Source organism: Terrapene carolina, unplaced genomic scaffold (genome assembly GCF_002925995.2).
Source record: "Terrapene carolina triunguis isolate 2854851 unplaced genomic scaffold, T_m_triunguis-2.0 Scaffold310, whole genome shotgun sequence".
In the NCBI taxonomy this organism is placed as follows: Eukaryota; Metazoa; Chordata; order Testudines; family Emydidae; genus Terrapene; species Terrapene triunguis.
In genome coordinates this window covers 5,100,427-5,161,272 of record NW_020664661.1, presented here as the reverse complement: position 1 = coordinate 5,161,272, position 60,846 = coordinate 5,100,427, and the positions used below count along the sequence as shown (strand labels likewise).

Below are 60,846 nucleotides of genomic sequence, written 5' to 3'. Positions count from 1 at the left end.
TGGCTGGTAACAGGGAAGATCCCTGCTAGCCAAACGCAAAAAGCTCAGGGCCAATTCCCCCCCCTGTGCTTGGCTAACTGCAGGGAAGGATTTCTTTTCACCCACAGGCAAACAGCCCAGTAGGAACGGCCACCTCTGTCCCCTTAATTAAGTTCCCGTATTTCAACCAGGTTACCATGAGCGATATCACTCTCCTGAGGATTACACAGCAAGATAAAGAACGGATGTTGCTTGAATGCCAGCAAACACCGGGACCATACACTGCCAGGCTTTGTCAGGCAATGATACCAGATTACTTGCTGCAAGCATGGCGTGGTCAAGTGTCCTACCATGGAGGACGGAATAAGGCTGCACTGCCCAGAAACCTTGTGGCAAGGCTTTTGGAGTACCTCCAGGAGAGCTTCATGGAGATGTCCCTGGAGGATTTCCGCTCCATCCCCAGACAAGTTAACAGACTTTTCCAGTAGCTGTACTGGCCGCGAATGCATCCCAAGTCCTCAGGGCAAATTAATCATTAAAAAACGCTTGCTTTTAAACCATGTTTTATATTTTAAAAGGTAAACTCACCTGAGGTCCCTTCCATGGCATCATGGTCTTGGCTACTGGCTTGGGAGGGTACTTCAGTCAGGCTGAGAAAAAGATCCTGGCTGTTGGGGAGAACGGAGTGCTGGGTGCTCTCTGCAAGCTCGTCCTCCTCCTCCTCCTCCTTTTCCCCATCCGCAGAATCCTCAGGTGTAGCTGATGAGACTATCCCCGACCCGGAATCCACGGTCACAGGTGGGGTAGTGGTGGCGGCCCCCCCTAGAATTGCATGCAGCTCGGAGTAGAAGTGGCATGTCTGCGGCTCTGACCCGGAGCGACCGTTTGCCTCCTTTGTTTTTTGATAGGCTTGTCTGAGCTCCTTGACTTTCACGCGGCACTGATCTGAGTCCCTATTGTGGCCTCTCTCCATTATGCCCTTGGAGATTTTTTCAAAAGTTTTGGCATTTCGTCTTTTCGAACGAAGTTCTGCTAGCACTGAATCCTCTCCCCATATAGCGATCAGATCCAGTACCTCCCGTACGGTCCATGCTGGTGCTCTTTTTCGATTATCAGCCTGCATGGTTACCTGTGCTGATGAGCTGAGCTATCTGTGGTCACCTGTGCTCTCCACACTGGGCAAACAGGAAATGAAATTCAAATTTTCCTGGGGCTTTTCCTGTCTACCTGGCCAGTGCATGCGAGTTCAGATTGCTGTCCAGAGCGGTCACAATGGTGCACTCTGGGACAGCTCCCGGAGGCCAATACCATCGAATTGCGGCCACACTAACCCTAATTCAAAATGACAAAATCGATTTTGGCGCTACTCCGCTAGTCGGGGAGGAGTACAGAAATCGATTTTAAGAGCCCTTTATTTCGAAATAAATGGCTCCGTTGTGTGGACGGGTGCAGGGTTAATTCGATTTAACGCTGCTAAATCCGAATTAAAGTCATAGTGTAGACCAGGCCTTTGTTGCCTTTCTGCAGAACAGGAATAGATGTCCAGGGCCTTGCAGGTCAGCTTTCTAGCGAAGGAGAAGTTATTGATGTGGAGTATGAGTATATTCTACATGTAATTTGTTTATTTTCACATACACTTGTCCTAGAACAGAGGTTGTCAAACAGCATGCAGGCAAAGTCCTCACCCAGAAATCCTAGCCCAACACTAGTGCCTGGTTTCCAAGGAATAACTGTGCCACAGGCAGAGAGGAAACTCTCCTGCTGCTCTGCCCAGGAATTTGCAGAGCCAAAAACCATACCACGCAGCATGTCTTCCCAAGACTAACCATTTGCTTTCACACTAAGAAAGGACTCGGGAGAACACCATTACCTGACAATGCCTACTATAACAGTATAGAAGAAAGAAAATAAGCATAAAGGGAACCATAGCCCCGTTAAACCCAATCCTGTGATGCCAAGTGTTGGGCCCAGCCTTCCCAAAGACATTCTCTCCTCCAGCTCCCAAGTGACTACTCTAACAGCCTCTCTCCTGAGCACTTGTGCAAGGGAAGGTGGGAGGCTGAGCTCAAGTCAACCTCTTGTTCAATGAGAACAGCTGGGACTTGTCTATATGCAGAGTTGCACCAGTTTAACTTCAGGTGTTATTTTAAAACAGAAGTGGTTTAGTTGGTGCAAAAGGCTACATGGACTGGACACCTGTTGTGGTTTAGCTTAAACCTGCTCTGAATCATTTCAAGCTAAACCAAAGTAAGTGTCCACACAGGGTCTTAACTCAAATGGGTCAAGTTTGTCTCTGTAGACAAAGCCTTAGGGTATGTCTACACTGCAATTAAAAACTCACGGTTGGCCCATGGCAGCTGACTCGGGCTCATGGGGCTTGGGCTAAAGGGCTGTTTAATTGTGGTATAGACATTCGGGCTTGGGCTGGAGCCTGGGCTGTAGGACCCTGCAAGATGAGCCTGAATGTCTACCCTGCAATTAACAGCCCCTTAGCCCGAGCCCCATGAGCCTGAGTCAGCTGGCACAGGCTTGTCATGGGTGTCTAACTGCAGTGTAGACATACTCTTAGTGACCCTGCCAGGGAATTTAACTTCTGCTCCTATTCCACCCCTACACTGGAAGCCAAATTAGATGATTTACATTAAAAGCCAGGAAATGCTGAAGCCAAGGAAATCTGAGGGACTTTCCAAGTTACTTTAATCTGGTGTTTGTGCAGTGGTGGGGAGGACAGAAACTTACTTTTTTTACTGTTGAAGCACTGGATCATCTCCCTACAGCATCTCTGAGATTCCCTGCACCACCCATGTCCTCCTGCACATAATCTGACTGTGCCGATGGCAACTTTCTATTAGATTCAGTGTTAGTGCTATATAAAACCATTTCCCACCACCACCACCATCACCCTGCCTCTCATGCAGAAGGGCAAGAGCCCTGCTCTCAATGTAGATGCATTGGGTTGGGGAGAAGACCAGCTACCCTTACAGCTGGGGCAGCAATGGGACCTGCTACTCTGGCAGAGGTGAGGGTGCACACTGCTTTCAGAGGGAAGAATTGAAGGCACCTTACACCAAATGTTCCTGGTCTCCCCTCCATGAGCAAGATGTCTCTGGTGCCACTGTGTAGCATCATTGCTCCTCTACCACAATGGAGAGTCAGTAATACAATGCAGCAATTCAAGACTTTGGTATTAATCTGCAGTTTCCTTTAAGGGTTTAGCACTCCCTTCGCCTCCACTTCCTTGACTTCTGTCTTGCTTACGGCTGCATTTCCATTGTGGGAGTGACTCTTAATCTACATTTGGCACAGAGACACATGTCTGGTCTGACACATTCCTGCTTCCATCAGTGTAGCCAGATTAGTCAAGCTCCATTTGCAGGTTTGTTCAGAGAGGAGCCTCTCCACAAAGGGGTGTTTAGAGTTTTGGTTTTATGGAAATGGACGAGATCTGGAGTCAGACTTTGGCTCTGTCCTAGGTCCTGAGTCAAGCACTGAGCATTCTCCTTCACCCTCAGTCCCAGGCAAGCACAGTAACTGCCTCAATCTCCCTACCCCAGGCAGATATTTTATTTGCAGATCATCAGGGTAACCTTGTTTTGAGTGTGGTGTGCCTGGCTAGTCAGCCCATCAGAGCCTTCATACCCATACCCAACAGCATTCCTTTCATAAGGGGAAACTGCCAAGGCGCTAGTGTGATGTCACGAAGAATAAGCTTCTGATCTACCAGAGAGGGAACAATTCATGTTAGTTATGGATCAAGGTATTGGCATGTCACCTGTAAATGCACTTCCTTCTGGGCAGCACTTTGTACCAATTCCCAGTCAATCCCACAACACTCTTAAAATAAGAAACTGACATCTAGATTTGGGCCTTAACCAAAACCACAGGTCTGCATTCTTATACTTTGGTTCACAGCTCAAATCTCTAACAAGCTGGTCCCAAACTGTGGGAAAGCCAAGGGTTAGATCTTGAATTCAAATGCCCTCCTCCCAATCCATGAGGTTTTTGGTTTGGACCGGACTAGAGTTAAGGTCAGATCTAGGATGTCAGTTTAGGCCCATCTCTATTTGCACAGATCAGTTTTGTGATGGACGAATAGGCTCTCCCAACCCAAATGTAACTTTCAATCAACATGCCAGAATTTAAACATCGGAAAGCTGACCAGTTAAAGCCACGCTTTATAGGATCAGATCCGAGAGCAGCTTGAGTTAGGTGTTTGGTTGCTCATAATTGCACTTTCAGCTTTTGGAGGCAGATTTGCCTGCTGACTAGAGCAGGGTACAGGGACTCAGGAAACCTGGGCTCTGTTCTGAGCTCTGCCAATGACTGTCTCTAGGCAGTGCTGGCATATCAGGACTATGTGCTAGTGTCACACTGGGAAGCAGGTTTCCCTCCCTCTCATGTGTGTTGTAAAATTTGATTAATTTTGTCAAGTGCTCTGAGATCTTTTAAAGGTACGCTAAAACATGAACCATTAACTCTTTGGGATTAGTTACAAACTGCTCCAGCGTGGAAGGAGCTGCTGTCTACAGAACGCATGCCCTTTATGTGTCTCAGCTGGGTATCCAAACCCACAGTTTCACCCCCAAAATAATGACTTGCTCTAACCCAGGAAAACCCCAAAGGACTTCACAAACTAGAGGCCACAGCCTCATTACATCCTCTTTTATGGTGCCCCTCTAGGGTTATTCAGCTTTCGCCAGGGGCCAAACTGGGAGCAGCATGGTCAGGACCATCACTGGAGGGTGCGGGGTCTGGGGCGGAAGTGACGGATTCATCTCTTCCAGGACCGACCGTGCCAGCCAATCGCACCAGGCCACGGGGCCCCCCAAAGCACGGGGCCCGGAGCAGTTGCCCCGATTTGCCCTACCCAAGGGACGGCTCTGGGCGTAGTGCTCTTTCAAGCTCCACCCACACGGACACTGCTCACAATTGATTGTGCACTTCTTTATGATCCTCCCTCTCGTTTCTTATGCACTGTGAGAGGCAGTGACACTTAACAGTGCTGACATTTAAAATATTAGCCTTGGGCCTCTGAGTCACCCTCTGCAATGAACCAGGAAATCTCTGTATTTTTTATGAATATGGTGCATGCCTCTGTGTTTGTTTGATGATGAGTTACTTGCTGGTGAGCTAGATCCAAAGAGGTTATTAAAGTAATCAAGCAGGGAAGGTAAAACAGCAGCCTAGAGACGGAGCATTCCGACAAACACAATAGCCACGTTTATAGCCTGGTGAGAACTCAGCCCCAACTCTGGGGACAGAGCCTTTTTTGCCCAGACTGAGAAGAGAAATCAGAGGGAACACTGAGCTATTACACTGTAGCCATCCTGGCCGAGGGCAGTCAGGCCTGATGGTAGAAGCAAGGGTTCGGCCTACTGGTTAGAGATGGGTGCAAGGTGGGCAGTGTCCAGAAAACGAGCTGAAAGTCAGCTCCAGAGGGACAAAAGCCAAATGCAGAGCTGAGGGGTGAAGCGGAGTCGTAAGCCAGAGGCAGAGCCAGGGAGCGAAACCAGAAGTCTGAAGGTGGTGGGGAGCAGAACAGGAGCAGGGACTGGAACAAGGGAAAGCACAGGTGCACATTGTTGAGCAGCCACTGATCTGCTGTGGGGGCCAGGCTTATAAGCAGGGCTGCTAAATCAGCCGGCAATCAGGGGCTGTGACCGCTCTGTCAGTTCCAAGGCAGTGCAGAGGGGCTTGTTGGTTGCCTAACAATGGAGTTAGACAAGGAGTAGGCCAGCAGCTGGTCCTAGCTGGTCTGGTTCGTGACACACAGGCCCCCAGGGCCTGGAAGAGGGTGGGGGTTGGGATTAGGGTGAGGGTGAGGGTTATGGTTAGGGTTAGGAAGCATCACTGAGAGCTGTCATGCTGGCCAGGGAGTGCATGGCGAGCAGGACAGTCTGCTGCTCTCAGCCAGAGATGGGACTTACTTGGGCTGAGGGGGAGCTTGCAAAAGCTGACAAGCAATGATTAATGTGGGAGACCCATGTGTCTAAGGCTTTGCTGTATGCACTTTGTATCGTTGGGGAAACGAATACAAAATGCTTTGTTCTGCTGCCGCCATTTTTGAGTCGCTGTAGTCAGCCACTGTTCACAGATCCCTGGCATGCCATGGGCTCACAAACAGCAAACACAGTTGGGCCTGTCGGGTTAACATGGTTGGAAACCGTGGGGCTGCAGCCCAGAGATCCAGTCCCAGAGTGGTTGGACTGTGTGGTTCCACCCAGAGCGAGGGGCAGGAAACCAGGCCTGGCACCTGAGGGGTGCACTTGAGAGGGACTAAAAGGGGTCTAGGTTGCAGTTTCCCCTGTAACCATGATGCCCCCATTGGAATCAATGGGGCAACTGCACTTTCAGAGCCATTGTGTCAAGTTCTGCAATCTTAGGCCGATGTCACTGCAATCATTAGCCTCTAGAGCAGTATTTCCCAAAGTGTGGTACATGTACCCCTGGTGGTACGTGAAAGGGTTTCAAGGGGTACATGGCAGAATTTTTTATTTTACTTTATCATAGTTTTCTTTTTAGCAGCAGAAAACAATTCACTAAAATTTAATATACAAGAATGGTGTACACTTCTACAGTAAAAATACACACAGGTTTACATTGTAACTAATATGATAACGCGTTCAGTAACATCTAATAGCATAGCAGAGCCAATGCAAACCACGCGTGCGCATTACCGCGGCTCGGGCAATGCACTTGCCTTTGTGGCATGCGCACAGGGCTGGCTCCAGACACCAGCTAGAGAAGTAGGTGCTTGGGGCGGCCAATACAAAGGGGCGGCACTCCGTCCACTATTGGGGCGGCCCGTCTGGGTCTTCAGCAGGAATTCGGCAGCGGGTCCCTCAGTCCCTCTCTTCCTCTTTGAGCTGCCACCGAAGTTCCGCTGAAGAGAAAGAGAGGGAGTGAAGGACCCACCGCTGAACTGCCGCCAAAGAATGGAGTTGGGTTTTTTTGTGTTTTTTTTTCGCCGCTTGGGGCGGCAGAAAACCTGGAGCCGGCCCTGCATGCGCAGAAGTCATACTGATGGATAAAAGATAAAAGTGAATAACTACTCGTAGTAATCTAAAGATCGTAGCAAGTACATACTTGGTGTGTATTAATATACAAAATTTCTCTCTTTTTGTTTTTGTTAAACCCATTTACAATGGATCACTGGCAAAAAACGGGAAGTTTGAAATGTACAAAAGAAAATTATGAAGGAAAGACAAATGTTAGTGATAATTATGCCGAAAAATGCAGTGATATGGCTACATCAGACAATTGTGATGACAAAATTTGTGAACCGTGTGAACCATCTGTAAGTTTATTGAACGTATCAGCTGCAAAGAAAATGAAAAAAGCCCGCAAATATGTTGAAGAATATCTTAAACTGGGATTTTTGTGGACTGGCGATGAGGTGGAGCTTGTTCCACTATGTGTGATTTGTTACGAGACTCTCACAAATGAAAGTATGAAACCATCCAACCTAAAATGCCATTTCGATAGCAAACATAAAGAATACGAGGGAAAACCTGTAGAATTCTTTGAAAATAGGCGCAAAGATCTCCAAAAGTCCCAGAAAACAATTTGCAATGTGACAGGAGATGAAAATATGAAAGCTTTGGAAGCTTCATATAGTGTGGTGTACTTAATTGCAAAGTCCAGAGCTGCTGAAGTGATTGGTGAGACATTAATAAAACCTGCAGCCAAAGTAATGGTGCAAGTGATGATTGGAGACAAGGCTAGCAAAGCTATAGATTGTGTCCCCCTCTCAAATAACACCGTTCATCGTAGAATCACAGATATGGCCGAAAACATAAAGCAGCAATTATTGTCAAGAGTACAAAAAAGAGTCACTACTATGCACTGCAAGCGGATGAATCCACTGATATTGTGAATTTAGCTAATCTTTTGTTGTTTGTCAGATATGAGCTGAATAATGAAGTCCACGATGATGTTTTGTTCTGCCAGCCTATGCCAACACATACAACTGGAGAAGCTATTTTTAAAGTTATTGATGACTTTATCAAAAACAATGACTTGGATTGAAGTCGTGTTGGAATAAGCACGGATGGCGTCAGAACCATGATTGGTTCGAAGAAAGGAGTTATTACACGTATTCAAAATGTTGCGCCAGAAGCAAAATTGACTCATTGTTGCATTCACAGGGAAGCACTCCCCACCCAGAACATGCAGGCAGATCTAAAGCAAGTACTGGATGAAGCTGTGAAAATAATCAATTTTGTGAAAGGCCGCCCTCTGAACGCCTGGCTGTTTTCTCAGCTTTGTGATGAGATGGGCAGTGATTACACACAACTCCTATTTCACACTGAAGTGTGTTGTCTTTCGCGTGGAAAAGTTCTGAATCACCTTTTTGAGCTGCGAGAAGAACTGCAAGTTTTTTTAGATGAAACCTTTAACCTGCGAGACCATATACACAACTGGAAATGGCTATGCAGACTAGCATATATTGCAGATATCTTTGCTCATTTAAACAACCTCAATCTATCCTTGCAAGGGAAACTCATATCCATATTCCATGTTGAAGACAAAGTGAGCGCCATGGTCGCAAAATTGAAACTGTGGCATAAACGTCTTAGGCCTGGTCTACACTAGGCGTTTATGTCGAATTTAGCACCGTTAAATCGAATTAACCCTGCACCCGTCCACACCACGAGGCTATTTAGTTCGACATAGAGCTCTCTTTAAATCGATTTCTGTAATCCTCCCCAACGAGAGGAGTAGCGCTAAATTCGAAATGGCCATATCGAATTAGGCTAGGTGTGGATGGAAATCGACGCTAATAGCTCCGGGAGCTATCCCACAGTGCACCACTCTGTTGACGCTCTGGACAGCAGTCCGAGCTCGGATGCTCTGACCAGCCACACCCCGGGAAAATTTGAATTCCTTTTCCTGTCTGGGCAGTTTGAATCGCAGTTTCTGTTTGGACACCGTGGCGAGCTCAGCAGCAGTGGCAAAGATGCAGAGCTCTCCAGCAGAGATGGCCGTGCAATCCCAGACTAGAAAGAGGGCCCCAGCATGGACTGATCAGGAAGTCTTGGATCTCATCGCTGTGTGGGGAGATGAGTCCGTGCTTTCCGAGCTGCGCTCCAAAAGACGGAATGCAAAGATCTACGAGAAGATCTCTAAAGCCATGGCAGAGAGAGGATACAGCTGAGATGCAACGCAGTGCCGCGTGAAAATCAAGGAGCTGAGACAAGGCTACCAAAAAACCAAAGAGGCAAACGGACGCTCCGGATCCCAGCCCCACACATCCCGTTTCTACGAGGCACTGCATTCCATCCTAGGTGCGGCCGCCACCACTACCCCATCACTGACCGTGGACTCTGAGGATGGGATATTGTCCGCGGCCGGTTCCTCCGACATGTTAGCGGACGGGGAAGATGAAGAAGGAGATGAGGAGGACGAGGCAGTCGACAGCGCTGGCACCGCTGATTTCCCCGACAGCCAGGAGCTCTTCATCACCCTCACAGAGATCCCCTACCAACCGTCCCCCGCCGTTACCCCAGACACAGATTCAGGGGAAGGATCAAGCAGTAAGTGTTTTAAATATCTTAACATTTATTTATAACAGAACTTGCATATTTTAAATATTAACAATAGCTAAAGTGCTTTCAAGTATGTAAACTTTTATTTATAACAGAACAGGAAGATTTGAAATATTAACAATGGGTAAAGTGCTTCTAAACATGTAAACAGGAAAGTGCAACAAAAAATCTGAACAAAGGGTTTCATGATTACTGTGTCTTTGGCCGCTTCAATGTATAGTCTGAACCATTTTAAGAAAATTCAACAATGTCCGCTTCATGATTACACTGCCCAAGATGCTCCACTCTTTTGTCCCTCCAAGGGCACCTAACCCAAAAACTGGTCGATGTGTCCGGGGATAGAGGCGAGATCCCCCGGGGAGAACTCCTCATAGGCCTCCTGCAGGTGTCTTTCCAGCCTAATTATCAGGTTCTTTGGCAGGGAGAGCTTATTAGGCCCCCCGTGGTATGACACGTTTCCCTGCCACAATGCCAGCAGGTATTCGGGGATCATGGCCTTGCACAGCATAGCAGCAAATGGCCCTGGTTTCTGCAGGCTGTCCCGCAGCATCCTCTCCTTCTGGCTCTCCGAGACCCTCAGGAGGGTGATGTCTGGCATGACGCCCTGCTTTGAATTAGGAAGGGGAAAGTTAGTATTGGGACTGCTTGCCCGTTCCTTTACAGAACTGCAACCGCCGGTTTACAGCCACGCGGTTTACAGCCGCGAGGGGCTGGGACAGGGGCAGAGTTCATGCTTGCAGGATTGCTGCCAGCAGAGACTCGCATTGCTTTCTATGTGAAAGGAGGCCAGTGCCACTCTTAAAGTTTTAAGCAGCCACAAGTCTACGGCTTACCATGTTTGCCAGCTAGACAAAGTCCGGTGTCCTGCCCCGCTCCTCAGCTCGCCACAGCAAGACCGCAGGCACTGTAGGCGAGGGCCGAAAATTTGACCTTGTCCTCAGTGCGCGTGTGATAGGTGCTCTGCATGGTCTTGTTCACAGAGCAAGACTATGTTCTCTGTTCACAGATACATTGATCTGTCTCAGGAATTCACTCCCTTTTTCCAATTCCCACAGCCACATCTGCCCAGAGGCTAGCGCACATTAGGAGGAGAAAAAAGAAGAGGACACGGGAAGACATGTTTGCTGAACTAATGGGATGCTCCCGAGCACAGGCAGCCCAGCAGACACAGTGGAGGGAGAACTTGTCCCAAATGCACCGGGCAAACATGGAACGGGAGGAGAGGTGGCGACAGGAGGACCAGCAGGCGACTCAAACGCTGCTTGGACTAATGAGGGAGCAAACGGACACGCTCCGCCGCCTTGTGGATGTTCTGCAGGACCGGAGGCAGGAGGAGAGAGCCCCGCTGCAGTCTCTCTCTAACCGCCCTGCCCCGCCACCAAGTCCCATACCCCCCTCACCCAAAGTCCAAACACGGAGGGGCGGCAGGGGCCGTGAAAACTTTCACTCCACCCCAGCGGACAGCTATAGCAGTAGAAGGCTCTCATTCCCCAAAATCTGAAAAGTCCTTTCCTACCCGCCTCACACAAGACCCCGTCCAAGTTTCACCCACCCGTTCCATGTGTGGTTGTTAATAAAAAACATGTTTCTGTTCATTACTGTTTCCATCCTCTTCTTTTGGAGGAGAGTCTGTCTGAAGGGGGGGGAAGGGGCTTGGTAATTAGACAGGACAGTCTCCTTTAGCAGGGGGCAGGCCCAGCAGCAGGGCACATACACAGTGCAGTGACTAGTTACCCTGGTCAGTCTGGGAGGTGGCTTTCATGTTCTGTGGGGGGGGGGGGGGGGTTTGCTCTGTGACTTTGTGGCGGGGGAGGGCAGTTTAGAAGCATCATTAGCATCACAACACTAAACCCAGGTTTAAAACATTCCCGCGAAAAGAGTAATGAAGACAACGGTGTTCATTAGCAAAACAGAACAGATTTTATTTTTTGGGAAGGGGGTGAAGGGGGTAACTGGGTAAAGAAACGGGGGCAAGTTCAGCTTCTGTGTCCACAAACTTAAAAGTCACTGGATACCCTGCTCAGTCCTGGAACTGGCTTTCAAAGCCTCCCGGATGCACAGCGCGTCCCGCTGGGATCTTCTAATCGCCTGGCTGTCTGGCTGGGCGTAATCAGCAGCCAGGCTATTTGCCTCAACCTCCCACCCCGCCATAAAGGTCTCCCCCTTGCTCTCACAGAGATTGTGGAGCACGCAGCAAGCTGCTATAACGATGGGGATATTGGATTCGCTGAGATCACAGCGAGTCAGTAAGCTTCTCCAAGTAAATACCAGTCAGGGCTGCTCGCATGCGGGTGTCCTTGCGCTTCAGGGCAGGGGACAGCAAGTCACAAAGTTCCAGGAAAGTCCCCTTCCGCATGCGAAAGTTTCGCAGCCACTGGGATTCATCCCAGACCTGAAGCACTATGCGGTCCCACCAGTCCGTGCTTGTTTCCCGGGCCCAGAATCGCCGTTCAACAAAATCCACATGCCCCATTGCAAACGCGATGTCCTCGGCGCTGGGTGTCGTGGTTTCTGACAGGCGTGTGCTACTCTCGGAGTTCAGGTCCTCACCCCGCTGCCGTAGCCTCCTCGCCTGATTTCTCTCTATCTGCCTCTGGGAAAGGTGGATGATGAGCTGCGAGGCGTTGACAACGGCCACAACTGCAGCGACGGTCGCAGCGGGATCCATGCTCGCGGTGCTGTGGCGTCCGCGCTGTCACTGACCAGAAAAGTGCGCTAACTGATTTCCCGCCGGCGCTTTCAAGGAGGGAGGGAGGGCGGGAGTGACGATTGGATGACGACAGTTACCCAAAAGCACCCTCGAGACATTTTTTTCCCCCAGAAGGCATTGGGGGCTCGACCCAGAATTCCAATGGGCAGCGGGGACTGCGGGAACTGTGGGATAGCTGCCCACAGTGCACTGCTTCCAATGTCGACGCTTTCCCTGGTAGTGTGGACTGACAAAGTCGAATTACTGTCCTTGGTGTGGACACACACGTTCGACTTTCTAATATCGATTGCAAATATTCGATTTAACTAAAATCGAACTACTCTCGTAGTGTAGACATACCCTTAGTCATCGTGAACTGGATTCCTTTCCATCTCTTCATGACTTAGTAATAAACTCGCCTAACGAACTTGATAGTGATGTGTTGCAAACCATGAAACAGCATTTGGAAAGCTTGCAGAAAGATCTTCGTAAGTATTTCCCTGAACCGGACGGCACCTTTGAATGGATAAGGAACTCTTTTATCATCAGTGTTCAGACATTGCCAAATGACCTCTCAGCTTTAGAAGAAGAACAGCTCTTGAAACTGGCTTCAGATAGCTTCCTGAAAACAAAATTTGAGCAAAATGCACTGACATCATTTTGGTTGGGGGTTAGCTCTGAATATCCAGCTCTATCGGACAAAGCTGTCAAGTATCTTCTGCCTTTTCCCACCTCGTATTTGTGCAAGATCGGATTCTCTGCGCTTGTTGGCATCAAAACAAAAAACCGAAATTGTCTTATTGACGTGGAGCCCCATCTTCGTCTTAAGATCACAAACATCAAGCCAGATATCCCCGCGATAGTGTCTGGTCAAAAGCAGTTCCATCCCTCACACTGAATAGTTTGGTTTGTACTGAAAATTTTTCAATACCGAAATAGTAAGTATTAAAACTAGTGCTTTCTTCACTAACCTAACCAAACCATCATATTTTAATTTCAGAATGATACGAATTCGCCATATATATATACGCTGTTCTGCCAGACTGTTGATTCACTTCTATTATTTTAATTATTTCTAGTACTATTTCTATAAGTAACTATTATTTCTATTAAAAGTTTTGTTTCAACTGTATGTAATATAATTTTGTATTTATTTCTAATAAACATTTAATCCAGAATGAAACGAATTAGGAGTGTGTTATAAAAATGTGGCTACCACCCCCACCCCAAATTATCTTCACTGGAGAAGGGGTACGCCGGTAAGACAAATGTCTCAAAAGGGGTACGCAACTGTTGTAAGTTTGGGAAACACTGCTCTAGAGCATGAGCTGGGATCTCACAACCATGACAAGCAGAGACTTTCAATGAACGCTTAGATTCTTGCCAACAGAACAGCCTGATGAAAGAAGTGACAAAACTCCATTCTGCTGCATACAGGCCCAATCTGAACCCCGATTTTAACAAGTGCATTTGTTATAAACCAGAGCATGACTTACCCCACCTCAGTAGAGCAACCTGGAGCTTTTATCAAGCAGCTGCCATGAGAGGTCTGAAGGGTGAAACATACAGGTCTTTACTTCTGATCTAGGACTAGGAAATAACCCCTAAGAAACTTACAAATTTCACCCCTTAGTCCTCATACAGCCATGAGTTTTTTCCAGCCCCTGCTCAGCCTGGCTAGTTTTAAGACAAGAGAAAGTGGATTTTGCCCCGTCCCCAATTTTCAGAACTGACCCAAACCACAACTGGGCTCCTGACGCAAAAGTTGCTGCAGCATGGTTTGGACTTCTCTGGATCATTCCCCGCTGGCATTGCTCAGACTCAGAGCATTGCGACACGTTGCCAGCGTGGGGATGCAGTGGGCATTAGAGCAGCTACACCATCTTCCTCTGCCTCTCAGCCTGCCCAGCTAGGGAATGGGGATGCTTGATTCTTCTCTTCCCCATCTCATGGAGACAAGAGAAAAGCAAGAAATCCCCAGTACCTCCCAGCAGCGAGGTGGGTGGAACCAGGGGTTCCTTCTCTCAGTAACTTTAGCAGGGGACAAGCCCAGAGAAGGGAAGAGAACAGAGACTGAGAAGAAAGGACACTAGGGCAATGGGAGAAGTTCAGAGGACTAGCATAAAATGTCCCATATTTTTTCTTGTTTTAGAGATCTGTGTCTCCCATTGCAGTGTTGGGAGCAGTACTGGCGCGATATAGAAGTGGCACTAGCTTTGAGGGTCTGGCACTCCCTCTGCTGGCTGACAACACCTGAGAAAGAAGCAAAGTTGGGTAGAGGCTACAAATGGAGCAGAACTAATGACGCACGAGAGAAGGAAACACTCACTAAGCCAGGGAAAAAGCATGATAGAAGGGCAGTGACTAGAGACGTTTGCACTGTGAGTGTTGTGTGTATCACATACTCCTGGCGCTTCATTCACAGTTAGTCATTGCTGAGAAGCTACTTTTAAGGGGAAGTACAGATCAGCAGCAAGGCATCTCCCCTCCATGGCCTTTGAGATGAAACAACCACAGCATGATCTGAGCTGAACTCAGAGGCAAGTGCTATAGGCAGCCCAAGTTTGGACAGTTGAGAGGACAGGAACCATTCATCAGCGCAGTGGCCTCTCCCGTGGCTGGACCCGGGGGTTTGTCCTTCTCCTCCTCGCAGTTCTGGCTGGGGGTCTTTGCTCTACGGGGCTCACTCACTCCTGTGAAAGCAGTAGCCATCTTGCTGAGGCCAGCCTGTGGCTTCACCCCTACTGATGTTAATGGGAGTGGCAGCCATTTTGGCAAAGGGCAAAATTTCACAAGTAGAGAGAAATCAGAAGGTCCAGACTTGAGCCCTTACAAGCCCCAATAGCACAGCCCAGCCTCATTAACATTTTCCAGAGTGTCTATCAACTTGGGCTGCCCAACCGGCCTCCTTTGATGGGGCTGCTTCAGGGAGCAGTCGCCCAGCACTTCCTGAAGACCAGGCCTCTTTGACATGTCAAGTCGGGTACCCATAATCTGGTGTCACTGCTGAAAATCTTGGCCTTGACCTCTCTGACTCAGTTCTCCCCTTCATAAGAGGGGGTGAAATGTCACCTTCTCAAGGGGGTTGCCAGCTCAGCAGAGTTTTAGAGCCCCACTTTGCCAGCACATAACGCTGACTCAGCACAGTGCTCCATCCCAGCCAGCAGTGGCTCGGCCACAGAGGTTGGTGGCTCTGCTACTGCCTTGGCTGACAGCTGGGACTTTTTAGCTCTGGCTGTGGTGTTGCCAATTCTTGGGATTTGTTTCACGAGTGAGGGGAAGGGTATAGGGCTAGGCCTGGAGCTCATCCCACCATGACTTGAGAAGCTCCAGCCTATTTGCAAAATTCAGCCCTGCAAGAAGCAGGCAGAGTCTCTCCCCTCTGCTTCCCATCCTCACAGGAGAGAGATAAACTGCCCAGCAGCTCAGGGCAGCTCCCTCCCTTCACCCCCAGATCAATGGGACGGCATCTCTGCTTCTCCCCTCATTGCAACACCTAGCTTGGAAAGGGGGCCCTGCTGCAGCCCTGTAAAGAACTGCAGGAGCTAGAGCAGGAGGAGCAAAGGCGAGGATGTGGGGGGGAGGCAGAAGCAGAACTGATCAGGGCTGGGAGCTGGGAAGATGTGGGACTGGGGCAGATGTGGGGCTGGAGGGGGCCTGGAGAGATGTAGCAGCTGGGTGCAGCACTGGTATGGGTGCAGAACTGATGAGGGGACTGGGGGACAAACAGAATGGATGTGACAGGCCAATGCATGGGCAGAATGGGTGTGGGAACTGGGAGGACTGGACTGATTTGGAGGTGGGGGGGCAGAATTAATTGCTGGGTAGGGGACAGACAGAGGAGGACAGAAGATAATTCCCAGTGGTTACTGCCGCTCCAGGAGGGGGGCAGAGTTAAGGGTTGTGGGCAGTACCTTAACTCTGAATTGCCTGATTCTTGTAAGTTGGAGTTTTGCTGAACTCAAGGTTCTGGAAGGGCACGAGATACCAGGACAGCTCAAGCTGGAGGTTTTGGAATTAATTGATAAACTTAACATTAACAAGTCACCGGGACCAGATGGCATTCACCCAAGAGTTCTGAAAGAACTCAAATGTGAAGTTGCGGAACTGTTAACTAAGGTTTGTAACCTGTCCTTTAAATCAGCTTCTGTACCCAGTGACTGGAAGTTAGCTAATGTAACGCCAATATTTAAAAAGGGCTCTAGAGGTGATCCCGGCAATTACAGACCGGTAAGTCTAACGTCTGTACCGGGCAAATTAGTCGAAACAATAGTTAAGAATAAAATTGTCCGACACATAGGAAAACATAAACTGTTGAGCAATAGTCAATATGGTTTCTGTAAAGGGAAATCCTGTCTTACTAATCTATTAGAATTCTTTGAAGGGGTCAACAAACATGTGGACAAGGGGGATCCAGTGGACATAGTGTACTTAGATTTCCAGAAAGCCTTTGACAAGGTCCCTCACCAAAGGCTCTTATGTAAATTAAGCTGCCATGGGATAAAAGGGAAGGTCCTTTCATGGATTGAGAATTGGTTAAAAGACAGGGAACAAAGGGTAGGAATTAATGGTAAATTCTCAGAATGGAGAGTGGTAACTAGTGGTGTTCCCCAAGGGTCAGTCCTCGGACCGATCCTATTCAACTTATTCATAAATGATCTGGAGAAAGGGGTAAACAGTGAGGTGGCAAAGTTTGCAGATGATACTAAACTGCTAAAGATAGTTAAGTCCAAAGCAGACTGTGAAGAACTTCAAAAAGATCTCACAAAACTAAGTGATTGGGCAACAAAATGGCAAATGAAATTTAATGTGGATAAATGTAAAGTAATGCACATTGGAAAAAATAACCCCAACTATACATACAATATGATGGGGGCTAATTTAGCTACAACAAATCAGGAAAAAGATCTTGGAGTCATCGTGGATAGTTCTCTGAAAATGTCCACGCAGTGTGCAGAGGCGGTCAAAAAAGCAAACAGGATGTTAGGAATCATTAAAAAGGGGATAGAGAATAAGACTGAGAATATATTATTGCCCTTATATAAATCGATGGTACGCCCTCATCTCGAATACTGCGTACAGATGTGGTCTCCTCATCTCAAAAAAGATATACTGGCACTAGAAAAGGTTCAGAAAAGGGCAACTAAAATGATTAAGGGTTTGGAACGGGTCCCATATGAGGAGAGATTAAAGAGGCTAGGACTCTTCAGCTTGGAAAAGAGGAGACTAAGGGGGGATATGATAGAGGTATATAAAATCATGAATGATGTGGAGAAAGTGGATAAGGAAAAGTTATTTACTTATTCCCATAATACAAGAACTAGGGGTCATCAAATGAAATTAATAGGCAGCAGGTTTAAAACAAATAAAAGGAAGTTCTTCTTCACGCAGCGCACAGTCAACTTGTGGAACTCCTTACCTGAGGAGGTTGTGAAGGCTAGGACTATAACAGAGTTTAAAAGAGAACTGGATAAATTCATGGTGGTTAAGTCCATTAATGGCTATTAGCCAGGACGGGTAAGGAATGGTGTCCCTAGCCTCTGTCTGTCAGAGGCTGGAGATGGATGGCAGGAGAGAGATCACTTGATCATTGCCTGTTAGGTTCACTCCCTCTGGGGCACCTGGCATTGGCCACTGTCGGTAGACAGGATACTGGGCTAGATGGACCTTTGGTCTGACCCGGTACGGCCTTTCTTATGTTCTTATGTTCTTAAGGAGCAGGAGCCAGAACCACCATGGAAAAAAGTAGTGGGTGCTCAGAACCCACCAGCCACAGCTCTTTGGCGGGACCCCGCTGATCAGCTGTTTGGCGTTGGGGGAGGGGCTTGAGGGAGAGCAGCAAGCGGCAGACAGGTGGGGGCCTTGGGGAGGGTGCGGAGCGGAGGTGGGAAGAGGCAGAGTGAGGTAGTGGCCTCAGGGAAGGGGGCAAGGGAAGAGGTGGCTCAAGGGCGGGGTGTCAGGGAAAGGGACTGAGTGGGGGCAGGGCCTCGGGGCAGAGCGGGGGTGGAGCACCCCCAAGGGAAAATAAAAGTCAGCGCCTGTGTGGACGCAACACTGATTGCGGCAACCGTGCTAGGGTCAGGCAGGGGGAGTTCAACAATCAGGAGACAGGCCAAGAACAGAAGAAAATCTTTCTTTAAAAGAATGAATGATTTGGGGGGCAAATCTCATGATTGGGGGGAGGTCTGACTCATGACTTCTGAGTTCTTGAGATTGGCAGTGCTGGGTTTATGCCTTAAGATCTTGTGGCACTAAGTTTGATCCCCACCACCAAGAACCCACACGGGGTGCAGTGTTAAATCCTCCCACCAGAACCCAGAGTATTATGGGTCAGAGCTGTGCTCCACCTCCCCCTTAATTTCAGTTTAGTCTGTGTGAGCCCCCCGCCTCCTCCTGCACACCCGGATGTTTGTGATTCAGTTAAATTAAATGGCAAAAAATGTCATTAGTGCAGAGTTAAGGTTTCCAGGTGCTACCTCGTGCCCTTCCAGAACCTTGAGCTGTATTCATTGTGTTACGTGTAGCTGTACTGAATGGTGGAGAAATAAACTGAAGCAGTTTGGAAGAGCTGTGATTGCGAGAAGTGGTAATCTGGGGATTTCTGGCCCTCTGGGCAAGGTATAAACTTGCCCTCTGTCTGCCCTCATGAGTGTGATCAAAGAAAAGAGGGGTATGTGTACCCTGGGAGATCCAGTATGCCTCATTTCACGGCTGCATTGTGTAGGTTGTGTCACGAGCAGGGCACAGGGGTCTTCTTGCTGTGGGGATTGTCATCAGTGAGCTGAGAGATGAGTTCAATGAAAGGCAAGTGAAAGTGTAGCGTTAGGTGGCATCATGTGCGTGAATACGTCAGGGTTGCCAAAGGAGGTGACGGAGCCATAACATATAGCTGATGTGGTGGCCTTTCTGTGGTGTAGGCTAAGTGTATGAGTGCAGGGTAGGGGTAGGTAGGTCCAGCTCTATACAAGGCAAAGCGAGTGAGCATATGAGTTGGGGCATCGCTCACAAAGAGGAGAGTTAAGGTTGTGTGGGCATTTGCCTTAACTTTGTTTTTCTTGGTTTTCACAAGTTTAAGTATTGCTGAACTCGACGTTCTGGAGGGGCACACACTAACTCTGGGTTAATGACAGGCTTTGAGAAATGTCGCTGGTAGGAGTTAGCGATCATTTAGGCCAGGGGTGCCCAGTCTATGGCCATTGGCCGTACACAGCCCACGCATTTCATAAGGCCCACGGCCTGCTGCAACACAATATATTAACGGACGATTCACTAGCGCTTTGTTGACATGTTTACATCATTTTAGTTTACACAAGTGTGTATATAGACATTACCGTACATAGAAACAACTAGGGCTGTCGATTAATAGCAGTTAACTCATGCGATTAACTCAAAAAAATTAATCGCAGTTTTAATTGCTATTAAATTCTATTGTTAAACAATAGAATACCAATAGAAATGTATTAAATATTTTGGATGTTTTTCTACATTTTCAAATATATTGATTTCAATTACAACACAGAATACAAAGTGTACAGTACTCACTTTATATTATTTTTATTACAAATATTTGCACTGTAAAAATGATAAACAAAAGAAATAGTATTTTTCTATTCACCTCATACAAGTACCATAGTGCAATCTCTTTATCGTGAAAGCGCAACTTACAAATGTAGATTTTTTTTTTGTTATATAACTGCACGCAAAAGCAAAACAATGTAAAACTTTAGAGCCTTGTTGTAACTGAAATCAATATATTTGAAAATGTAGAAAACATCCAAAATATTCATATAAATAGTATTCTATTATTAACAGCGTGATTAATCATGATTAATTTTTTTAATTGCACGATTAATCATGATTAATTTTTTTAATCGCTTGACAGCCCTAGAAACAACATATCTAAATAGATACAAAACAAACTGAACTTAAAATATAAATCAATACAGGTGACTTTAAATCTTATTAAAATATGTAGGGTCTGTTTGGCCTACACTAGGTTGTGCTTAGGTTCATGTGGCCCTCCTGTGTAATAAGGGTGGGCACCAAGGATTTAGGCAGTTGCGGTTATCATGTAGATGTTCAGTTCAGACACTGCTGTGAACGGGTTATGACAATAATACCTACCTCCTACATAGTGCAAAGGAGGGAAACATCATTATTCCCCTTGTATAGATGGGGAAACTTGTTATACCAATAGAATAAAAACCAGCAGGATCTTATTAAGAGGGATAAGGCAAAGATGCCACATTTATTCTAAATATAATGATAAAGCAAAAGATAAAAGTAAACAACGTTGTTTGACTACTTATTCCTATCACTACTTATTCCTTATACACACACACATATATATATATATTCATTCACACAATCATTCATTCAAATTCTGTATAGGTGTTATAGTTACCAGCCTAGAAGTTGCTCATGCCAAGTTATTGGCCAGGTATCTTGGTCATGAGGATGGAGCTGAGTCCGTGTCAGGTGCACCTGATGCTCCTGGAGGTTGGCAGCAGAACCAGAGACTCAAAGTCCTCAGTCTTTAGAGTCCATTCTTATAGGAATTAATTCCTATGTTAGTCTATGGTAGCTGTTTCATCCTGCTGTTGCTGACTCAATCAGCAGATGGCACATTCCTGGTGGCTTCACACTGTCCAAAGTGGCACATTCCTGGTGGCTCCACACTGTCCAAAGTTTGTGTTTCTCATCCTTCCAGGTGATGAGGTGGATCCCAGTTTACCCTCCAGGGGCTGTCTGGTGGTCCATTTGACACATTCTTCGGCCGATGGATACTCCCTTTCTAGGCTGGCACCTCCCTAACCATTCATGTACATCAAGCATTCATCAACATACATTCCATATCTTAACCATATTTTAATTTACTGTCTCCACCACTTTCGGGGTGTGTGCTAATTCATTTGAGACTCCCGGCCCTTTAATCACAGAGGGTGGGGGTCTGTTCCTAGGAGCCGTTGCTGTTACAATGAAGTGAAAGGCCTTGGCTACACTGGCAATTCACAGCGCTGCACTTGCTGCGCTCAGGGGTGTGAAAAAACACCCCCCCTGAGCGCAGCGAGTGCAGCGCTGTAAAGCGCCAGTGTAATCAGCGCCTGCAGCGCTGCACGCTCCCTCGCAGCGCTGCAAGCTATTCCCCTCGGAGAGGTGGAGTACTTGCAGCGCTGCGAGAGAGCTCTCGCAGCGCTGGCGGCGCGACTACACTCGCGCTTCACAGCGCTGCCGCGGCAGCGCTGTGAATCCGCGAGTGTAGCCAAGGCCAAAGTCACTTAACAGCTTATAGCGTTTGTTTACATGTATCAATTACAGAATAAACTGCCTGAAGCGCACAGAGTTAATTGGCTTAAGGCTCACAACAGGGGTGGTAACATAGTGTTTACTTCAAGAACAAAGTCAATTAACTTATTTGTAAGTTTTACATAGTAATAAAGTATCTTTCACAGGACAGATACAATCAATGGTTTCTACAGACAGTAACTTACAAGTTTTAACAGAAGACCCAAGAGATTTTTGTACTTGATGAAACTGTTGGATTTTAAAGTGTGGGGGACAAATTATGGGGGGGGCACTGTCACTTGGGGGAATCACTGTTAGTACCTTCTTTAATATCCCTACAAACTAAGGCATAAAGAGGTGACATGAACTGGGCAAAGTCACCCAACATGCCAGTGGCAGAGCCAGGGATGCAGCCCAGGTTTACTGAGTCCCAGTTCTCTCCATTAGGCCGCACAGTTGCTATTGGATTCCTAAGTCCCCCCTTCTTACCCCGTACAGTTTGTTATAATGGAATGGAGATAATGCTTGTGCTTGGAAATATTTGGCATGAGTAGTTGCTAACAGGGCTGCTGAGAGAAATCTCAGGTACAGCCTATGTCACAGAACTTGACCATTTTATTACATTGCTCTTACAGGAACTTTAAGCATGTGAGAAAAGTAGTGTATGTCTCTCTTGCCCCACAATCTTCTACAACATGTCACTTCCCACCCCCCATTTCCAGCTCACCATCCCCTACTGAGCATACTCCCCCAGACTCTCAGAGTTGACCAGACTGCATCATAGAATATCACGGTTGGAAGGGACCTCACCTCAGGAGATCATCTAGTCCAACCCTCTGCTCAAAGCAAGACCAATCCCCAGACAGATTTTTGCCCCAGCTCCCTAAATGGCCCCCTCAAGGATTGAACGCACAACCCTGGGTTTAGCAAACCACTGCTCAAACCACCGAGCTAGCCCTCCCTCCAAAAAGCATCTGAGCATGCTGCACCCCACAGCTACAGGACAAAGCTGGGCCTTTCTTCCAACGGTTGCTCCAAGCTAGGATTGGGGTGGGGCAGCAGTGTTATGCTATACAAAGCACACGGGATCTTTTCAGGGGGAAAAGGCAAATACGCCGCATTTATTGAAAATACAACAGTTAGCATATGCTTTTCAGTCACACACACACACACACACACACACACACACACAGTCCTGCCAATTGATGTTTATAGTTACCAGTCTGTTGTAGCTTGAGTCAATCTAATGGCCAGTTAGATTGAGCACGAGTGTGGAGCTGGGCTCTGTCGGTCGCCAGGGCCGGCTCCAGGCACCAGCTTAACAAGCAGGTGCTTGGGGCGGCCAAGGGAGAGGGGCAGCACCTGCGGCAATTCGGGGGCGGAAGTTCCCTCACTCCCTCTAGGAGCGAAGGACCTGCCGCCGAAATGCCTCCGCCGAGCGCGGGGTTTTTTTTTTTTTTGCTTGGGGCGGCAGAAATGCTGGAGCCGGCCCTGTCGGTCGCGATCCGATGCTCCGAGGCTTTGCAGGACTGAACCCAAAGTTCCATGGCAAAACACCCCAGCTTTATAGTTGTAAATTCCCATTTGAGTCCATGCATTTTGCAATGTCATCCTGTAATCATTAGTCCTTAAGTGGTGTTAATCTTGGGGTTTTCTGTTGTTATCATTTGATGGTTATTGTCGGGCTTCCCATCATTATCTCCTATTTGTTGTCTCACTTTTGGGGGTGCCTGCCTCACCTCTGAGGTCGTCAATGCTGCTAACGTGTTTAGCATCAGATACAATGGAGGTTTTCTGATTGTCTCCTGGTTTTTCCAAGTCTCTCACTTTTTCTTGACCATCTGGACATTTGTGATGGCTTTCACACCTTATCTTTTCCTGATGCATGTATTCCTCATTCACACAAACAATCTCTTACAGAAACCTTCAAAGGTATACAGACAGCAATATTGTATATCCAGCAGAATACATTGTAAATCAAGCCTTGCTAAATCTTATAACTAAAACAATTCACATTGGGGCTTCAGGCCCTCAACGTTCCTCTAATCTCCTTAACATAGACACAATACAAGATCCTGTCTCTTACTTTCTAAACCTTAAAACAAAGAAATGTATATTTAACTAGAGTGCCTAATTTGTAATACATATAGGAAACCATAGTAGACATTATAACTTATCCTAAAACAAAAGGGTGACCATAATCAGTCATAAGGATTGTTCTGGTTTGTCATTCCTTTCTGACAATACAAAAAGGGTGGCTGGCAGGATGAAATCAAATCATACATTAATTCTCATAGTACAATTATAAAATCCTGCTCGTACAGCAGCAGTGAGAGCAGGGAACCCGTCGCTCCTGTGTTCTCACCCCTTTCTGCCCCAGAGCACCCAGGCAGTATGAAGGAGGAAACATAAGAACAGCCATACTGGATCAGACCAAAGGTCCATCTAGCCCAGTTTCCTGTCTCCCAGCAGTGGCCAATGCCAGCTGCCCCAGAGGGAATGAACAGAACAGGTAATCATCAAGTGATCCATCCTCTGTCGCCTATTCCCAGTTTCTGGCAAACAGAGGCTAGGGACACCATCCCTGCCCATCCTGGCTAATAGACATTGATGGACCTATCCTCCATTAATTTATCTAGTTCTTTTTTTAATCCTGTTATAGTCTTGGCCTTCACAACATCCTCTGGCAAGGAGTTCCACAGGTTGACTATGCGTTGTGTGAAAAAATACTTCCTTTTGTTTTAAACCTGCTACATATTAATTTCATTTGGTGACCTCTAGTTCTTGTGTTATGAGAAGGAGCATAGGCGCTGACTCCATGGGTACTCCGGGGCTGGAGCACCCACGGGGAAAAATTAGCGGGTGCTCCGCAGCCACCGGCAGCCAAGCTACTGCTGCCCCCACCCCACCTCTCCTCCTCCTCCTCTGAGCACGCCGCGTCCCCGCTCCTCCCCCGCTCCTCCCCCTCCCTCCCAGGGCTTCCTCTCCCCCCCCACGCCGCCTAACAGCTGTTTGGCAGCGCTTAGGATTTTCCGGGAGGGAGGGGGAGGAGCGGGGCCAGGGTTGGGGGGGGGGTCGAGCACCCACCAGGCAGAGGGGAAGTCGGTGCCTATGAGAAGGAGTAAATAACAGTTCCTTGTTTACTTTCTCCACACCAGTCATGATTGATTTTATAGATCTCTATCAAATCCCCCCCTTAGTCGTCTCTTTTCCAAGCTGAAAAGTCCCAATCTTATTAATCTCTCCTCATATGGAAGCCATTCCATACCCCTAATCATTTTTGTTGTCCTTTTCTGTACCTTTTCCAATTCCAATATATTTTTTTTGAGATGGGGCAACCACATCTGCTCGCAGTATTCAAGATGTGGGCGTACCATGGATTTATATAGAGGCAATGTGATATTTTCTGTCTTATTATCTATCCCTTTCTTAATGATTCCCAACATTCTGTTTGCTTTTTTGACTGCCGCTGCACATTGAGTGGATGTTTTCAGAGAACTATCCACAATGACTCCAAGATCTCTTTCTTGAGTGTTAACAGCTAATTTAGATCCCATCATTTTATATGTATACTTGGGATTATGTTTTCTAATGTGCATTACTTTGCATTTATCAACATTGAATGCCATCTACCATTTTGTTGCCCCGTCACTCAGTTTTGTGAGATCCTTTTGTAGCTCTTCGCAGTCTGCTTGGGACTTAACTATCTTGAATTAAGCAGTGATTTGAATGCAGAACAAAAGCAGGGGGACAGGAACTGATGAGGGAAAGTGGTGGGGACTGTGAGCCAGTTGGCTGGGGGGAATCACTGAGGTTGGAGGAGGAGCTGGGGAAGGTGGGGAGACTGGGACTGGCTGGATAAGAAGATAAGCCTGGGTGTGGGGAAATTTGGATTCAGTTTGTTTTTTATTTTTTAAATCTAGGAAATCACACACAAGAACTGTGTTAAAAGAACCTTAAGGTTACAACATCAAGCACCCCGAAGTTAGAAAAAGCCAGAATTAAGTGTGCCTGTGCAACCTTATTTCAGCCTCCTTGTGTTTATGTGTTGTGATCATTTTTAATTACAGGATCATATACTATTTTTCATAGGACCCTTGCCTCATTCCATGTACAAGATGGAGCTAATCTGGAAATGAATCAGGGCTGTGTAATGAAGGAGACTTGCTTTGCAGAACTGGAACTTGTGTAATGAATAAGGGAAGGTACTGTAGGAAAAGAAAGGATAATCTCATGATTAAGACAGTTGACTGCTACCCTATAGCAAAGTACTCTGAAAAATCAACTAGTTGTCTCAGATTGGGCACCCCAAATTAGTGTATGGACAAGAGGGTCAAATTAAAGTTGCACAGACAACCTTAATTCTGGCAATGCCTAAATTTGGGTGCTTTATCACTTTGCAACCTTAATGTTCTTTTGACATAGTTTTTGGTGGGGTAATTTTACAGTTAGTTCATTCAGCAGTTAAGTCTGGGGTGCTTCAGAGTCATTTAATTAACCTCCACACCAAAAGAATCCTCCACATAGCAGCCCTTTTATACTACTTTCCTCCCAAGAACCTCTTGGACACACATAGCCGGTGGGATAAATAAATAGTAAATTAATGGAGATATCCTTATCTCCTAGAATGTCATCAAGTCCAGGCCCCTGCCTTCACTAGCAGGAACAAGTACTAATTTTGCCCCAGATCCCTAAGTGGCCCCCTCAAGGACTGAATTTACAACCCTGGGTTTAGCAGGCCAATGCTCAAACCACTGAGCTATCCCTCCCCCTTGCTGAATAGCCATGAACTGTGCTAGGTCACAGGATGCCTGCGACAGAACTGGGACCAGAACTCAGATCCCCTGATCTTAATCTTGTCGAGACCCAGATAAACCCCAACAATTCAGATAAGCGGCCGAAACTTCAGGCACATCGGTGACAATAGAGGTTTCCAAAAGGCCCCCGTGCAGCCACCCGGCTGCTCCAAACCCTTGGCTGCCCCTTCCCAGGTGGCATGTTCCTGGGGTGAGCTACAGCGTGCTCAGATGTGGGGTAGCCCAAAGCCGTGCCCTAGCAGATGCTGGAGGCGGAAGGGACATTATTACTCTTCACCTCCCTGCTCTTCCATCGCTGTCAGCCTCTACCAAGGCACCTTCCCGCCCTCTCACTAGAGACCTCCTCTGCGTGCCTTGCGCGGCCGGGTGCACTGCAGCCGCTGGCCCGACAGGTGGCGCTCAGGAGCTCTCGGCGAGGGAGGGGGCCGTGCTCCTGCCTATAACAAGATGGCGGATACACACACCCCCATCTCCCCCTCCGAGGCTCCGTTTGACCTATGACCCCACAACGTAGTGCGTCCCTCGCCCGGCCGGCACACGTGGTAGGGGCGGCCGGCTGACGGCGTGGAAGCATGGCGGAGTCGCGTGTGGTGCCCAGCGACCTGTTCCCGCTCGTGTTCGCCTTCCTGCGTGACAACCACTTCGAGGGGGCGGCGCGGGCCTTCGGCAGGGCGGCCGGAGTGGTGAGAGGGCCCTGAAGTGTGGGGAGCGGGGGCTGGCTCGGGGGAGACCCGACGGACGGGGGGCTGAAGTGAGGGGACCCTGCGGGGGAGCTGTGCCGGGGAGACCTTGGGGGGCTGTGTGGGAGGAAGGCCATGTGTGGGGGGGCTGTACTGGGAGGAGACCCTAAAGGCATGGGGTCCTGGTGGGATGAGGGAACTGTGCCAGGGGGGCCATGAGGATAGGGGAGGTTGCAATTGGGAGGTACCTGTACAGGGAAGGACCGGGAAAGAGGGGTTCGGTGGGATGGGGCGGGGGCTGTTCCATGCGGGGGGGGGGTAGGGGGTTGTGCATTCAACTGGAGTGTTTGACACATGTCATGTCATTATAAATTGAGAGTCCTGGGGCAAATTGCCTCCACCCATATGCTGTACTTTCACATTTATCTTCCTCTCAGGCCAGCTGTATGTTGTATTCGAGACACGAGTCTCTGCACAGAACCTCACTGAAATTGCAACGAAAACGGTGGAAAGTCATTGCAAAATTGGAAGGACTCCCCCTAGCTTTCTGCAGCTCTCCCTGCTCTCTCCCCACTTTTTCCTGTCTCTTCATAATTTGATACCAATAGTGATAACTCTTATGGAATATTTTTTGTTATCCAATCAATATGTTAAGTAGATATTTTCCCCTCCCATTAGGTTACATTATTGCAAGGCTTTAGCATATGCTTAACTCTACATACTGAGTTGTCACATTAACATTAATGAAACTACTCAGTGCGCAAAGTTAAGAATAAGGTTACATCTGCACTACAAACTTCTGCCAGCACAGCTTTGTCGGGTTGGCCAGGGGTCTGAAGAGGAGTGATCCCTGATTGACAGCTATGCCCGCAGAAGTTGCTGCTGTAGACACAGCTATTCTAGCAAAGCTGCACTTTTACTGATGTAGCTTGTTTCGCTTCTGGGTAGTGGATTTACTGTGCTTGTACAAAGCGCAGCTTTGTCAGTATAAGCTGTGTCCACCCTAGAAGCACTTTGCTGGGATAGTATACCAGTTAAAGAGCTCCTAGTGCAGATGTAGCTGAAGTGTCTGCAGAATCTTGGCCTTAGATTTTCATAAATCTATAGGTGGTGGAATCTTGTGTCCTAAATTACTCAAGTTGTCTCATTTTTAAGATAGCGCAGAGGCTTCTTAACTTTAGCTTCTAATGCTTATGAAGGTGTTTTATGAGCAACACACTCCACTTGCTAAATCTACCACCTGTTATACATCAATGCAGAAGTAGTTGCCTGTGGGGCAGAGTTTTCCATTCCACTGACAGTATAGGAGGCACTCCTTAGAGAAGTCTGTGTGGTTTGTCAGTGCTAATATTCCTTTATGTTTCTGGTTTACAGACAGACCAGGATCCTAATGCTGCTTCTCTCTTGGATGTCTTCAATTACTGGCTGAAGTAAGTGTCTCCCCTCCTGGAATATCTGTTGAGACAGACTTAGCCTGTCCATATCTGGGACATTTCTTTTGGTTACTTTCTATTGCAAACTGACAGAGCTCCCAATAGAATCCCTGAGACTTCCCAAAGGTGCTCCAGCAAAACCCAAGGAAACCAAGCTTCTGGTATTTCTGCGGTAAAGATATAAACAATAAGTTCCCAGCCATCTGTATCCATTATAAAGAAGGCCTGTTTTTAAAAAATATTTGCGGGGCACTTCTAATCTGCCTTCTGCCCACAAAGTTCCAGGCTGCCATTTCAGCAGCAGCTTATGGCCCTTTTAGCCACTTTTAACTCTGTTTCAAGTGAAAAGCTAAAATGTGAGTTGTTTGGTATTCCATACTTAAGGTCTGACTTCACTGGGCAGTTACCCCCAGTTGGATAAGCAACCTTGGGCTTAAAGAACTCCAAATCTGGGTCACAGGTTTTTCTGTGTAGGTAGAGGTGGTAAGGCTCACACCAGGTAAGAATCCATGTTAACTGTGCAATGACGACATATCCTTAGTTTTCGTAAAATAATGTGCATTAAAGTTGCTGCTGGGCAACAAAACAGCTGTTGAAAGGGCAGCTGATCTCAGGATAAGAGCTAGGGAGTGGGGAAAATAAGCCAGATAGTTCAGGAAACCTTAAAAGGATTAGAGAAACAGTAAAAATAAGGTATTATAATGTTTTCCCTCTTTCTTTTAGTGGTTACTGTCTAGTAGATATGCATGAACCCCACAAAACTACTTGTTTTTGAGAATTGTAAAATGAGCCATGCTGCAAGCTAATCCAGCTGTGGCCATTAAGAAGCTATTGGTGAACTTTTTAAGTAGTTAGACCCTATGTCTTCAGCCTCACGACATAGCTGAGGCATGTGCCTGCAACCTGCTGGTCCACACCCAGCTATGATACATTGCTGCAAAAGTACTACGGAAGCCAGGTTGGTTGGTCTAGAGTCCAAGTCTGGTAATTACGCTATGACTCCCAAATCCTCACACCATAGTGCTGCACTGCTCTCTGCCCCTGAGTCTGTTTATTCCACACCAGAGCTTATTGCTGTCTGAGACAAGAATTTATTTAGTGAGCGTAAGGTGAGGTTATTAGAGACTGAACCAACTGATGAAAGAAGCATGGGGGACCAAGGGCAATTTGAAGCAGAAATGTATTCCTGCGAGCTGGAAAGGTCTGCAGGCTCATGATCCCAAGGGAGCTGCCTCAGTTGCTGTGTTCAGGAAGGAATTCAGAGGGTGGTGGTTATGCTTAAAGCAACAGCCAGTGCTTCAGAGGGCTATGTGTAGTGAGCTTAGGAACCCCCATCTGATCTCTCACATGAACCCCAGAATGAGAATCTTGTTTAAAACAAACTATTCATACACCAGAGATGCTTGGAAAAATGAGGTCAGGCAGCATGTGAATCTTCTACCCCTTAGTGCAGGGAGAGGAAATATCCTGATAAACTCCTGAGGAGATAAGCATTCTGCTTTTCTCATTTTCTCACAGGTTCTGTTGTTTTTCTCTACCCAGCTCCCTCATGTGTTTTTAAAACCCAAGACACGTATTTCCAGATTCAGGGTCTCTTGAACAAAGAGATCCCTTATTTTGTGTTGAATAAATCTATTTAGTTGACAGGTTCACCCTGATGTAGAGGAGACTGGTATGCAAATGACTTGAACCTGGCAGTTGTGACATTATGTACTTCTCCATTGTAAGAATCCCCTCTTTTTATTATCTAGTCTAGCTAATGCCTTCAAAAGAGGAACTGAAAAGCAAAATTGAAAATTAATTGCACATATAAAACATAAATTAAAACTTAAAATTAAGGTAACTATCAGAAAATAGGGAAATGAAGAACCAATAAAAGTATGCATAATACAGTGATTGTATTTTTGAGAGTATAAATGCAAAGTATAACCTATGGCTTCAATTTATTAGCCTTTGGTGTAAGCATCATCAACACCTTCAGTTGCATCTTTAATGAGCATTAAAGGTACTACTGTAAAATAATAGAATTGAAAACAACCATCTGTAATAAGCCATATAAGTTAATAAAATCCTTTAACATACTGTATGTAAAATCTTTGGTTATTTTAACTGGAGGACCTCTTAATTAGCATCTTATCATAGCTCTAAAGAACTAAGTTATCTGTTGTATAAAGAGAACTCTTAGTGCAGATAGACCAGGTCTTGAATCCTCACTGAGAGGCTGTAGCCACTTTTCATTGCCACTTGCACACAACAATATACAAACAGTCCTTTCCTGTACCTGCAAACACCTGAGTACAACTGAACATTCTGCCCACCAAGATATAAAAAAGAAAAATCACGGAACTAACATGACATTGGCAAATTGTCACATTGTTCGTTCTGTTTGTAGTATCCCTTCCTCCAGCCCCTTGTCTGTCTTTTCTATTCAGATAGTAAGCTCCTCAGGACTGTCTCTTATGCTGTACAGTGCCCAGCACAGGGAGGCCCCAGTTCTGGTTGGGGCCTTCAGGTGCTATTGTAATACAAGTAATGGACAGGAATGTGGGAGGGTCCAGTGTTCTCGAGGGATAAGCTGCTTTGCTTGTAGTAGAACAGGCGAAATGCTAGGAAGCTCTCTGGAGCTGGGAGAAACTGTTTAGAACTGTCTTTCTCCTCCACAGATCCCCTGATGCTAAGAAACGGAAGGCTGTTCCCAATGGACCCCCTGCAAAGAAGTCCAAGAAAGAATCTTCCTCGAGCAGTGATGAGAGCTCCAGTGAAGAAGATGAGAAAACCACAGCCAAGAAGTCAGGTGGGGTTTGCAAAAGGCCTTTGGGCTGGGCAAGTGGGCATGGTAAACTTGGGAAAAGTTCTGAGGTTGGATTCAGAGCTTTGCAGGTAGTGTTTAGGGCTTTGAACAGCAGTCATGAACTGCAGGATCTCAGTTCTGGTAAGATCTGTACCTATCCCCAATCACTTACACTTTTCACTTTACATACTCATCCTTCATAATGTTTTTTTTTCCAGTTTGATTATAAGTAAAGTACTAAGCTTGCTATGAGTATAAATCAGGCTTTGTAGCAGCTGGAGGCATATTGTATCTGCACATTGGCTGAGGCTGGATGGGTGCTTTAACTGCAGTTGTCCTGTGAGCTGCCGGATACCAGAACTGATTACCTATCATGGGGCTTTCTATAGCACTCATTACTGAAGTATGTAGGTAGAATTAGACTCGTGATTGCTCCAGTGAGTTCTTCCTGGTGGTTGGTCATGGTAGAACGATCTAAATCGTGATTTAAATCACTTGATTTTTGAAAATTTATATAAATCAGGTCGAGACTTTGTAAAACTAATGGGAAAATTTGTCCTATTGCAATTTTAGTCAAAAATGTATAATGAACTAAATCAGGGGTTCTCAACCTTTTTCTTTCTGAGGCCCATACAACATGCTATAAATACTCCACAGCCCACTTGTGCCACAATAACTAGTTTTCTGCATAGAAAAGCCAGGGCCGGCATTAGGGAGTAGCAAACAGGGCAGTTGTCTGGGACCCCATGCTGTAGGGGCCACTGCAAAGCTACATTGTTCAGGCTTCAGCTCCGGCCCCGGGTGTCGGGGCTCACGGCTTCCACCCTATGAGGTGGAGCTTTGGCTTTCTACCCTGGGCCCCAGCGAGTCCAATGTTGGCCCTGCTTGGTGGCCCCCCTGAAGCCTGCTCCTAGCCCCCCAGGGGGCCCTGGACTCCTGGTTGAGAACCACTGAACTAAATTATAAATGTTTTTAAATGCCTTTTAAAAGGGTATTTTACATGAGCTGCTGTAGGCAGAATACTGAAAATAAAAACCTTGATCTTGCAAACACTTAGGCAGGTACTAACTTTCCCCACATGAAGGGTCCCATTCACTTAACCAGGACTATTCATGCTCCAAGTCAGAGGTTCTAAAACTTCATTGCACCACGACCCCCTTCTGATAAAAAAAAAAAAAAATTACTACATAACCCAGGAGGGGGAACTGAAGCCTGAGCCCACCTGATCCCTGCCACCCCGAGTGGGGGTGCCAAAGCCCCACTCCCCGCAGGTGGCAGGAGCGGAGCCGAAGGCCAAGGGCTTCAGCCCCAGGCAGGGGGCCTGTAATCTCAGCCCCACTGCCCAAGGCTGAAGCCATCAGGTTTCGGCCCCAGACAGTGGGGCTTGGGCTCTGGCTTTGGCCCCTGGCCCCAGCAAGTCTAAGCCAGCCCTGGCGACTCCATTAAAACGGGGTCATGACCAACAGTTTGAGAATCGCTGCTCAAAGTTAAACATGCATGAGTATTTGCAGCAATAGAGATTAAAACTGCAACCCTTAGTGGTCTGAAGTCTGTCACTTTAAAACAAAATTGCTTTATTGGTAATGAAAAGTTTAGATTTCCAGTACACTAACAAAGTTACTTTGAGCTTATCCACAGTCCATAATTTTCAAAAATAGCTTATTTAGGCTCCTGTGCTCATATTTAGGTACCTAAATGATGCAGGAACACAAGTCCTGTTGATTTCAAACCCTAATGGAGGTGAATAGCAAAGAATTTCACTTGGGGAAGTTTAATGTGTGGGAAGGTGGTGTGATTTGCACCACCTTGCTTTTTAAAATTGCTTATTAATTTTGAGTTGGTGTTCTCACAGTATAGATATTAATGAGGCCCCGGACTTGTCTTTTTCAGCATAGATGAGCATCCACTGTGAAACTTCTTAGCAGAAAACCTTTGGGTTGGGCAAATGACACACAAAGTAACTTGGGAAAAGTTCTTAGGCTGGATTCAGAGCTGGTGCTTTGCAGTTGGTGTTTGGGTCTTTGAATAGCAGTCATGAACTGCCTGATCTCAGTTCTGGTAGGATCTGTGCCATCCACCAACATTTGCACTTTTCACTTTACGTGCTCATGCTGCTAATGTAAAATCTGAAATGTTATTAACAATTAGGAAACTAATTAAAGAAATAAATACAAAACATCAGCTTCAGAAATAGGATCATAAAATGGGAAGAAAGTGAAGAACTAGCATTGTATAAATAAAACTGATTTAAATTAAAATCATAATTAAGAATTTTTTTTATTTTAAGTTTTGTTATCCAGCTTGCTGGTGCTGGAGTACCAGTTCTTCGCTACCCTGAACCTCATTGTGTTTGGACATGCTATTTCCTATCAGTCTTCTCCATCCCCTGCCACTGTCCCAGTGCTCCTAGGTGCGCTTTCCTCAACTCCTTTTCATGTCTAACTTACTAGGTTTATGACATGAGAGGGAGAACTCCCCTGGTGCTTAAAGTATGCTGTCTTGTTCTGCTGCTGTATAGTGGGTCCAATTCAGCCCTGGCTTAAGTTTTCGCAGGTTAATTGAAGTGAAGAGAAATGTGCCTGCTTACGCTAGGGCTGAGCTGAATTTAAGCCATATCTACACTAGCACTTATGTGGGCAAACCTTATGTTGCTCAGGGGTGTGAAAAAACATACCCCTGAGCAACATAGTTTGCCAGCATGAGCACTTGTGTGCACAGCATTATGTCGGCAGGAGATGCTCTCCCACCAACATAGCTACCGCCACTAGTTGAGCTAGTTTTATTATGTCAAGGGGAGAGCGCTCTCCTGTCAGCATAACGCGGCTAAACAAGCTATCTTAGTTATCTCGGTACAGCTGTGCTGCTGTAAGCTTGTAAGTGTAGACATGGCCTTACTAACTGCAGTGAGGGCCCTCAGGGAAGGGATTAAATGGTCTGTAAATCGGGAAAAAAACTCTCAAAAGAGGAGAATTGGTCCACAGAGCAGCCAGTCAGGAAGTACTTAGTGAAATTTCCTGCATTAGCCTCCATTGATCAGGCTTGTCTTTGTATTGCCCTGCCTCAAGACCTCCTGGTGGATGGAGGACAGCTGGGGGTCAGCTAAGGAAAACGAAAACACTGGTGTCTGTGTATTCTGCCAAGGATGTGCGACTTCCCCCTCTCTCAAGGTCCTGTGTCCCCTCCAGTGCCCCCCTGGGTTAGGCCCCTCACTTGTAACGTGTAGAGTGCTCCCCTTTTCAGCTTTGCCTGGTGTTGCACCCATATTCTGTCCAGCTCATGGGATGCTCACATTGGTTGCTGCCATGAACAGATTCACAGGAGATGAGGAGCAGACAGCAAACTCAGGAGTCGGGGAGGAAGGAATGAAGCAACAGGAAACTGAACTGAGACTTAATTTGGCCCTTCCCAATCCTGAATTTGACCAAGGCTTTGCTCTTGATCTTCTAAAGAACGTTAGGAACATGATCTCTAGCTAGACAATTTACACGCAGTATCGAGCAGAGGAAGAAAGCGCTGGCCAGGAAGGAGTGGATTTGGCTAAAGCAGGTCAAGCCAATGGGCCTGGCAGTTCCATAGAGCCCAGCAATTCAGTGAAGCAGTTTTCTTTGGAAACCCATCATCAAAAAGCAGCTCTCTTGGTTTTAAATGATATGATAAAATACCTGGATCCTGTAATGAGCACTCAGTGCAGAGAGTGTGTCCTTTTCAGTGGCACAGCTTGTGCATGGCAAGAAAGGAGCGGTTTCTGTCCCTTGGCTAGTCATTGTGGAGGCCTCTGCTGCACTCTGTGGGAAGCTGAGGTATATGCCTGAGTCTCTGAACAGGACATGACAGCTGCAGTGAGGCTGGGAATGAATTTGTCATCAGTGTCTGCTCTCCCCAACACAGCAGCTAAGTCAGCGCCTGTGCCGAAGGTGATAGCAAAGGCAGCAGCTCCTGCCAAAAAAGCAGAGAGCAGCAGCGAGGACTCCAGCGATGATTCGGACTCTGGGGAGGAAGAAAAGAAGCCAGCACAGGTCAGCTTTTCCTTCCTGTCCTTTCCAATGCACGTTCCACAGTAATGGAGAATCTTAAATGGGACCAACACTGTGTGGGGACTGGAACTGCTCTTGGGGCTGGGGGTTGGCTACCGAGCATGCGTCCTGGATTACTTATTCTATTTATCAGGCCTTAATCCAGACTCAGGGCGATTTTGCTTACACGCTAAACTCTTTGAGGTAGAGGACATGTGTTCTTAGCTCTCTATAAAGCACTCAGCATGTGACTAGAGCTCAACGAATAGGTTAGTCCTGTAACATGCAATCTGCCGGTGGACTGGTTCTAATGAAAGCAGAGGCAGATCTATAGGGTGCATTTCCCATCTAGTATTGCAATCTGCTTCTCTCCCATGAGACTGAGATAGACTGCTGTGGCCTGCTCCTTTAACCCGAGGGGAAGTCTGCATTTGTTTACACTGCCACCAGAGTAACCAGTGTATAAAATGCTCAGGACAAGAGGGTGTTATCCCTAATCACCATCTGTAAATGAAATAGTAGCATGTAACTAGTGCGGGGGGAGAGTAGTAGTATTTCCTTCCTTTTCCCTGTGTGCTGATGCCACCAAGCTGAGAATTAATATCTGGAGCTGTGTTCTTCATGAGCAAGACACGGAGCTGAGGTACCAGTACCCAATTAAGGCTGAGGACAAGGGCCAAGGTGCCCAGCCAGCACTGTTGAGCCCTCAGACTAGCGCTTTCTCATAGGGAAGGGGACCACCAGGCAGCTACCAACCCCAAATCTGTCCCTGTTTGATGGCTCTGGGTTGGGTTCTGAAAATTCACGTGCATGGAAGAGACCCTGGGTGGATTCCAATGGGCCATCTAGGATAATCATCCATGTGTTGGGATTTTCAGACCCCAACTTCTGGTGTTCTTCTTCCCTCTGGGATAGTCACTAGTCTGAGGGCTTAGTGCCCTCTTTGGGCACCCTGACTCTACGCTCTCCTCATCCTCAAGTCTCTGTTGGGTACATCTGCTCCCTTTCCTGTTAAGTGGGAGAGAGATCATTCCAGTTTGGAAGTATCGAGGTGCAGTGAAAAGTGTCTCCTGCTGTTGAAGATTAGGGAATTTTCTGTACATTTGGGGTTATGCACCTAAAATAGAGCATCAACTCTACAGAATAAGAACCCCCAACTCAAGGTTGTCTAACATTTGACTGGAAGTCTGTACAGATAATCGGTATAGAATGGGTGTGCCAGCTGGACTGTTGTCCTGTCTCTCACTCCTCTGTCCCTTTAGGCCTTGTTGACTAGAAAGGACTCTGATTAGTTTTTCCTCTCTCGATAGAAGGTAACCAAAGCCCAGGCCAAGCCAGCTGCCACCAAAACCCAGCCCCAGAAGAAGGCTAAGAGTTCCTCCAGCTCAGACTCCAGCAGCTCAGAGGATGAAAGACCAAAGAAACAGCCGCAGAAGCAAGTGGCAGCTAAAACAGCAGCAAAATCAGGTACCTGGCTGCACTGAGCAGATGTGTGTGAATTGGAAACCCCGGGGAAGAACCTGGGGTCTAGGTTTTTAAAAAGAGTGAAAATATTTTCATGACAAAACATTAATAAACATTTTAATTCACACAAGTTAAGCACACATGTTAAAGTTGTACAGGCTATCTACAATGCAAGCAGCTGCATCATCCTTGCTGATACTGAAATCTTTGTGGCCAGTGTGTGACAAAGCATCTCCCTGAATTTTCAGTGCAACATATTACCTGTGACAGAAATAGGTCATCTTGGGGGTAGCCATCTCGTCATCTTGGCAAGAATCCATTGTTTGTGAGATGGGTACATATTTATACTTGATTAGAACTAAGAGTTTGTCTCAGCAGCCAATTGATCAGGCAATAAAATGACATAAATCCCTAATAGGAGCTTGGAGTTTTCCAGTGTATGATGATCTACAGCAGATGTAGGAGTGTGGAATTTCCATGCCAGTTTTCTTTGCAAGATTGCAGTAATATTGCCAAGCCATGACCTTGATTGGCTGCATGCTGAAGCTCATTTTGAAGCCAAAGCATTGCTGTGTCAGTAATTTTGGTGCCCTCACTCTTTTTCATCACGGACTTCATAAATGGGATGGAACAAGTCAGGTAGTACTTGCCTTCAGGGGCTATGAGGTCACTTACTCCAGCTAAACAAACACTCATTTTGTGGTCAAATACAGCTGCCTTCATTATCTGTTCATTCATCTTGAGTGAAGTTACAGAAATGAGTCTGTTTAGAGTGCACTTCTTGACAAAGCATACAGCATCTCCAGGCCAAGAGTTTCACAGCACGGGACTGTCTTGTATTTATTGGGATCACTACAGCTTGCCACATGTGATTATATCAGTTGCAGATGTTCTTGTTTTCTATAACCTCTCGATTTTGCCTTTGTCAGTGTAATGGGCATAGCAATTTCTGTGTCACATGACTGATACGCTGTTCTGAATGAAAGATGCACTCAATTCTGTCAATGGACTCTCTATTTGCTATCTTGTTTTTTCTTTGTAATGGCTGTTGCCTCCCTTACTCTGTGCAATCCTTGTTCACCTGCTTCATGCATGTTTTCTTCACTTGATTCTTGGCAAATAATGCGGAGATTGTAGGAAACTGGCATGGAGCTCTTGAGACTCCTTCAACTGTAACCAGCATGAGTGTCATAAACCACCACCTCATCTAACTAGTGTTGCTCTCTTTATTTGTAAAATGCATCACCTCTGTTAACTCTGCTCTAACTTCAGAGCATTATATATATATTAAAACAAGTACTAAGCATGCAAGAAAATGAGCATTTTTTCATATTACAGGAAAAATAACTTATGATTAACTTATTTCTAATATAAGACAAGATGGGACAGGTAATATCTTTTATTAGACCAATATTACCTCACCCTCCTTGTCTCTCATATCCTGGGACCAACGTGTCTACAACTAGACTGCACACAACTTATTTCTAATATGATACAGTGATTACTAAATGCTGTACAAAATTGAATATTAGGGAGCAATAGATGTTAAAACCATAATGTATGTCTCTTCATTTCTGTACTTAGTCGACTGAAAAGGAATTATGCCAAACTGATTTTTGCTCACAAGTTCATGCACATGCTGTTGGTATAGCAAACATTTCTGATGAATTTTGGTGGCGATCAAGTGTGAGGGTCTAAATGTCAAAATTCAGTTTAGTAACAACCCATTTCTGAAACTAGCAGGTTCAAATTGTGTTGCCGATTTATAATAAAAAATTCCTCTAAACCTCTTTAGAGGATTGAGTCTGAGATTTCTATTTGGTCTATAATGAAAAAAGCAGTCTGCAGAGAGACTATTTAGAGCTGTCCTGTTAAACAGGAGGAGAATGAGTGGCTTCCCAGGAGAGGGCTGGAGAGTCTTGCCTTGTGCAGAGTGGGGAGCTGGTGCTGTCCAGGACATTTTTTGCATTGAGTGTGATTACCATTCCCTACCTCTCATGTTTTCTAAACCCTTTCTTTGCCTTATCTCCAGCAGGAAGTAAAGCTGCCCGCAAAGCGGCCAATGGCAAGGCAGAAAGCAGCAGTAGCAGTAGTGAGGATTCTGACAAGGAAAAGGCTGCATCAGCAAAGGTAAACGGTGACACAAGCATGGATGACTCCATTGGTGTGAGAGAAATCTAAGAGTCTCTCTGTCCTTGATCTAAGGGTTGTGTAAAGTAACCCCAAAACTGCACAGCAGCTGAGTGCACGCTCATGCAGTCATTGTAGGTTTTTGCAACATCTTGCTGGGGCTTTGTGTCTTAGGAGCCCCACCAATAGTCTTCTCTGCTACTGGGTGATCCATTCCTCTTTCCTGAGCCAGGAATCCCTTTATAGCTTCTGCATGTTGCACCCTCTGTATGGCTTGCGTTCCTGTTGCCAGATGTGCTACTCTACCAGCTTTACAAATTCCTGCACTGCTTCTGCAGTCCCACTGGGGAGAGTGTTAGAGCAACTTCCCTGAAATAGAGCTGGACCCCAACAGGGGAAGCTCTTAGAAACCTCCCCCAGAGAGCTCTGACTTCTCCCAGATACCTCACTGCTAATGTCTCAGCACCCCTGACAGTGAGTGGTGGTGCCCCATCTCTCTTGCTCTCTAACTACTAATGTTCTGTCTCGCCTCTTCTCAGCCAAAGAGTCTCCTGTGTAGGAATTTAATGTGAAGTAAGAAATCCTGATGCTCTGATGGTGAGGCCTGTAATGTGCTTCCTGGCATTTGAGAAATTTCCCTAGTTCCTGGCTCTATCCTGGAAATCTGATGTCCAGTGAAGAGGGGACTCTCTTAACACAGAGTAGGGGTGATGTCTGGGCAGCACCTATCTCTCAAAGCTCAGTCTCCTTAACGAGAAAGGTATTTGTCTGTCTTCCTTGCAATAAGGCTGTTCCCAAGAAAACACCACTGCCCAAACCTGCAGCCACCCAGGCACCCCCAGGTAAAGCCAGAGCCCCTGCCAAACCGAGCTCCAGCAGTGAGGACTCTTCTGACAGCTCGGAGGATGAAAAGCCAGCCTCAACATCAAAGCCGAAGCCCGGTGAGTACCAAAAACCATTGCTGGTACTGTGGAGAGGAGGCCTTCTGCCACTGCTAGCCCTAGAGAGGTTTAGCTGCCCATCTCTGCTTGGTGTGGCCCAGAAGGCTGAGTGGTGGTGGCGGTAGCAAGCACAGAACTGCAGGGGCTTTGTTCTAGCTGCATCCAGGTGAGACATGGCTTAAACCTCAAACCCAGACCTTCTCTTGAGGTGAAAACTATGTTGGTTGCATCTCTTTTATGTGGTCATTGTCTCTGAGCATCCTGCTCTTCAGAGAGCTATTAGAGGCTGTTCTCACGCATGATTCCCAGCCTGACTAGAGTTGGGAAGAAAATTCCCTGTGGGTAGATCAGTCCATAATTGTGCATTACAGGGCTTCATGCACCTTACTCTGAAGCATGTAGTGCTGGCCAGTATTAGGCTGGATAATGAACTAGGTGGACCCCGTGCCCTGGTCTAGTATAACAGTTCCTAGGACTCCATTAAACAAAGAGAAGCAAGCGTGAAATGTAGATGGGTTTCTTTACCCGGGGGGTGGGGGAAGGTAGTTGAGGCGCAGAGCAGTAAATGAACAATGCACAGTTGTCTCTGTTCTTTACTGGACCTAATAGAATAGAAACACAAATATGGTGCTATGCACATTCTTGTCTTTTTTTTTTATTGTTTGTTTCTTTTGCTTTTTTGGTAAAAGTGGTTATCTGTACAACAATTCTGTTATGTCAAAGCATTTTTAAATTTACTTCAGAAGTCCAAATAATGAAAAACACATCTGGGTGGCTTGGGTCTGGGGAGGGGAGGGGAGGGGAGGCATGGCTGTGAGTGCCCCGGGATTCCTCCGGGCAGGTGGGAGGCTTGGGGCTTTGGCCAGCCTGGAGCTCCTCAAGGGGGGCAATCTGGGCTTCAGCCAGCTCGGGGCTCCTCCAGGCAGATGGGGGGGGGGGGAGGCTTGGGGCTTTGGCCAGCCTGGGGCTCCTCCGGGAGGGGTGGGGGGTTTGTGGCTCCAGCAGCCGGGGAGACGTGGGGTCTCAGGGCTCCGGCTGCCAGGGGAGGCGGGGGCTAGCCTCCCCAAAGGGAGGCTCCACCCGCTGCCCATGCACCTGCTGCTCACCTCCTGTGTCCCTCCTCGGTCCCCCACCCACTGCTCGCCTCCTTACCCCCGCCACTTGCCTCTTCATTCCCCTGCCCCGCACACCCCCTCTGCCCACCATGAGAACCCCCACTCACTGGGTGACTCACCGCTCACCTCCTCACTCCCCCACTCGTAGCCAGACCCCTGCCCGCCTCCTCACCCTGCTGCTGGCTTGCCGCTCACCTTCTTACTCCCCCGCCACACCTACCCCCGCCACTCGCTTCCTCTCTCACACCCCACTCGCCCCCCAGTGCTCGCTTCTTCACACACACACCCCACTCACTTCCACACCTTGTTCCTTAAGTGTTGTGTGTTCCACGGTCGACCTGTCTCTCCAGAGAGGTGGCACATGCAGGAGCAACAGGTATGCTTTCCCTTCCCTCCCCTCCACTGCCCAGGAAACTGCTGTGGCTGCAGGGAAACCCCCTGGTGGCCGTGACCGCATTTGAGAAACTGGATTAGGCCACCCAAATCTAAAAGGGAGGAATGCTACGTTGACACCCCAGCAAAGGGGAGTGGTGCTGTTGCTGGAGGAGTCAGGAGTGGCAATACTCCGGGGATGTCCCCTCCCACCATACTGAATATAAAACAGTTGATCACAACTGTGCAAGTGATTAGGAGCAAATAGCATAAGTGGCTTGTTTTATATCGTCGCCTGGCTAAAACAGAGAAGTCCAGCATGACGCGTGCCGTATTTGCCAATGTGCAGGGCTGGTGTGTCTGCATTGGTGCCCCCGCTGATCCTGTCTCTTTGTAGGTCCGTACAGTGCGGTGCCACCCCCAAAGGTCTCAGAGCCAAGAAAGGGCAAAGCAAAGCCCTCTCTTGCAAAGGCTCCTGGGAAAAAAGCCGAGAGCAGTGACTCCTCAGACAGCAGCTCGGACAGCAGCGATGAAATGGAGCAGGCGCCCAAGAAGGGAACGACAGGTGGGTAGTGGGGAGAGGGAGGCTAGGAAGGGGTCATATTAGATTGTGCAGGAAGTGCCTGTGTGGGGTACAGTCGGTTCCTGGCCACAGAGTGGCTTCTGAAATTACCTGACAATTGTGGATTATGCTGCTGTTTTTGCCTTTTTAAAGGTCTCAGAGCAGCTAATATCTGTCCCAAAACAGGCTCCAGGAGCTGAGCTTGAGTTCCAGACTGTGCTCAGTCCCATCTCTAATTTGGACATGAGGTCAAATAAACCCTACTGGAATTCCATTTTCTTCAGTGGAGTTATGCCAGGGATGAGTCTGGCCCATTATTGAAGTTGGCAGAGGCCTTGCATTGGGTTAATGTATTGGGTTATGTGAATGAAAATCCCTTCTGTATCTGATCCCCCGCGTGTGTTGAGTAGGGGAGCATGTGCCCATGTGCGATGCTGCATTCTCAGCCCAAGAATGGGCTGCAAGTTAGGCCTGGTCTGTAGTGTGCCATGCAAGGGGACAAGGAGCCCTGACATCTGCCTACTGCAGGTGGATAGGAATCCCAGGGGCTGGGAATCTGGAGTCCTGAGTTCTTTACAATGCTGCCCACGGGTGAATTGCCTGTCTTTTCTGTCCAAGAGACTAATAACCCACCCTCCTTTTTAAAAAAAAAAAAAAAAAAAAAGAGTCCAGTGGCACCTTAAAAATTAACTGATTTATTTGGGCATAAGCTTTCGTGGGTAAAAAAACCATCACTTCTTCAGATGCATGGAGTGAAAGTTACAGATGCAGGCCCCTGCCTCCCCTAGCAGCCGGAGCCCTGAGACCCCCCGCCTCTCCTGTGGCTGGAGCCACCCCCCTCCCACTCCCCTCCCTGGTCATTCTATAACAGATTTAAAAGTCACTATTCTTGAACACAAAAACTTCAGAAACAGACTTCAAAGAGAAACAGCAGAACTAACATTCATTTGCAAATTTAACACCATTAATCTGGGCTTGAATAGGGACTGGGAGTGGCTGTCTCATTACAGAAGCAGCTTTGCCTCTCCTGGAATTGACACCTCCTCATCTATCAGGGGGTAGCCCTGTTAGTCTGTATCTACAAAAACAACAAGGAGTCTGGTGGCACCTTAAAGACTCATCTATTATTGGGAGTGGACTACATCCACCCTGATTGAACTGGCCCTGTCAACACTGGTTCTCCACTTGCAAGGTACTCCCTTCTCTTCATGTGTCATTATATAATGCCTGCATCTGTAACTTTCACTCCATGCATCTGAAGAAGTGATGTTTTTTTTTACCCACGAAAGCTTATGCCCAAATAAATCTGTTAGTCTTTAAGGTGCCACCGGACTCCTTGTTGTTTTTGCGGATACAGACTAATACGGCTCCCCCCTGATACTTGCTACGCTCCTTTGTAAAGCTCTTGCAGATCCCTGGATGAAAAGTGCTGTGTGAGATTCATGGTAATTATTTCTCTTGCAGCCAAAGCAAGTCTGGCTAAAAAAAACCTTGCCCCAACACCTGCTGTTGTGACCATCAAGAAGGGTGGATCCAGTTCGGACAGTGACTCCGGTGAGTGAGGGAGCAGGGATTTGAACTTTTGATGCGGTGACTGCACATGTCCCCTTTCAGCCCAGGGTCACTCAGCAAGGACCCAACCACCTCTCTGCTAGGACTCTTAGTGAGAGTGAGTCTGAGCTCCCTGCAGTGTCCATGGAAAGGTAAAGGGCTGCCTCTGAAAACTGCAGCCTCCTGTATTGATGTGGTGGGAAGCACAAGTGAGTGGCACAGACAAGAACAGTGACTAGTCCAGGAAGGTCTGCAGATTGCAGGGTGGTGAAGGGTATTCCCTAACAAGTACCTATGGCGGGATTAGGAGTTCTTTTTTTGAATCCATTTCTGGGCTTTTCAGGTCCTCCATAACAGAGTCATGGCTGGAACCAGGTGTCAATTCTCTAGGTGAAAAATATCCCCCTTATGCCAGGTCCAAGGTGGGGAGAAAGGGGAATCTTCTTAAAATAAATCTTCAATTCCATTTGGACCACTGCTAAAACACAGTCTGGAGTGTGGAATAGAAAACTCAAATGGTGTCCTTTCCATCTTCCTAAGTTCACTCCAGTCTGTTCCCCTTTTCTTTTTGTCATTGATTCCCTTCTTTCTGTTTCATTCTGTTCTTTGATCCCCACTACACACTTTTCTTTTCTCTCCATTATTTCCTTCCTGGCTCTCTCCTCCCTCTTTGCTCTTTCTTTAGTGAAGCCAATACTCTTTCTTCAATCCCGTAGTTTCTACACCACTCCCCATCCACTCAGCGCCCTCTCAGTGCACGCACTCTGACGAAGGGTTGGGCCTACCTCCTGCTGCTGTTCCTCATTCTCCCAGTAAAGAAGAAACATGGAAATCTTTAGGGCACATTCTCAGCCCTAAGTCCTTCAGCTCCTGTTGCCTCCATTCCCTGGGACGGGGGCAGGAACATAGGCAGGAATACATGCTGTGGTGCTCTATTCTGGCCATTCAGAGTGCTTATCAGACTTCTCTGCCCACCCTGCCCCTTCTCTGGCTCTGCTGTTGGCCTCGCCTCACCTCACTTGACGATAGTAGTCTGGTGAGTGCCAAAAATCCAGTGGCAGTGGTGCCTCCGTAAAGTGTGAGGCTCAAGGCCACTGCTTTGCCTAAAATGACCACTGTCTGGGGTCCCTGGTGGACTCACTTGGTGGTATGCCCCTGAAATGTACTGACACTTGCGGATGTGCTTCTCTTGTCTAGATTCCAGCTCTGAGGAAGAGAAGGTAGTGACCAAGCTCACTGCCAAATCACTTGCGGCGAAGGGTCCTGCCAAACCAGTGAAGGGTCCTTCCAAGCCAGGACAAGCAAAGAAAGGCTCCAGCTCCTCCTCGGACAGCTCAGGTATCAGGACAGGAAGGGATGGGGATCTCACCCCCACCACTACTGAGCAGGTGTGAGTGCCGTGGCTACCCTCCTAGTCTGTGTGTTCCCAGCTGTGGTACCAAGAATACAGAGGCACAGGGACACTGTCTAATCAAACAGACCTGATATTTGCTGACCAATTCCTGATGATAAAAGCTAAGCATGCAAAACCAACCCCATGCAAAGTGCCAGTTCTCTTGGGCATGAAGTGTGGGGAAACAGGTACCCACTAATGCTTCATCACTCACAACTCCTACACCTCTGCCGCATAGCTGAAATACAGGGTACTGGGGAACTGTTCGGCATGTATGTTTGTTTGTTGGATGAAAAGCCACTCGGGGGCTGAACTTTATTCTCCAGTGGAAAGAATACAGGGGAAGGAGGAGGACAGTCCCATCTCTAACCCATTTCTCCAACAGCTACTGTCCATAAGAGTGCTTGTAAACCACACTAAAGAGCTGCAGCACAGTTTAAGAGCAGCTAGTGCAGTGTGCTGCCTTGAAATTGTAAACCACCCTTCTGAGGGGAGGGAACAGGAATGGCCCCAACTCAGCTCTGATTGTTAGTGCCATTTGATTCTGTGCTAGCGGCAAGTTCCCAGGGCTCTTCAGCCATGTTGCTAGGGCCCAAAAGTCATTCTTGTTTGGCAGTATGTGTGGTTCAGTCCAGTTCCTAGTGGGCAGGTGTCTGACACAACCGCTTGTCCCCCTGTGGCTGTCTCAGCAGAGGTAAAGCATCACTTGGAATATGGAGACTGAGCTCCCCGTTGACTTGGAAGAGCCACTTCTGAGGATCAGAGTTGAGATGTGCTTGTGGGGGGAGGAGATGGTAGCTGCCCATGCTACACCTGCTCTAAGCAGATCCCATAAATCTCTAAGGCTGTTATTCTGCACCTTTCACAGAGTCCCAAACCAAACAGGTTTTGCTTAGGTACTAGTGTGGAAGGGATTCCAGTTACTGCTCCTGCTTGTCTATTTTGGTCTGGCTGAACAAGTCTGTTCAGTACTTGGCTATTCTCACTGGAATCTTCTTGTATTGGAAACTTCCCTCCCAGATTCTGACAGTTCTGAGGATGAGACCCCTGCAAAGCCTGCAGTCAAACCAGCTCCACCTGCAGCCAAGAAGCCTCCTGCTGTGGCAAAGAAAGCCCAGAGCAGCTCTGACTCAGATAGCAGCTCCAGCAGCTCTGAGGAAGAGAAGAAAGCCCCTCCAGCTAAGCCAGCCAGCAAGACAGCTAAGCCAGGGTCCAAACCCTGCACCCTGGGCCCCAAAGAGGGCAGCTCAGATTCTGACAGCTCAAGCAGTGAGGAGGAGCAGAGCAAACCAGCAGTGAAACCAGCCAGCAAATCACCAGGGGGCACTAAAGCTGCTGCAGGGAAGAAAGCAACTGCCGCTAACAGAAGCAGCAGCTCGTCTGACAGTTCCAGTGATGATGAGGAGAAGCCCAGAACAGCAGGGACTCCAGTCGCTGGGTTGAAGTCAGGGAAAGGGACACAGAACAGCTCCAGTTTGGTGAAAGAGAAACCAAAGGCTTCATCCACACCTGCAGCCAAATCGCCGGCTACAAAGAAGCCAGAGCCCAAGCCAGCTGGTGGCAGTGAGAGTAGCTCCGAGAGCTCCAGCGAGGAGAAGGGAAAAGCAAATGGAGGTAATCTGTGCGAGCCAGGAAGGGTGTCTGTCAGGCAGTGGGTGTTGGAGGGCAGAGCATATGTGGAGCCGTCTTCCAGAAGCGGTTTCCTAAACAAAATTCTGCATGTAACCAGCAGCCACCTCCACACACTAGAGGATGGTTGCCCAAGAGTTTCTTATCCAGTGCTGCTGCTCTAGATTGGCCATTAATGGAGTGTCTGTCATTGTTCCTGTACCACCCTACTCCAGACAGCACATGCTCACGGTGCCAGCATACCTCAGTCTGACTCGTGTCCCAGTGGAGAGAGACGCTGCTCCCCTTCCCCAGGTGGAGGCTGGTCCCATTGAAGTCTAACTGCTATTGTTTTTAGCAGGTTCGATTAAGAAGAAGCGGAAGAGCGAAGATGACCAGGAATTGGAGACACCAGACAGTAAGAAAATTAAGACCAAGACCAGAACGCCACACTCATTTCCCAAGGTGAAGCAGGTGAGTGAGGAGAAAACGTGCTGAATCTTTCTTGTCTCTCAGTCCCAGCAATCTGCTCTGCTTTCCCTGGTGGTCGAGGCTGCAGGAGATAGTCTCCCCCTCCTCAGCCAGCCTAAGTGCCCCTTATGTGGAGCCCAGAGAAGATGCACATTGTGATCCCAGCATCTTTCTGGCTGAGGATGACTGTATGGACTCCCTCTGGATCCCCTCTGTACTGCCCTTACTGTCAAAGGGAAGGATCACAATTTCATGTGGCCTGGAAAACTGGACCAGGGAGCAACTAGGATTTCCCCCAGTTTAGTGTCCTGCATTGCTATGTGGGCCAGCCAAGAGAAGGCCATGTGCAGGTATTGACTTAGGGTGACCTATGTTTTTCTCTAACAGCCAGCTGTTCCATTCCGAAGAGTAAGAGAGGAAGAGATCGAGGTGGATTCCCGTGTAGCTAACAACTCATTTGATGCAAAGGTAGGGACGAGTCCAGCCAGAGCAACAAACTGGCATGTTTTGCGCCTAGAACACAGGTCATCTGTGAAAGGGTTTTCATGGTGCTTGTGGGGAGCTCTCCAATCTGAACCTCCCCCACCAGGAGGCTCTACTGGGAAGTACATGGGCTCTGGCTGTGAGGAGCTCCCAGCCCCTCCCGCAGAGGAGCTGGGTGAAAACTCCTTTAGCCCTTGGAAGTCGTTACTGGGTAGTATACAAAGCAGGACGTAGTGTTTGCCATGTTGGCTGTTGAGTGCTGACCTGGCCCCCCTCTTCCTTATCTCACAGAAAGGAGCTGCAGGCGACTGGGGAGAAAAGGCCCACAACGTACTGAAATTCACCAAAGGCAAATCTTTCCGCCATGAGAAGACAAAGAAGAAAAGAGGCAGTTACTGCGGAGGTGCTATTTCTACCCAGGTCAATTCCATCAAGTTTGAAAGTGACTGAGCTGCAGTTGGCTTGGGAGTCCATCCCCCATCCATCCCCCAAAGCCAGCTGGATGGACATGTGAACAGAATGGACATGGTAGACCCCAATCCTGCCTGGAACTTAATCCTCCCCTCTCTCTTGTGGGGAGAAAGTAGCCCTTGCCATAGGATGTGGAAGAGCGGCTGGATGCTCCCACGTTATTTCTGACTAATTCTGGCATAGCGCCTGGTAAGAGCCTTCTTAGAGCTGGTGACACCAGATCCTACCCGGGTGTCCTAATTTTGTACAGTTTTATTTTAAAAGGCTGGTGGTGCCATGGAGTTCAGGTTCCCGCCCACCTTGTAAAGCAAAGAAAATTTATATTTTCAATGAATCCGTTTCTTTCTTTTCCAGCCAGTTTAACTGTTGAGACCTGTGAAATTTAAAGTACTGTAGCTTGTTTGTGGCAAGGCCTGAGTGACCTGCAGTTACAGCTCCCTCGCTGTGCACCTCCAGCTTTACAAAGCACAGCTCCAGAGGGGCAGAGTTTCTTCTACTTCCCTCTCTCTTTAAGGCCCCCTCTTTCAGCGACCTTCTCTTCACCCAGGGCAGACCCTGCTGGTGCCATTAGGCAGGGTAGCTAGAGAAGCAAAGTGCTTTTCAGCCCAGGGCATGTTGCCACCAGCGTGAGAAGCTCAGGGTTGAGGTTGGTAGGACTTCCCTCTTCCTCCTGCACCTTTGGCACTGATGTCAGAAGCTCAAAGCCCCAAACTCTGGGGGAGTTTCAGATGTGGTGTTCTTTCATAGGGGAGGCACAGGCTATGGAAGAAATGGGGACACTCCTGGCTGCTTGGCCACTTTGGGGTTTGGAGAATCCCTTGGCCCAATAGAAAGGTTAAAGAGGCAGGACAGATAAAGCCTCTGCCCCCAGCCTCCTTCCTCACCTAGCTCTCCACTCCCTTAACTCTGGGATGTTCTGACATCAATGATTTCCCCAAGTCTTCTCTAGGAATCTGACTCCCCAACACATGCTTTGTCCTAGCCATGTGCAATGCAGCTGGTGGGAGGTTGAGATGAATGTAACACGATTTGCCTTAAACTTCTCCCCTTGGCTGGATCAGTTGCCCTTTTCCTGCCTGAGGAGCCCCTTTGCAAAGGTAAAATGCCTGTTGCCCTCCGTGCTTTAGTGTCTGAAAGACCCGGTGCCAGAATGGAGACAGCAAGCAGAAGTTAGTCCTGGCTTTAAGTACAAGACAGGCAAGTTGCTGCTTGGGGTGCTGCTCTCCATTGCAACACAGCCTGATCTCCAGCATGGTTGAGAGCCAGAGGGCCAGGTAACCCAGGGCCTCATTTCCATCCTCCCTTTCCCTCCCAGCAGGATGGAGCCCTACAGATCTTAGACAGCTCTGCCCCCAGCGAAGGGCCCTGCTGTTACAGGAGGCCAGGTATGTGTGAGAAGCAGTGCCAGATAATTGAGGGTTGGAGGTGACTAACAAGCCACCCCCATGCACATTAACTAACTGCAACTTGTTGGAAAGAGCATCTCAGCACCGCGCCTTCATGCTTGCACAATAAGCCTCATCACTGGCTTCTTTCCATGCAGCAATGCACATGCTCAGGAAACCAGGGCTATTCTGTAGAGTTGGAAGGTGGGAAGAAAATACCCTCTGCCTTCCTGGGTAGGCTTTTGGAGCATAGTCCCAGCTGGGACCTGTCAAATACCCTTCTCTGTCCTCCTCACCTGGCACGTGAAAGACTGAACTGTCAACATTTTAAAGAGTTTTAAGTTTGGGGGGGTTGATGTGTGAGCACACAAGTGTCTCCTACAATAAAGAAGCTTGTGTTTGTAAGTTATGTGCATTTCACTGATGGGTTTTGACACTCGGAATGGGGGCGGGAAAAGGAGGGGGAAGCTATTTATCTGTGTCAAGGTGCACCACCTTGTCTGAGGTGTGGTCAATAGGTCTAACTGCATTTATCTGGATTAGGTAGTGGTTAGTCAGCCTCTAATAGCAGTGTTCTTACCCGAAGGTGGCATTGGACAATGTGAGATAAGGGATGGCCCATGCAGCTGGGAGCTAAGGAAAATAGGTGAGTGGAGGATAAATACCTGCCTTTATCAAGAACAGAAGGATGGGGAAGAATAGAAATGTGTAGGAGTGTGCTCTTTGCAGGAATATGAACAGGTGTAACGAGAGTGCACAAGAAGCTAGCCTGGGCGCTGGTGAGTGGAGTGAGGAACCCGTGTTATTTGTCTTTACATAGTGCTGGGACCCCCATTCATGTTCCTGGAGCCCATGGTGCTAGGTGCTGTACAAAGAACAAAAAGGCAGCCCCTGCCCCCAGGGGCTTACTGTCTAAGTAATGCAGGTTATGTCAACGGATCTGGTCAGATACTGGTTCTAACTAACCTTTTATGCAGCGGTGATGTCTCTCTGCTAGCTAAATCTGGCTTCCTATGTGCCGCAGTGGAGCAAAACATGTGTGCAAAGAACATAATGGGGGAAAAAATCCTTAGGTAAATACCCATGTAAAGAAGTTGTCTGCGTGCTTCACCTGCTATCTGAACACATGTGCAGGGAAGAGAAGTTCTTATGCCCGCATTAATTCAAGGGACTGACCAAGGTCTTATGTACTGTGGGTTTGCTGTGATGCTTTTTTGCTGCACTACAGGAAGTGCTGATGGGTGGTGGTGATGGCAACATTCCCTGTAAAGCAGCAATTTTCAATATACTGGGCATGTCACAAACATGCTGCTTGTGACTTTCTCTGTTCCCAGGGCAGGGGTGGCGAGGGCTGGGCAGTGACTTAGGCAGAATGGGGCTCTGTGGCTGCTGAGGCAAGAGCAGGCTCAGAAGGGGCTGAAGCTGCTCCTGAGGAGCAGGTAGGAAACAGGGTGGTCAGGCTGGGGCCAGGCATAGTGACCCATGGTGAGAGACATGAGCCACCAGGACCTACCTTCCCAGCCTGGAGCCACCCCCACTGCCAAGTCTCGGTACCTCTCCTTGCTCCCCCTCCTATCTCTGACACCCCAACTGTCCCCTGCTCCCCATTATAGTGCAGCCACCCCTACATCCCCTCTGCTCCAGCCTCCCTGTACTCCCCATTCAGAGCAGCCAGCTTGATTTCACCCCTGCTGCCCTTGACTCTTCCATTGGGCACAGGCTCTGGCCTGGTGGCTGCATCGCTTAGCAGCTCCCTGTGGTGGAAGTGTTTGGTGCAGGGCACCTGTCTGTACCCTCCCTCTGGGGCTAAGCTGGCCATACTAAGTCCCATCTGGGGCAGGGGAGCAGGGCAGCCAGTAAGCCCCCTCAGTGACCCCCTCCCTCTGTCCACAGAAATGGATGTATGGGGGCCTGGACACCATTCTTCCTACGGCACGTGGTCTGGGTCCAAAGTTCCCTGTAAACTGCATGCACATCGTGTCCACTTTTGTCTGGTCACCTTTGCAGTTGTAGTGTGCTATAGAGGGGTGAAAACATTATCTACTATAGGATAACTACAGGTGTTTTCTTCTCACTTGTAGCCACACCGCAGTAAGTGAGTCCTCTGTAAGACCACATTGGGTGGTGAGGTTAAGGGAATTGGTAAGCCATTTTGGGGTAACACACTTCTAGAGCCCTTTACCTCTAGGTTGCACAAGGTTCAGCCCTCTCACATCTCATAATTTTGGTGTGAAGTCATTAGGGGAGCTGGTCCAATAACACCAACTGAAGGGCCAGCAGTATGTGTCATGTACTGCAATGTGTGGAGATCAATACCAGGTCAAGCTGAACACATGCAAGACAGCCTTGATGCAGAGGGGAAGAGGGTACTGCTAATTCATCTGTGACAGGTATGGCAATTTCTTGCGATATCTTGGACAAACCTTATTGAACTAAGTTTCAGTATCCTAGGAGCTCATTGCATTAAAACTGCAAATGTTTGTTTCTTTGAGGTTGTGTGTAACTTGCTTAGGAGCCATGACTAATGTAAGCCTTGGGCAGTGCTACGGGCTGCAAAGGACTCTCTTAAACAATGGGCTAAAGTAAAGAATAAACTGTTAGTTGTTAGGAAATACTTGGGAAGAGGGGAACGTAAAGGTCTGGAGGAGGGCCTGATCTTCTAAAGCGTCACCCTTGGGGTGGGACCTTGGTCTAGGAAGTATCTACTCCCCGGATCAAGAGGCCCAAACTGCATAGAGGAGTAACTTCCAGCTTGTAGTGACAGGAAGACAGTGTGTGGGGTTTGAAGGACATTCACTGGCCACAGCACTTGTTGGGGGTGATCTCTGGTGAGCTTATTAACATGTGTGTAGGTTTTGATTGTTTTCTCTGTAATGCTTTTACAATAAACTCAAATAACTAGAAAGCTGTGTGGTAACTTAACTGTGGCAATGACACCATTGGCTGACTCTGGGAAGTAAAGCAGGCCTGCTTAGGCAGTCTGACTTTGTTGCGGAGCTCACTGCTTGGCAGGGAGCAATGCAACCTGAAAATACCCTGATCAGGAGGGGAAGAAAGGTGGGTCTTCACCCAAGAGCGGTGATGGCTGGAGAGCCAGAAGCCTGAGTGCCTTGGCTGGAGCATAGAAGGGAAATGCAGGTGCCCCGAACTGTAACAGTATCCCTGGCTGGAGGTTTTTGCCCACACCCTTGAGGCACGTTTGGACTCAACCCTTTTTGATCACCAAAAAGCCATCATTGTGGGGGAAAACTCCACCACTTGCATGTGTGGCTGGCTGGAACGCTGCCCTGTTGTAGAGGCTGCAGAATTTAGCCACTTGTATATGCATGTTGTGATCAGTCTTCTTCAGTGCACCTAGGAATGGAGCCACACCCCCTTCAGGAGCACATGGGTTTATAGAAGGAAGCAGCCTGTCTACTAAGTTGTGTACAGTGTAGTGCATTTAGACCCTAGCTTTGGCCTGGTTTCCTTGGGAGCAGAGAACAGTTCCATTTGAAAATCTTTAGTGGCTGTCCCTAATTCTGGAGCTATGCGGGTGGGTGGCTGCAGGACTGGCCTAAGCAGAGCAGGGATCAACTCTACAAGCGGCGGGGCCCCTACTGGTGCCCTACCCCGAATCCCCGCCCCATGGCCGGAGCTAGCGCCAGACTCCATCTCCACCAGGGTGCTGCTCTGTGCAGCTGCGCGCCCAGCACACGATTAACGCCTAAACTCCAGCGCCGCCGTTTCCTCCTCCCGTCGGGCAAAGGGCCGAGCCAGACCTGCCCTTTTTCTCTTCCAAAGGGTGCAGGCGCTAGGCGACCGTAACACAGCCCCTGGCCCTAGGGCTGCGCCTGGCTCCCCGTTTCTGCCGAGCTAGTGCCCGAGGCGCTGGGGCAGGGGAAGGCAGGCGCCACCTCCCAGTCCGGTCCCGCCTGACCCCGCCAACGCTGCATCCCCGCGGGCCCCTGGCCGCCCCCTAGCGAGGCCTGCGGGCTGGAGGCTCCCAGCTGGGGGCCCGCGGTGTGCGGGGATTCCGGAGCGCGGAGAGGCCGGGCCCCTCCGCTTGCCAATGGGAGCCAGGCGTGTGGGCTGAGAGGCGGGCTCCGCCTGTGCCGGCCGGCCGGGCTGAAAGGGGCCCGAGGGGGAGGCCAATGCCAGTAGTAGCCGCCGCATCGCTGCTGCACCTGTCCCGGCTGGGTGGAGGGAGGCGGCCGGGACCTGTCTAGCGCCGCGGCCGGCTTTGGAGACGCACAGGTGGGTGAGAGGCGCTGCGGGCTAGTGTATGGCCGGGCTGGGGGGCTGTTCTCTCTCTGGGCCCGGGCCGGTGTTGGGGGGCAGCTTCTCTGTCTCTAGGTGTCCCCCCCGCGGGCCCCGATCGCCCTCTGCCTGGCTCTGCGCTAGCCTCCCGGGGACCCGAACAGGCTAGTGGACTCCAGCCCGGACCTCCTCCCCGTCACCCCGGCCGCAGCAAGGGAGCGCCCCCCAGCCCATCAAAGCGGGGGTCGTGATCCGACCGCCTGGCTAATCGCGGCCCCAGGGCTGGGATCGCCTCGGCTCTGGACGGGATCTCAGAGCGCTCCAGGTGTTGGAAGGGAAGCCCAGCTCCCGGAGCGGGCTGCAGGGTAGTAGCCAGCTCGGAGCACGTGGGCGAGGTGTGAGCTGGATGAGCTACAGCTTGGGATGCGGCTGTCTGCTCTAGCTAGGGTGACCAGACAACAAGTGTAAAAAATCGGGACAGGGGGTGGGGGGTAATAGGCGCATATATAAGAAAAAGCCCCCAAAATCGGGACTGTCCCTATAAAATTGGGACATCTGGTCACCCTAGCTCTAGCTGAATTTGCAAAGGACTCGCGCTCCTCAGAGCCCATGTAAAGTAATTCAGCCAGTGGTGTTCCCTGTGTTGGCAGGCGTGCCTTTGGCAGCATTGCCCAGGAAATAGGACCTCCACATACGTGCTACCCTTAGCTGGCAAGCTGTGCTCTTTTGCTACTGCAGTGAACCAACCAGTACAGTAGCTGGTCCAGTTTTACAAGCCTTAGCCTGGAATCGTACCCTGCTGCTGCAGAGGGGCGGAAGCAGCTCCCTGTCCCCATGGCCTTTCGTTTCATCTGCAAATGTCTCCTCTCCTGCTGTTGACTGCCTCCTCTGTCTTAATCAAGATGTTAAAATAAATCTGGGCAAATTCCTGCTGAATAACTTGGAAAACTTGGCCCTGTTTTCAGTTTGCAAGTTTTTCCGCAGAGGTGTTGTGAAATTCTCAAATCGGCTAATCAAGATTATTCACCAACTTCTTCCATTAATTCTTCTTGGTGTGAAGTGCCAGGTTTATAATCAAATATATGATTAGAAATGTTCTCACCCTTGGCTGGTTACATAAATAGGTACTCAGATAGTGTGAAGCTGGGTGTGGTTTAAGAGCCTAGATGGATAAAGTAGGCAGGGTTGTTTCTCTTCTCTGTATGGACTCCTTGCCTAACTAGCTGTGTGTAAACTTTAGTTGTGAATTTAATTCTAAAATTCACAACCTTTGTTGTGGTGTTTGCATCACTTATGAATGTCCCAATGAGACTCTCTTGTGACAAATACTCGTGCACTAAATTTAACATCCTGTAAATTAATAGTAGTAAAAAGTAACCAGAAAAATACTGTTAACATTCAGACTGAAACTCATGTAGACCCTGAGTCTGCAAAGATTATGCCTGGGAGTAGTCTCATTAACTTCAGTGGAACTAAACATGTGCATGAGTCTTTGCAGGACCCGACCCATAGACTATAGTGATCAATGGCTTCATGTCTAGTTGGCAGGCAGTATCAAGCGGAGTGCCCCAAGGGTCGCTCCTGGGGCCAGTTTTGTTCAATATCTTCATTAATGATCTGGAGGATGACGTGGATTGCACCCTCAGCAAGTTTGCAGATGACACTAAACTGGGAGGAGTGGTAGATACGCTGGAGGGTAGGGATAGCATACAGAGGGACGTAGACAAATTAGAAGATTGGGCCAAAAGAAATCTGATGAGGTTCAACAAGGACAAGTGCAGAGTCCCGCACTTAGGACGGAAGAATCCCATGCACTGCTACAGACTAGGCACCAAATGGCTAGGCAGCAGTTCTGCAGAAAAGGACCTAGGGGTTACAGTGGACGCGAAGCTGGATATATGAGTCAACAGTGTGCCCTTGTTGCCAAGAAGGCTAACGGCATTTTGGGCTGTATAAGTAGGAGCATTGCCAGCAGATCGAGGGACGTGATCATTCCCCTCTATTTGGCATTGGTGAGGCCTCATCTGGAGTACTGTGTCCAGTTTTGGGCCCCACACTACAAGAAGGATGTGGAAAAATTGGAAAGAGTCCAGCGGAGGGCAACAAAAATGATTAGGGGGCTGGAGCACATGACTTATGAGGAGAGGCTGAGGAAACTGGGATTATTTAGTCTGCAGAAGAGAAGAAATGAGGGGGGGATTTGATAGATGCTTTCAGTAGAGTGACTGTCCCGACATTTAGGTGTTTTAGGTGTTTGTCCCGATATTTCGCTGCATTCCTTTTTTTTTTTTTTTCTCCGCTGGTGACCCCCTCCCTCCCCATGTGTCCCGATATTTTCTTCCTCTCATCTGGTCACCCTAGCTTTCAACTACTTGAAAGGGGGTTCCAAAGAGGATGGATCCAGACTGTTCTCAGTGGTAGCAGATGACAGAACAAGGAGTAATGGTCTCAAGTTGCAGTGGGGGAGGTTTAGGTTGGATATTAGGAAGAACTTTTTCACTAAGAGGGTGGTGAAGCACTAGAATGGGTTACCTAGGGACCTGGTGGAATCTCCTTCCTTAGAGGTTTTTAAGGCCTGGCTTGACACAGCCCTGGCTGGGATGATTTAGTTGGGAATTGGTCCTGCTTTGAGCAGGGAGTTGGATTAGATGACCTCCTGAGGTCCCTTCCAATCCTGATATTCTATGATTCTATGAATTTAAACCAATATTCACCAACATTCTTCTTCTGTAATTGACAGCTCTACTAAATAAGATTAGGGTATCCCCTGGACAGTGGCTCCCTATTCAGACCATTTTTCTTTAACCTTTGTTTATGGTAGTTCAGCCAGTTTTCAAGACTGGTGAGCTAATTTGAATAAGCCTTTCTGAGACAGTATTATCTGCTTTACTAAAATTCAGCTATATCTACTGCTGCCCTAATGTTGTAATGTTCTGTCAAGAGCAATCAAGCTTGTCTGGCAAGTATTATTCTTTATAAATCCTCAGTGCTTCCTACTCATAGTTTCATAACCTTGTAGGATGTTTAATTACTTTTTTTAAAATACACTGTGTTACTACAGAGAAAAGCTGTAATTACAGGGCAGTAATTGATAGGATTGCTTCTTTCCTTTGCTGAAGCTGGACACTCTGGTATCTCCTTAGTTCTTTATGGATTCTAAAAAAAAATATTGTTAGTAATCCAGTAACTTAAATTCTTGAACCCCTTTACTATCCTAGCATACATTTCAGCTGAGCCTGTTGCTTGGATGTGTGAACTTCCAAGTATTCTATTAACTTGCTCTCTATCAAGAGGTGTGTTTTCAAGGCTTTTGTCCCTTCCTGTCTTTCTAGACCTTTTTGTCTCTGAGTCCAATATCTCAGCTGATTGGTCATTTAATCCCTTTTTTGTTTGTTTGACCTACTAGTATCCCAAAGCCAGGTGTAATTTGTAAAGTCATGTGTTTTTAAAAAAAAGAAAAAGCCAAAAATATCTGAGCACTTAAAACTGGACAGTATCAGACTGCAAATCCATGTGATGATTAAACCTGATGATACTCTAAATAAAAAGTGCTTTCAACCATGCTTGTAGCAGTTTCCATCGCCTCACACTGACTCTACAGGCATTCTAGGCTTCGGAGTGATGTGTGGTGGGTGTGTTGATTTGTGTGTGGTTATGTTGTGCTGGGAGAGTTGTGTGGATTTGTGTGGGTGGCAAATAAGGGTGTGTGCTGCAGTGAAGGGCCTTATGTTTTTGGAGTTGTGTATGCTGGTTGTGGTGGGGGACGGGTGGCTGTTGATTTGTATCTAGGGGTGTGTGCTGTGAGACTTGTGCGGATTGCAGTTGGGTTCACAAGTGTGGCACTATCCCTCATACAAACAATGAAACCGTTGCATGCAAATTAGCTGTCGAGAGTAAGGGTGGTGAATGGTTGATTACCTCTGATATCACAATGGTCTAGGTACACGCATGCCTTACTGTAGCTGTACACCACATGCATGTAATTTGTCAAGTAAAAGCGGATGAGAACCTAAAAATTGGATGGTGGTAGACCGTGAAACCCAGTGATGATTGAAACTGGTCATATTCTGAATAAAAAGAACTCTTGACCATGCTTGTAGTTGCTTCCATCCCTTCACATTGGTTCTACAGACATTTTAGTCTTTAGAATGACACACACAGTGACCTTCTGGAATATTATTCTATAAATTCTCTCTAGTACTTCATTTTTTTTCTGTTCTGCATATGAAAACGACTATATCCGTGACAGTTTTGTGTTTAAAATCTCCCCCTGCTGCTAGGGTAAATCTAGCCTTGCTTTGCTATAGACCTTTGCGGGAATGGTTTGTGCAGAATGCTACAGGAGCGTGGGTTCGAGTCTCACACAAGAATCTCGTAAAGTAGTGTCACTGACTGAGTGACTAAGCCAGCCTTGTAAAACGATGGCCTGGAACCAGTGGCGATGAAGTCCACCGAAATATAAAAACATTTGTTCAAAAAGTGAACGTGGATTAGACTTTCCTGCCTGAGAATGTGCTCTGTACGGTATTTTGTCCTGGAGGCTTTTTACTACAGTTTCCTCTTAGTTCCAGAAGTGCCTGTCTGAAGTGAAATATTAGCCTTTTGCCTGTTTATACAGCAGAATTACCCATATTGCTTCAGTTTCTGCAAACTCGTGGTAGCCGCACTTGTGACTTTCTTAAGGGAGCTGCTACACCACAACCAGTCCAGTAGCCGAAGCCTGTTATTAGCAAGCTGCTGAAAGCAGCTGCAGTCACTCTTTCTGGATCAAACTAGGGAGAAGAAGCGAACACTAATTTCCCACCCAGGTAAGAGCCTCTGGCATCCTTGAGACAAGTCCCCTCTTTCCTTCTGGCTTCAGATGAGCTACAGCTGTGCTGCATCACTCGGCCCACCATTCAAATAAGGAAACCAAAAGGGGAGATATATTCCTTCCTGCTCTGGGGAAGAGTTGGGAAGAGAGCAGGCTGGAGCAGAGAGAAATGCTTCAATGCCTTTCATCCACACAGAGCACAGAAGGGATTCTTGGTGCTGAGGAACTAGACATTAAAGTGCGTGGGCGGGTGGAATATTTAAAGGGTCACATCCAAGGCGCCCTGGAGAAAGAAAGGAATGAACTCCCACCTTCTGCATTTAGGAATTCTGTTCTTCTGAAGCCTTTATAGGTAAATGCATTGGGGGGAAACTTTTTTGAAGGAGCAGGAAAGGGCTCAAGCCTACATCTAGTGTGTGAAATATTCTTCTGGGTTTATTTGTCAAACCTCAGACAGATCTGGTATATAAAGTCTCTGGAATTCCTTCTTTTTGCTATAGAGCCCTCTGGAGAACTAGAGTTGAGAGAGGCTCTTTCCCCAACGGTACTTTTAGAGGGAATCGGTGTAGGGAATCTTCTCCTAACAGCTCTCCTCCCAACCAAGTGTCAGAAACGTGAACTCAGCCAACAGGCTTCAATGCAAATGAAGCAATCTATCTGCCCATGTGCGCCCCCTCACTTGGTGAGAACTGGCATGGCCAAATTCTCCAGTCTTTCTTGGAATCTCTGCACTGAAACAGAGAAGCCAAAACCTGATTTGAAACCAGCCGGAAAAAAACTTGTTCTGAATCAAAAATCTAAAGGGGCCTTATTTTGCTTTGTAGTTCACTTTTCTGCTTATTCTTGGATAGGCTGTTCCTTTCCTCCATTCTGCTGGTTCAGACCTGCACTTCAAAAGGCTTAGTAAAATCTTGGCTGACCAAAACAGGTTCTCAATTTAATCATCATTCTGGGATGTATCAGCAGGAGTGTTGTGAGAAAGAAAGACACGAGAAGTAATTCTTCCGCTCTACTCAGCAGTGATAAGGCTTCAACTGGAGAACTATGTTCAGTTGTGGGCACCACATTTCGGGAAAGATGGGGAAAAATTGGAGACAGTTCAGAGGAGAGCAATAAAAATGATTAAAGGTCTAGAAAACATGATCAGTGAAGGAAGGTTGAAAAAATTGGGCTTGTTCAGTCTGGAGAAGAGAAGACTGAGAGGGGGCAAGTACAGAAAAGGTTGTTATAAAGAGGAGGAAGAAAAATTGTTCTCCTTATCTACTGAGGATCGGACAAGAAGTAATGGACTTAAATTGCAGCAAGGGAGATTTAGGTTGGACATTAGGAAAAACTTCCTGTCGGGATAGTTAAGCACTAGAATAAATTACCTAGGGAAGTGATTGAATCTCCATCATTGGAGGTTTTTAAGAACAGGTTAGACAAACACCTGTCACAGATGGTCTAGATAATACTTAGTCCTGCCTCAGTGCAGGGGACTGGACTAGATGACCAATTGGGGTCCCTTCCAGTCCTATGATTTGATGGACTTTTTGGCACTGGAGCGGGGGGGGGGGGAGGAAGTGTCTCAAATGTAATAATATCCCCATGTCTAGATTACCTTGTTCCTTTAAATTTTTTAATTCAAGCTAAATCAATATTAGGATGAAATAAGATGGTGCTGCCCCCTTTCATGGAAACACTGACTGACAGTTTCTAAATGAATTAAGATAAATTGCTACAATTTTCCTGTGTAGACAAAGCCTAATGGTCAGAGATGTAGCGAATATAGAAAAATAGAGAGATAAACAAAACCTCCTGGTAATAGTTTCTACTCCCAATAAAAATCTGACCTCTGGGCAACCTCTCCTGCTGCCTTTATCTTTGACATTCTCCCCTATGGACCCCGATACTCTGTCTGAGCTGTCTAGTATAAACTTGATGGTCAAACACACTTTCAGTGCTTCATACAAGACCGATGCTGTATGTTCCAAGTGACGCTTCCAATCAGGACTGTACAATAACAATGATGAGAGAGATTTTCCTACATGTCCCTGGAGCAACCAGTTGATTTGGTGTTGGAATGTTGCTGGCATCCCAGGTACGCAACAAGGCTTAGACCTGAGGTGGTAAAATTCCATGAAGAAACAAAGGCAGTTTTACATTGTGACCTGTTGTGCATGGGCTCTGACAAATCCCCCCCCCCCCCCCCCCCGTCACACAATCTGTGGGGCTCCGATTTCACAGCTTATCATTTTAGGGTATGGGGTTTTGGTTATTATCCTATACAATGAGAAGGGACTTTTCCTCTTCCACCTGTAACCTCATATAGGGAGGCAGGACAGGCATTGACAGTATTATAGATTCAAAGATCTTACAGCCAGAAGGGACCAAGATGGTTGTCTAGACTGACCTCCTGCATAACATAGGCCAAAGAATTCCTCCCAGTTACTATGAATGGTGAGCCCTTCGTATTACCCATTTTGGCTCTCTAACTCATTCTTTTTGCTGCTCTTTTTCCCGCAAGCCTTAGCGGGGTGTTTTGGGTGGGGTTTTTTTTTTCTGTTTCCTGTATAGATTTGTTTTAATTATCTTACTGAAAGCAGCAACAGAGGGTCCTGTGGCACCTTTAAG

The 60,846-nt window shown here is 47.6% G+C and overlaps 1 protein-coding gene across 3 annotated transcripts; it reads left to right on the top strand.

Moving 5' to 3' along the window:
* The first annotated feature begins 26,874 nt into the window (after positions 1–26,874).
* NOLC1 (nucleolar and coiled-body phosphoprotein 1) lies at positions 26,875–49,586 on the top strand. Of its 3 annotated transcripts, none has more exons than XM_026657805.2 (14): positions 26,875–27,001; positions 28,373–28,428; positions 31,095–31,225; positions 35,111–35,238; positions 36,546–36,702; positions 38,735–38,829; positions 39,617–39,770; positions 41,655–41,822; positions 43,284–43,373; positions 44,568–44,708; positions 45,784–46,377; positions 46,730–46,845; positions 47,230–47,310; positions 47,617–49,586. In XM_026657805.2, the coding sequence occupies exons 1-14, from the start codon at positions 26,891–26,893 to the stop codon at positions 47,773–47,775; spliced, it is 2,181 nt and encodes a 726-aa protein (XP_026513590.1). In that variant the 5' UTR covers positions 26,875–26,890; the 3' UTR covers positions 47,776–49,586. The 3 variants fall into 3 exon arrangements, with proteins under 3 accessions (XP_026513590.1, XP_026513589.1, XP_026513588.1); XM_026657804.2 differs by having other exon boundaries at positions 38,732–38,829; positions 46,733–46,845; XM_026657803.2 differs by having other exon boundaries at positions 38,732–38,829.
* The last annotated feature ends 11,260 nt before the right edge of the window (positions 49,587–60,846 follow it).

Bases quoted from the DNA above. Each gene is read 5' to 3' on its own strand.
- NOLC1 (XM_026657803.2), top strand. From the start codon at position 26,891: ATGGCGGAGTCGCGTGTGGTGCCCAGCGACCTGTTCCCGCTCGTGTTC. The intron at 38,830-39,616 runs GTAAACGGTGAC...CCTTGCAATAAG, and splicing joins AAAAGGCTGCATCAGCAAAG to GCTGTTCCCAAGAAAACACC. The intron at 44,709-45,783 runs GTATCAGGACAG...CTTCCCTCCCAG, and splicing joins CTCCTCCTCGGACAGCTCAG to ATTCTGACAGTTCTGAGGAT.